Source organism: Hippoglossus stenolepis, chromosome 18, assembly GCF_022539355.2.
Source record: "Hippoglossus stenolepis isolate QCI-W04-F060 chromosome 18, HSTE1.2, whole genome shotgun sequence".
NCBI lineage: Eukaryota > Metazoa > Chordata > Actinopteri > Pleuronectiformes > Pleuronectidae > Hippoglossus > Hippoglossus stenolepis.
Genome location: NC_061500.1, coordinates 12,846,744 through 12,898,641, shown reverse-complemented (window position 1 = coordinate 12,898,641; position 51,898 = coordinate 12,846,744). Strand labels below are relative to the sequence as shown.

Below are 51,898 nucleotides of genomic sequence, written 5' to 3'. Positions count from 1 at the left end.
AATGAGGAAACTTTCAATCTCCGTTGAAATGTAGCCACTAAATACCAAGGTATTCATAACAATAATAAACTCAAAGTCCATGGCTGCAAAACTGAACTATCACATTCAGCTAAAAACTGTCCTTGTACTAGTGTGACTATATGTTACACCACTGTACATATACTTTTATATAAATGGGATCAGGTCAGTAGCTTGAAAGTAAATGTTTCTACTCTTTTTCAGTGCCTGTGATCTAAAAATATACATTTTATCATCAAAAATCAAAGCTGCTGTTTGCTGCCTGCATGGAGCGAGTAAAGCAGTTCAAAAATATACGTGATCAATTGGCCATTTATCAACTGGAGAAAATCAACAACAGGATAATGATTTTTATCCATAATTGAATAAACACACTCACGTTCACACAATTATAAAGACGGTTTATTTCAGAACAGAGTACATCTATGCAGTTCCTCCACTGAATATAATACATTAATGAGCTGACATAGTTTACAGGCCACTGAAGGATGAATAATATTTGACATAGTCAAAGATCAGGGTTGTGACGACCATCATCTTCTCCACGTGTCCTAATGGTGCTGCTTCTTCCTCTTCAGGAGAGCATCTCGTAGAGCGATCTGAAACACAAAGACCAAATATCTTTAGTCGAAATGCAAGAGTACAATCAAATGGAGCAGCAGCTCGGTCTGACGTGTGTTACCTGTCGGTCTCTGAAGGAGCGTTTGCCCTTGGTCCTAACGTTCTGACTGTGTCTCATCATCATGAAGTTCTTGTTCTTCCTCTTCTCCTTGTTGCTGGTGCTGGCGTGTGGGTTCAGTTTGGAATGCTTCCTCACAAAATCCTTCCGGTCGCTTCGTCCCTCCTGGAAAACCAAACACATCAGGGGTCAATCAACTATACACTATGATAAACACAACAACAAAAATTGGTTCCAGCTTCACAAATGTTTGCTGCTTTTCACAGTCTTTAGTGACAATGTTTTTTTTTATTTAGACAAAACAAATAATGTAAATAATGTAAATAATGAAAATGTTATTAAGAGTTATTTCCCCATTTTATAGACCGAAGAATAAATGAGTCACTGGTTTATCAGCTGCTTAACAACCATGATGTCACTGGACAGTTAAATACAAGTATTTTCTATCAGTCCACAGTTAACACAGGGTTTTTACCATTGCTGTTGCCAGACGTGTTTCCTTGTCTGATTTTGGTTTTTTATGCAGTTTCTCGATGTTTCTCAAAGTCAGCAGCTCCCCTCTGCAAGATTCAGAAACAAAAAAACTCAATATATCAATTCTTACGGACAAACTTAACAGGAAAGTGATGACAACCTTATTTCAAGGAATAAGAGACGAGAGAAAACGGCATTTCACATAAAACAGTTCATCTTTGCCAGTAATTTATTCTTTACACTCGGAGAACATCCATCAAACATCTATTTCACCTGTTGTCCTCTTCATCGTCACTCGTCACGATCTTCCTCTTCTGGCCCTTGCCCGGCGCGTTGTTCACCTCCTTGGCCATCTGCACCAGACGGATCTTCTTGAACTCATCCTGCGTGAGGAGCCTGCTGCCACTGACCGCAGCTGCCTTCGCCTTTCTTTCCTCCACCGGAATACTCTGAAGCTTCTCCGCCTGAAACAACCACAGGAAACTCTGACATTAAAACAAAGTTACTGTGCGTAGTCGTCCTCCAGCAGCTCAACAAGACCATTTACTCTCACCATTTCTCCTGCGTCTTCATCAGCCGAGTGGTGAACGTCCACCCACTCCCCGTCTTCATCCTCATCACCTATACTGGCACTCTCCCAGCCTAATGTTGTACAACAGGAAAAATATGCATCGTTTATATTGATCATCCATCATCTCATACACACAATATATTAAATAAAATTGTTTTTAATCTTGTAGTTCAGATTAGAAAATTCAATCAACTGCTGACCTCCGTCCTCCTCTCCCTCTTTCTTCGCCTCCCCCTCCACCTCCAGGACTTCAGCTCCAGGGATGTAGTCTTTAGATTCAAGTTCTCCGTAGTCTCTGATTTTAGCCTCTGTTGACGCCTCTGTGGGTCTCCCCTGGACAACGACAAGCACATTTAAAGTAACCGAGATGTAGCTTTGTCACTGTAAGAGTTGGAGATCTAGTTCCAAACACGCTCCTCAGCAGTAAGGTGAGTGAGCAAAAAAAGCATTTTAAAATTCATTGAGCTCACCCTGTCTTTCTTCAGCAACATATGTGGATCCAGATTCCTGAAGAGCTGGATCAGTCCCCGTGCCGACATCATCACATCTGAGGGGAACACAAACACGCTGTGAGTGACTGAACGCACATGTGCATGATGTGGTCGAAATACAACGTGTAGAAAAACCCACTCTTGTCTTTGTGGTTCTTGTACAGAGCCAGGTCCTGCAGCAGATCTTCATTGATGGCGAGGGGACAACGAGCTGTCAGTTCCTTGATGGCATTAATACTGGAGCACAGGGAGAGGAGAACTGTACTATAAATCCATGAAGTAATACTAAGCACAGTAGTTACAGCTTACTTTTCTCTATTGTTTCCTTCACATTGTATAATCATATTGACTCTGATCAACTGTAACGAGAAAGGAGAAATGGAAGCTTCTTACCCCACAGTCATGACCTCCCCAGAGTTTCTGTCTGTCACAAAGTTATTTGCGATGGTCATGATGACAGGTTCAATGACCTGCACGAGTAGGAAATACAGCGTTAACAGTGCCCAAGTGTTTATTAACTGACTGAATCAAAGTGGAGATCTTAACGTACCTCAGGAGGAACGAGCTGGTGAGACGCCTGGGCAGCACACAGCAGAATCTTTGTCACTTCTACAAAAGACAACAGATGGTTTTAAAAGTGTCATCAGCCCAAGTTTTTAAACTTCATTATCGGAGATTAAGTTTCACCTCTTTGATGAGGCTGAAGAAACCTCTGGACGAAGGGATAGAAATTAAAGAGGAAGAGCTGCAGAGGGAAAAGAACAGAGTATAAGAATCAACATAAAATATTCTATCTATACTGCATTCATACTTCTATGTAATATGTCCACACAGCCCAGGTACACATAATTATAGCTCTGTTTATTCGCAAAATAATGAATAATAATCAAATCAACAATAATTTGTCCCAGTTAAGATTGAATAGAACTGATGGCTGTCAAGGAGGATGGACTTTTGGTTGTCCCGCCTCGTCCCCCTACAAATTGCCTACTGCAGTTTTATTTGAGTAACATCCAGCATTGGTCTTTGTATCAGAACATGTTTTTCTCTTCTTAATAATATTATTTAAGAACATGTTTTTCTCTTCTTAATAATATTATTGAAGAACATGTTTTTCTCCAAAAAACATGATTTGCAAGTTACCTCATGGATTCCAACCAGTCTGGATATGAGCTCCATCATCATGATCTTCACCTCAAAGCGCTCCTTAGAGCTTTCCAACTGTTTCAAGAGTTTCTCTGAGAAATCTTTACAAAAAAAAGAAGATATTAGATAGTTGTGGTAATTGTACTAAATGACATCGGACATATTTATGCGGTATTGTGGAGAGGAAAGGTGAGCCTACCTTGAGGATCATGAATCAGGTGAATAGCAGAAAAGTTGAACACCTCTACTTTAGCCTTTTTCTTGTGTTTCTGTCCCGAAAACACACGAGTATTGAAAATTAAAACCGTGAACTCAGTTTGCCTGAACATGTGTGTAAGAAAACCAGTTGTGCATGTGTCTTAGTAGTTACAACGACGGTACCTTGAGAACTTTCATTGCTTTTTCCATCTTCTTCTTGTTTTTGGAGGTTTTCCTGCCTGTGGAGTATTTCACCATCACATCTCGGGTTGTCGGTCCCTCTGGCTGGAAAACAAGACGGACTATAAGCCATGTTTGTGTCTCTAATGCCTCTAATCGAAGGCTGTGATGCTTACCTCTGAGTCTGAATCGCTGTCGTTCTTTTCATCTTCATCTTTGCCCAGGAAGAATTTAAGCCCTGCGACAACGATCTAGTGACGGGGAGATGCAGGTGAACATACAGGTACAACATTGTTTTTTTTTTGTCAAATCAGTGTCAGTGAGTAAGTGATGGCTGTCAAGTGAAAACAAACATACCTTTGTCACTTTGCAGAAACATGCCGTTGTAATGACGTTAACTGTTTTCGCATCATTCCTGTGACGCAAACAAAAAGACGATCAGGTCAAGAAATCCCCTCCGCTCGACAATCTCCCTTCAGTGTATAAATCATGACTCTCACCATATGTTTCTTTTGTAAAGCTCCGCCATCACATCTAAAGAGATCTTCGCTGCAATGGGATTACTGTCTCTCAGCATGGTGTACATGAAGTTCTGTAACGTCTGAAACACACGACAGAATAACAAAGACAGTGAGTGGTGGCTGTTTGAACCCAGTCACAGTCACATGTGAAGTGCACAAGGCACGAGTGCGTTGTTTATACTTACTGTGTTGACCTTGTTGTTTTTGTGCTTTGCGTTGATGTTTTTGATATCAACAACAATGTGTGTGTACAGTGTCTGGAGAGAAAAGAGGAAACCACACAATCAGAGAGAGTTACAGGTTATTTACAACAAATATATACTTAAAAAATTGGTCATTGTTTCATAAAATTCATAACCAGATGCACAACTTGTCCACAAATTCCCACCGTTACTACCAATATGCTCCTGTCTCAAAAGACTTAGAAATACGCAATTATGTATTGATAAACAGAAAATTCTACAACTACGTAAAATCTAATGACCATTTCAATCCATCTTTCTTTACTAAATGGGACAGACTAGACTTGGATCACTAATAGGCTGCTGGAGCTTGTTCCTGCTGTGGCTGTTTGGGGGCTGAGCGCTCTCACCTTCCTCAGCAGCTTGTCGTGACATCGCAGCAGCTCAAAGAAGAGCTCCAGGAGACAGGTGGGGTCGATCAGATTCTTGTTCCTCAGAAGAATCATGGCTTTGCAGAAGGTCTGACCAGGAGAGGAGAGGACAGTGGGGGGGGTCACACATGTGAACAATAACATGTCAGTGCTGTGTGACATAAACATCAACAAGCTCCGTTTCAAAATCAATCAAATATACGTTCTTGTCCCCACGGGGCCAAAGTGCCACAGCAGTTTCAATAGTATATTGTGTAACAAACAAGAAAAAAACATTACACATGGACATCTCGTGTAAGACCCAGAATAATACATATTGCACCTGCCCTGAAAACACTTGAAAATATAATATGTATACAATGTCTATATATATATATGTACATTATGTACATATATAATATATATCCTCACCATTCGTAGGTCAGGCTGCAGGACTGTGTGGTAGCTCAGTAGTAACCCGGACAGCTCCTGGGGGAAGCTGGACAGCTGCTGCAGGTAGCAGTGACTGACCTGGGGGACAACAAGTCTCCTGTTAGCCTCCAATACACGTTTCACATCCCCGATCAACACGACTCACCGCAAACACACGTTTCATATGTCACCTGAGCTAAAAACATGACGAGCTCCGCCAGCTCCTTGTTGGGTTTGTCCGGCTGCAGCTTGAAGATTTGGATATTGGACTGGTAGTGTCGGAACTGCTGGAGGAACTGGAGCACACACAGGAACACAGTCACAAGTGTTTAGTGACAATTCTAGGAGTAGAACATGCGAGTGTGCGAGCTAGCAGCTTTAGCAACCTCTCGGCTAACAACACTCACCTCCTCTACGTACGACTGCGGGTCCCGTTTGATGAGGTTCTGCAGTTGTGGCAAATTGTTTGGCAGTTTGTTGCTCTGTCGACCAGACATGGTTCAAGTTGTTTTACGAACCCGTTCTATAGTAAAAAATTAAAATACGGAACTTTTCACGAGATAAACGTGGCGACGGTGCGAGCTGCCATTAAAGCTACCAACAGGAAGAAGCGTTACGTCACGTCCGTTTCAATAAAAGGGGACGTTCGTGTTTTCTACAAAGTTCTTAAATGATCAAACTTTATTAATGTGACACTTTGTTTTCGCCTCTTTTTTGAGACAGATCTCAAACACCGGTTAAAACCTGATATAAAATATGATTTAAATAACACAATACAATAACACATACAAATGTTAATGTACTTATGGAGCCACGTGAGCTTTATTTTGTTTGTCTGGTAGAGTTGGTATGATCCAAAAAACTATTGTACCCCATGAAGTCTCATCATGTCAAGGATTGATGAATGACTTTACAATAATGTGATCGTGACTCAGTTGACCTCCTGCACTATTCCGGTGTGCACTACTCTCATTCTATCCACCGTGTGCTAATGATTGCATACTATGTTGTACTGTGCACTATATTTTCAGTATTTATTATGTTGCGTACTTATATGTTCTGTCTACTAAATGTTTACATTGGGGATCAGAGAGAAACAGCATTTCAACCCCGTCTATGTCCTGTACATTCCAGTCTTCCATCAAATAGCTTCAAAGTGTAGATTCATTCAGGACAACTATGTGTAATCAATACATGTGTACCTGTAAAGTATAAGTGAACTGATTAATTAAATTCACATGGTTGTTTTCGGGAGCCGTCAATGTAAGAGCCACGTTTGAAGAATATATGTTAATTTATGTGTCATAGTAAGATTCATAGTTCATGATATCTACACATAGACAGTGTATAAAATATACCAAACAAATAAATGTATGTTGAGTGTTGTTTACAGATGCTCCTCTTAGTTTAGAGTGAGTGATGTCATGTGCAGTGAGGTAAGCAAAGAGCTGCGTTGGGCACAGGGGCCTTTAGTTTATCAACTGTGTGACAGGAAGTAAATTCATCTTTATTTCTACAGTAAACTGCAAACATCTCCTGTCATTTACATGAGAGTGAGGTCACTGTGTGAGGGAATACCACTACAGATCGCCTGCTTGCTAAAATAACATATTTCAATATAATGCAGTAAAAACCTTCAAACTAGTTAAAATTTAAAGTCCACATTTCCCTGACTATATTAGCATAGATTTTTTTTTTTTAACATTATCAGCTTCATTTTTGATCTAAGTAATGATAATAATTATTAAGTACTAATGTGCTACCACTAGTTCCCCCTCTCAAAGGGGCAGCAAACTTTTCCTGGAGCTCCTTTTATGATACTGTGTCAACCCTGTCACGTGAGCACAAGTTGCAGCTTCTCCTCCTCATGTGAGCTGGATTATGATTTTATAACGTTTGGATGAACAAGGTTGAAAAGTGATGGAAACTTTGCTCTACAAAGCATGAATGGTAACAATAAGGCTCATGTTTCTTGGTCATTTTCAAAACTCTTCCAAAAGGTGACGTGCAATAAAGTGAAAAAACAATTTTAAATGAAAATGTCTGCTATGTACCATTTAAAATGTATCCAGTTTAATTTTCAGGAGATGAATATGTACACTTTTAATTTCATCATTTACCTCAGGCAGTGAGCAATTACTGTAAAATAGATTTACAAAGCAAATACTGACATAGTATTCTGTCAAGGCATGTTCCAGCATTAAAATAGGATTCAAAATACACAAGTACAAATTTGTTCCACATAAAATATGAGATCATTGATCACTTTTATAATTATTTTAGAATATCCAAGAATTGAAAAGAAAAAAAAAAAACATAAGTGTTCTCTTGTAGGTGACGACAGGAAATACAATCAGCAGTTCTCGTAAATGCATTGAGAGGGAGTAGCAGCCAAAGAGAGAAAACTCAAAAAAGCAAACATAAAAATATAGACTTCTTAAAAGGATTTGCTCTCGAGGAACCGAACATTTTAAGGCATTTTAAAAACATGTAGTGTAAATTTGGCAATTTCTGCCTGTGTCAACTCTGCATTTTAGTTTTGCTCTGGTTGTAACAGTCGCCCAGCACGCGGTGTCGATATGTGGCGTCTACTATCCCGAGATGCTTTCCTCTGCTTGAAGGCATCTGAGGACGTAGAGGATCACTTGATAGCAGAATATATATTGGTCCTGTGGGGAAAAAAAGAGGACAAATGTGTGAGAAAACATGTGAATCAAAGGCTACATCCTTACTAATAATGAATATTAACTAATAATACAATTTATTTCATGGTGCCTTTGTGAGCACCCAAGGAGAACTTACAATAAATCATCAATAAACACAAGAATGAATCAAAATAAACCAAGGTTATAATCAGATTAAGAGACACGTAACAAATACATCATATTTATTGTTGTTATTATTATTATATCTCTTTAAACTTTAGCTTTGTTTGCTTTATTTCATCCATTGTCTCTTGCATTAACTTGTTTAAATTTGTAATATTGCACTGCATGTATTTAAAGTTTTTTGTATCTGTGAAGCACTTTGTAAATCTGTTTTTGGAAAAGAACTATATAAATTAAATTTATTATTATTCATGAACACTGGGTACGTGTGTGTCGGTGTAAACAGGAAGCTGATTACGTACTCTGCAGTTTGTTGCCTAGTTCCAGAAAATACTACAAACAAGGTGCAGCAATGTTGAAAAGGAAGATTAAGAATTTTACTTGGACCAACGATGACGTGGAACGTGTTAGTAATGATTTGCCTTCACCGCTGGTGGTATTTAAAACTAAAATATAGTTGTGTGGATGTAGCCAAAGAGAGCACAGTAGGGTTAAGGTTTAAAAAAAATTAAAAAACCTCACCTCTGTCTGGACCATTCCCTGCCTCTGAAGTCTCATGTTCCTGACGACATCTGAAATATCAAACTACAAAACAAAAAAGATTCTTATCATCTTGAACAGAACAAATAAGAATAGAAGCCTCATTATTGACAATATGTAGGTAAACAAGGTAAAGACAGTAAAACTTACATCAGCATCTTTACTGATGAGACCCAGAACCACGTCTATACAGATGAGGGTTCCTGAACGACCGATGCCGGCGCTGCAGTGTGTGATTATCGGCCCCGACCGATGAACGTGCCTCATGTAGGAAATAAACGTGAGCAGCTGCTCGGGCTGTGACGGCGTCCCGTGGTCGGGCCATCCCGTGTAGTTCAGATGAGTCACAAGCTGGATCGCATTGGTCTGAGGAGGGAACATACACATTAAACATGTATACATACTTTAAATTATTAGAAGAAAAATGTCAAACTTAAATTGACATGAGCTTACCAGGACGTCTTTGAGCTCAATGAGTCGGATGACAAAGTTGTCCAGATACTGGTCTTTGATCAGCGTGACCTGTAACCTGTCGTCCACCATCTCTGCCGTCCTCGACGTGTCCGGCCAGTACCGCTGACACTTCACCTTGCCGCCCTCGACCTCTTGGGTCATCATGGCGATCACGTTGGACTTCTGCTCCCAAACCATTTGCCAAAAGTCGCCCAGAGTTGTGGGCAAAGGTCCCTGGCAGGCGATGTACATGAAGTTCTCATCCTTCACCGGCATGTTGACAAAGTTGGCGTTGATGTAGCCCCCTTCCTTGCCCAGCATAACTCGGGTGGTGTCAACTGGTAGAGATAAACGCGTTAAAAATCACATTTCAAACTATGTGCACCATTTGCATATTTATTGGAAAAACCTTCAAGACAAGAGACTTTTCTTACAGGGAACAATATTCTTGTAGCGATTCTTCTTCTTGTTCTCCTTCGTCTGACCTATTAAACAGTCATCCAGCGGCTGGAGGTTTTGAAGATTCTGTCAAGGGAGAAAACTTTATTGAAACCAGATGAATCCCAATCAATTTACATGCGGCCGACATTCAGAGTAGCTTCTTACCTCAAACTCCTGCAGCGGGACCTTCTGCTCCAGGAGGCCCCTCATCATGCGGACCACCGTGTTGAGCTTCGGTCCCGTGTACTGGCCGTCAGGCACCACTTTGACCAGCGGCAGAGACGTCAGCTCGTCCTCTGTGATGATTGGCCCGTCTGGCACAAAATGAAGGATATATACCACTTTGAAAAATGTTTACCATGCCGATGTTTGTTATCCTTTTTCCAGGACAACATTGCCTCTATAACCAGACAATTCATTCACATTTTCACTTAGTACACCAATATATCAATGCTCTCAAATTGAATGCGTGAATCTAGATTTTATCTTCTTTTACAAGTAGTTTTAACTCCCCTTCTAAAATCAAATTTAAAATCCACAGTTTGGAGAAAGTCGGTCTTACCCTCTCTTGATTTGGAGTTCATGTTCTCAATCGGCAATTCATCACTTCCCCACGTGATTTCATCCTCCTCTGGCTGTCCAGCGCTCATTTGCAGATAGCTGTTTATTCTAAAAACACAAGCAGTGATTGGAAGTGAATAAAGTGTATATATAAAAATGTGACAGGTGTTCATCCAAAGTCAAAATCGTACTTTTCATTTCTTGGGTCGTCAACACTCTCCTCTTGCCATTCCGCTTTCCTTGAACTCTGATTATAAAAAAATTAAAATCAGTAACAAATAATAATTTAAAAGAACCATCAGATATGATCAAAATATGAGTTCATAGAGTTTGGCTGGTTTGAGTTGTACCTCAGGGGAGTCTTCAGGTAAAGAAGAGCCGTCACAGTCTGTGTCCTCAGAGAAATCTGCGCTGTGCTCCGCCTCCCTCCTCTGCTCGGGATCATCTTCATAGTCTGTTTGGGAAACAGGGAAATGTCATCTAGTTGGTAAAGTTCACAATGCTCTTAGTAAAATTACAAATGTATCAGCACTGCTGCATTGAGAGTTTCAGTAAATCTTCCAGCCTATGCTGTGGACTCTACCTATTGGTGGTATGGGAGGGAAGCCGCCAGATTTCGTCTCATCATGAGGAGAACACAGCTTCGTCTTCACCCCACTGTCCTCGCTCAGATCTGAAGCAGCAACAGGACACACAGAATTACATCTTGAGAACTTTCCTAAACGGAAAAAGCATTTCTTTTTTTTTTTTAAAGATCTCTTATTTTAGGTCATGGTTTTACCTGCGTTTTCATTGCACATGTCAGAGTTGATGGGTATATAGGCGATGTATGTGTTTGGGTTCTGGTCTGGCGGTCTGGACACTATGAGATGCACCAGGCCTTTAGCTTTACGGATGGTGGTGACGGCCTTGGTGTGGGACACACCCGTCATTAGTTCTTCATTCACCTACAACAAAGGATTAAAACCTTTAATAGGAGGACTGTGGGTTGTTTCAGAGCATCAAGAGACACTTCGTTTATTACACATATATACACATGATCCCTTTTTAGTACAAACAATCATAAACAAGGCAAAGCAAAGACATGTAACACTACAAAGCACATGTTACTAGAATGAATGTTTTCTATTTCCTGTATCTGCTCTAATTAGAGTCAAGGTGTGAGCAGAGGAAGCATCTAGCAGACATTCGACAGATAATATCTATTACATCTTTCTTAATAAAATTACATGTACTAATAAGATAAGATGAGATAATCCTGTATTAGTCCCACAATGGGGACATTTGCTGTGTTACTCATTAAAGAGGACAGCCCCCCAAAAAAATCGACAACAGTAAAGTAATTATAATTAAACATGCAAATGATCATCAAATGTCGAACATCACTCACTTTCAGCAGCCTGTCTCCCACTTGCAGTTCCCCTGAGGACTCTGCTATCCCTCCTGGAGTGATGGATTTCACAAAGATCCCCCTCTCCCCTCCGATCACAGAGAAACCCAGACCTCCGGCCTGCGGCTTGTCCAGATCCAGCTGTATAATTTCCTCCTGCACATTACACAACCATATATGATCCCCTTTAGTTCATGATTCAAAACTGAGCATGCCAGAAAACCTTAGATTCATGCCAACAGTCCTGCTTTTAATGATATTGATCATATTATTTAAGAAATAAGAATATTGATCTTGTTATGCATGTATTTATCTTTCCTTCACTATAGACACACCAACAACTTTTCTAGCCACTTGCTTGGAGTTATTAACAGAAATAACAATAAATGAAACAGAAGAATGTTTTAATTTAAGTATGACAACAGACTATAATGCGCAATAAATATACATTAAGAAAATAAAACAGTTAATTTAAACCCACCTCTAAGGGACAAAGTGCTGCGAGACTCTCTGTATCTCTTGATTCCTCCCCTGTAAGAAAACCTTTAATAGAAAATAGTGTTGTTATTATATGCAAAATAAAAGACTCAGTTAAAAAGTCACAGATGCCACGTGCAGGGGGAACGTACCATTCATGCTGGATGAAACCTTGGGGCTGATGTTGTCGAGAAAATAGAAACCTTTCTGCCCAGATGGAAAAACAGGCTTTCCATCCCTTTGAGCCAGAAGAAAAAAAAGTCAAGTTATTTAAATGATGGCATGTAAAGTATCTTCAGCTAAAAATAAGCTTCTGTGATGCCAACACTAACTCAGCGTGAAAAATTCCATTTAGGCTACACCTGTCATTTTGTGTTAGTGCAGATTACCTTGTGGCCTTGAGCGTCAGGTCGTCGAGGGAGAGCTCCAGCAGCCTCTCGTTCTCGCTGAGTGTCAGGTCCTGGGTGGGAGCGCCGCTGATGTAGTGGATTAAATCGAGTGGTTTCAGGCTGCCTTCATTGAAGGCCGGTGAATCTGGCAGGATGTCTTTTACAAACAAGACTCCATACACGCTGTCGCTGCCGCCGTCCAGAACCAAACCTGGGGATGGGAAGGGGAGAAGAGCAGTTCACGTGTGACTTAAAGCCAGACCAATAAACAGTGGACATATGGAGCCTTGATTTCGGGCTGTTTACACACCCAGTGGTTCTTGGTTGTCCTTGAAACAAATGTCCGGCAGCAAGTGGGCTTCAATGGGGGGTTTGGGAGCCTCCAGGACCCTCCCCACAGTTAAATCAACTAACCGAGGGGCAGCACGCACCAGGTTCACCACTTCAGTGTGACCCATGCTACTCACATCTGTGTCGTTCACCTGTAGATAGAAAATAAAGGATTCAATTATTATGGATTTACACATATAGTATTATGAAAAACCTTTTTTTTGGTTTCTCGCTGGGAGTTAGACGTGAAGATTGATACCAAATGAACGAGGGCTGAGTGAAGAATTCGTACCATAATCATTCTGTCTCCAGGCCTGAGTCGTCCATCTCCCTTGGCTGGATCCTGGACAATGTCATGGATGTAACAGCCATGATCATTACCTTTGGTGAGGGTGAAGCCTAAGCTGCCTTTTTCTGACTTCATCAAGGACACACTCAGCTCAACCTCCTAACAACAGAGAAGAATCTAAGTTACTGGAATGAGTAAATCTTGCGATGCACAGTGTAGTTAAACCTTTTCTTGGAAAGATTTCACAGGCTTCCTTAGGATCTTCACTTCCTCTGTTCTTACCGGAACAAACTCCTCTATGTCCTGTCCATTGCCAGACATGGTGAGGTTTAAGGGCAGAGGCAGTGGAGGAGGTAGTGGATCTGGGCTTGGGGCAGAGCGGGAGGACAGCATCGGTAGGGAGGGGGACTCCAGATCAGCTGTGACAGGGGATGATGGATGCCTGTGAAAACAACCACAAAGATAATTTCATATAATATACCAGAACAACTGATTAACACAAATGATATGACCATCGATCCAACAATGATCAGGTACCTGTTGCTGAAGTCTGATCTTTGCATGTTTGGGGAGTAGAAGGCCGAGTGAGCGGTCTCGTCCAGGTGACCGGTGCTGTCGTAGCGTCCCATTCCCAGGTTGCTGCCGGGGGTGTGGTAGAGGCTCTGCTCCCATGTCTGCCTGCTGTGCTCGATGGCGCTCGGGCTGAAGGCTTCCTCCACCTCCTCATCCCCGTCTGTGCTGTCGCTGTAGCTGTTACGTCGGCCGGGGGTTTTGATTAGCAGCCTCTCCAGGGCCTCCTCCACGGCGCCCTGATTCCTATTGGCCTGCAGAGCCGGCGGAGAGGCCGTCCTGCCTATGCTCGGACTGGGCTCCACCTGGGTCAACACCTGCTTTCGGGGTGATGGCATGGGTGTCTGAGGAGAAATAAATAACATTTAAACTATGTTTTGAGCAACTGGTGATGCTTGAAAGTTCAACATAGTAGTAAGGGTCAAAAAGAATCTAATTCACTGACTCACCACAGCTGAATTGTCCATCTCAGGAAGAATACCATGTTCAGGTCTACAGAGGAGTAAAGTCACCTCCTGACCTGTTCCTCGTAAAGCTGATATCACCTCCTACGTGCAGACACACACAATTCCAAATTAATTATCAAACAACCCTTCTTTCTATTATATCAAGCTGTGACGCAGAGGGATAAGCCGTCGGACGTACATGTTGCGAGAGGCCTTTCAGGGGCGTTTGATTGACCCGCATGATGATGTCGCCCACGTTGATGCGGCCGCTCTCTGCAGCCGGTTGACCGGGAAACAGCTTTTTAACTCGCACCATGCTGGAGCCGGGGGGGGGTTCGTCGGGGATGTTCTCCTCTCGACTGAAACTGAAGCCCAGCCCTGACGTGTTCTTCAGGAGAAGAACCTCAAACACGTTGTCTGTGGAGACAAGGACACAAATTGAAAAACTGACAGTAAGAAAAGTGTGAATGTGGATGAGCACAAGCTCCCTTTAGTCCGGGAACGAGTAGAAAAATGTTGTGCAACTATTCAGAGAAGCTGCTCTATAGCATCTAGTACTACTCCTAGTGCTACACTAGTAGATGCCGTGAGCAGTGAGCTGCTAATGGGTTGTACACACACTCATCTGCTTTCAAATTAAATGACCTACACCGAGTTACTTTGCTCAAGTAGAAGAAAGAATCTTTGTAACACTGTTAAAGAAAATAAATAAACACTTATGTCTGGTGTACCACAATGGGGTTTCCTTTGAGTGCACTGTAATGACCCTTTATTGTGTCACCTCACCTTTTGTGATAAAGCTGTACTCTGGTTTCACTTTGACCTCCGGCGGCTGCTCTCTGTTCTTGGCCTGTTCTCGGTTGCTGCCGGCATGAGGTGGAGTGCGCTGAGCTGTGAGGGGAGTCTGGATTCTGTCTGCAGGCGGGTGACCCTTCTCCAGCAGCAAGTGCACCGTCTGAGGGAGCAAATGTTTTACGTAGTGTTACCGACCAGCCGGTGGTGAATGAACAGCTTGTGGGGAAGACACTCAACGCAAATGTCATGGCTCACCTGCCCAGTGTCCCTGAGAGCCTCTACCGCCTGCTGATGAGTGGCTCCCTCCAGACTCCTTCCATTGACGGCCACCACGCGGTCACCTGAGTACGGGACAGACGCAGAGTGGTTAAAGCAACACTATGTAAGTATTACTGAACAACAGCGCCCTCTGTAGCCCCATGTGGTGATTCATTCTGTTGGGCTCCGTGTCTGAGGGGTTTTCATTTAGAGAAAAATCTAAGATTATCAATCTCTGGAGCTCCGACAGTGTAGTCACTGAACTGACATACAAGTGAACGGTGGATATTACCCATGATTCTCGATTTCCTGAACTAGAAAAGCTGCAGATGTAAAAAAAATACACCAAAAGATTCGAGATAAACGCTGGTTTTTAATGACTTCTACATTTTGTTTTCATCTCATCAGCAGTTGAGCATTTCTCTTGAACTTGTTGGGCCTGATTCTGGCAGTTAAAGCTCCAACTATCTGTCAATTCTATAATTCTCACAGGAGATCATCCCCACTCAACAAAGTTACATAGAGCAAGAACAGATGTTCAGGGTGAAGAGTGGAAGTGACAGCGGCACCATTCTCCCCAGTCCAAGTCAGCCAACCATCAAAATAATTTAAAAGCTGCAATTTACAGATACAAAAGTTGCATTGTGTCGCTTTAAGACACATTACTATCTGTGACGCGAGTGTCCAGGCTCTTACCTTTCTGTATCCTTCCATCCAGCTCTGCTGCACCTTTCGGAATGATGGCCTTGACGTAGATGCCTCCATGACGAACGGTTGTGTTGACTCCGCCCTGAGAAACAACACACGACTCTTAGTCTAGTCGGACAAAGAGAAATTAGTTGGACTTGTATTTTCTATGGGGGTTGATGTGAGGTGTGGAGGGTTTTGTTACATTTGCTTTGTGATAAATGCTTCGTCTTTGCTGTTGGTTCTAGAGTATGAATTTGGTATATTATGGTATATATGGTTTGTATTTATGAACGGTGAACAATAACTTGCAAACGCTGATTTTGGTAGCGTTTGCAAGTGCTGACATTTCTGACAGCTACTGGGGCGTCAGTTGCTTCATTCCCTTGTTAAAACGATTTTGCATGGGAATAAACGTTTCTGGTTTGACCAATCACGTTTGAGCAGGCTTTGGTTGCCCACAGCTAAACAGTCCGTGTGGAGAACTAAAGAGAAGGAACACGCTGATCGAAATGCATCAGCGATCTGCTTTTCATTTTTACCTGCATTCCTAAGATCAGCCAAAATGTGTGGAGAAACGTTTGACTCGTGTGATTTAAGAAATTAGAAAGTTGACCTCACTGGTAAAACTTGTTCCAACAGAATGAAAATTTATGTTTTCAGCAGTTAATGTTCAGTCCTGGTTTCCCCACTCACTCTGAATGCACTATTTCTTTGAGGACAAGAATGTATCTAACATTCACGTGTCAGAAAAAGTGACTTAATGGCTGAAAACATGGTTAAAAACTGGCGTCCTTAGAATAACTTGGTAATGGCCCAACTCAAAATATTCACCAACAGCCTCAAGTGCCAGGAACCATAATGCTGCTTTTTTAAACCTAGTTAACAACCAACATGGTTATTTATCTTGTGGTTTGGTTGAATTTTCTTAATTACCCCTAATGCAACAGTTAAACAAAGCGTTTATCATTTCACAATAATGACTTTAGTTGTAAATGAAATGAAAAATCCTCCACTGTGATGTTACTGACAAGATCACTGAGGTTAAATCTAAACAATGATGTTAATTTCTATTCAGTGCCCTTTTAGTTTTCGATAATCTTGAGGTGAATTTCATGTTTAGTTTTCAGTGACTGTCTTGCTGATGCAACACGACACTCAATCAGTAATTATGCTGAACACAAACACAAATCTGGCAGCAATCCTGGTCTGAAGACACACAGTCGAGTGATCTGTTATGGAGTACATTAATCCATTCCAATCAATACAGCGTTGAAAATCTGTTAAAAAGAAATGATGTTAGTGGCATATTAGTGGCAAAGCTCTTTGGAGTTAGTAAGCAGCCATGAGAAAGCTCACTCCTGTTTAAATTGTCCATGCTCCTCACTGTGAATGGGACTTTTAATGCCTCATGATTAAAAACATAAAGATGCGATGCAAAATTAGTTTGATGAACAAATACTCTCACCAGAGCTTCTAGATCTGACTACACCCACCGTAACATAAGCAAACCAAACCAAGCAACATCTAAACACCTTCACAAAGGCGCACACACACATACACAAGTGACAAGATGAGGGGGGGAAAGGGGGAAAAACAAGAGAGGGTGAAAACCTTGCCGAACAGTACCGTGACACTTATGCCCAGGCTGCTGTCTTTTTTCGACAGCTCAATGTCAAATAGTTCTCCTGGACGGAGACTATTGACCCCTGGGGCATTACCATTTACATTTTCCACGATGTGTTCCTGCAAACAAAGAACAGGGCATTAAGTGGAATTATCACAAGCTGGAACATGCAGAGAGAAACAAGGGGGAGTGAGAAAGTTGAACTGCATAACGAGCAGATCATACATTCAGGGTAAGACATGCAGTGTTCAAGTAACAAACTGCCTGGCATTGACATTGTGAATGCCATGATAGGCCAAGTTTATATACAACAGGCAGTTAGTTGTGCCAAGCATCTGACAGGTAACGTGCGATGCTTGTTTACGGAAGAACCATTCTTTCTCCTATTCCACTGACGAAAGTAGATTTGTATTTGCTGCACCAGGATAAAAAAAACTTCTGAGTTTGAATTATAAATCTGCCTAATTAGACACGTACCCATGTAAAATAAAATGTACAGCAATGAATTCATCAACACAATGGTCGCACCTTTTTGACTTTGTGTTTCTCTTGACTACTGGAATACGTCTCCTCATCCATGTCTGAATCCCCCCAGTCGGAGAGCTCGGAAATTTTGGGAGCTTCTAACACTTTAGCTTTTCTGGTTTTGGGAGGCAGAGCCGGCGGCGCAGGATCCACGTCCATGTTAGGTTCTGGTCTTAGATGTTGGGCAGTGGATGCAACTGTGGGAACAGCCGCAACTCTATCTAGGCACTGCTGAACTCCGTTAACAGGGGGCTGGCTGATTTTAGCGAAAGCGCTCATCCTGGAGTCCTGGGAACTGAAGCTGGCGGGCTGGGGGACCGTGGACGAGGCAGCTGATGGTGGACGAGGACTATCGGGTGGAGGGCTGGGGCTTCTCGTTTCCATCTGCTCCTCTGACGAGATATCAACGTCTACTTCTCGTCTCTGGGCAGAACTAAGTGCAGTCAGTGAAGACTTGGCCTGGTAGGGGACATGGCCTGAGGAAGAATCTGTTAAAATGAAGACCAAGAAGAACCATTTTAGACGCCAGGAGTAAAAGTAAGAGAAAACACTGATGTGTGTGATGCACTCCTTACATGACAACAAGAAACAACTATGATCCACATCTTAAGTAACAATTCATTCATGTCCCTGCTGTTACCTTTGTAAAGCCTCTCCTTGGGCTGTGACACCACCAGAGTAATGTCATCCGGAGCTTTCTGAAGGATTTCAAGTGTGGAGGCGTGAGAGAGCCCATCTAGGTTTAATTCATTCACAGAGATCAGCCGGTCACCTGCGTCAACATTACAGCTGTCACTCGCATGGAAGACGAATAAGTGTGGCAAGAGAGAAATACATTTTCACAGCACAAAAACTAGAATGGCACTCAGTAGAATGCATACTTCTACCAGTGACAAATAGTCTCCCTTAAATTGATCAAGCTGCACCAAATTGTAAACACTCTTAAATATTAGTTCTTTGAATGTGCTGGATTTTTTTCATCAAGAGTCACTGGGAAATCAGTGAAAATGTCAAAGATGTTATCTCAAAATGTCAAAAATGTTATCTCACAATGTTTAAGCAAAGAAAAAAAACTGAACTGGATCCTGAGCCATACCACATCCTTCACCAAGATTTTGCATTATCTAGCTTACAAACCAACCAACACATAAATGGACAGGAACGAAACCATAATGTCCTTGATGGGGGTAAAAACTAAAAGTTTAATCCACCCATTTAGGAGAGCGAGGGAGACACAGCAGAGGCCTACCAGGTTTGAGGCAGCCGTTGACGTCAGCAGGACCCCCAGGAGTGATGGAGCTAATGATGGTACCAAGATCCATACGACCAGAGTTCTCCCCTCCAACAACCTGGAACCCTGGAGAGCACGTACAAGCAGAAACAGATATAAACACCATGCTCACACTCTCAAACACAATATATCAGTGGAAAAACAAAAAGACTAAGTTGTTATTTCAAGAAAATGCATTTAGGGTTTCACTTTACCTAGGCCATATTTCACATCTTTCTTCAGGTTTACAGTTGTGATCTCTCTCTCTGGGGACGGTAAGGCATTGAGCTTTTTCATGAGGGAGTCTATGCAAAGCAAAGACACATGGCATTTACTGGGAGATACCATAAATGCATTGCATGAGCTCAGTCGTTTTTTGACCGAGGCATATGGCAGTGGAAATTTGGTGAATTAATTTCACAAGGGATTTACGGTAGGCCACTCAGAGAGCATTGGAGTATGTGCACTGTAATAATTAATCAGCTCAGACAGGCAAACAGTGAGGCTGAATGGCCCCTACTTTAGCACCATTGGCTAATGGGCCTGAAAAGATGGTCTAAGCTTGGATGAAAGGGAAGGTCGCGAGTTCAGTGCCAAGTATGAAGCTATTAAATGGTGGGAGCGGGGCCAGAGTTCAGTTCCGCAGGCAGGCTGCACCGAGCGGACAGAGACTTAATTCTAAAATTACGTAACTGTGGTTTAGGGGTCTTTTTTTGGGCTCGCATATCCGTACTTGGCTGTGCCGCCATCAACATATGGTTCAACAGATTGACGGGGAGGATTAAGAATGTTATGAAATGAGTGATGGGGGAGAGTGGTGGGATATTTACTGCATTTTGCATGTGTGGGAAATGAGAGGAATAAAACATTTAAATACCTACCATTAACAGAGGCTGGGGTTGAGGGGGGGGCCGAGGAGCTGTTCATACTGACGCCTGGAAGAAGAACACAAGAGATCAGCAAGGCCGTGCTTTGGCTTTTTTGCACTACACAAAACAATGACAACTGCATGTCTCTCTCTGCCAATTTAAAGGCAATAATATAGGTGTCTTTTTTTCTGGTTTCCATAATATAGATGATGCAAGTCAGCCACAGTAGCAGCAGTAGTACAAGTAAAAGGAAAAACACATGACTAAATATATCCTGAGTCTCTACCAGAACTGCCGTTACATGAAATTGATTTATATGGGAGGATTTTCCTGGTAGGACCTCTACACAACAACAAGCTTCACCAGTGAAAAGCATCATTCCTCACAGGTGAGCATCCTTACCTACTACATAAGCTTGGCCATTGTCCTCCATGGAAGAAGAGTCTGATTCTTTCTTGGACATGCTGAGGCTCCAGGTCGGGCTGCTGTAGGACGCTGTGCTGAATGACCTGAGAGGGAGAGAGCGAGCAAGAGGAGACGATTGAAACTTTCCTCACTGGAAGAGGAGAGAGGAATCAAAAAGTAAATGGTAATAATGTTTAGGTCTGTAAATGTCTTTAATGCACAGAATCCGATTGAATTTAAAATCCCATGTCATCTGTAAAATTGACACCAGAGGGAGCAACTGGCGTAAAAAACATGTTTGTTATTGATGACAACAGGAAGACACACAGATAAGCACAACAACACAGAGGCACATTTGGAAGAACACACGCACACAAACCTCCAGAGGTTTAATTAGAGTTTTCTGTGTGTCTGTGTACAACAGAGCCAAAGCCCCGGTAACGAGTCTTAACTTAGTAACCTCTGTCCTGAAGTGAGCTCAGAGACTCTGATAGTGAAAACTTCACAGGGTGACGACTGATTGGAACAAGTGAAGTAAAAACAGCCTAACTTTAGTCCAGTTTCTGTGTAGTTCTGATGGAGGAGAAAGCAGTCACATAGCAAAGTAGTCTGACATTTTAGTTAGTGCTACTGTTTTCATACATATTTATGTATTTGGACATCAATCATTTTACTTCTCTAAACTCACTTGTCCTGTTGGTGCATCAGGGAGTCAGTGTCTGAGCTGGCTCGCTGGTGTTGCTGGAAGTGGGGGGCCACTTGGTTGGGCTGTGGCTGACTCGGTCCGCCGTGCGACTGGCCACGATGTGACTCTGCCCCTCGGTACTCTGGAGACTCCGGCATCTGCCCGAGGTTGTGGTGAGAGCGGCTCATTGTTCGTGGGTTGGAAAGGGACGTGGAGGCCACGGGATTGAACCCCGGGAAGCAAAGTTTGTCTTGGACAATTATCTGGCCGGACGGCGCCTTGTTGAGGGCCACCTCCGAGTACGAGATCCTCTTCAGTTGGTCTGGGTTGGAGCGCGTCGATAAGGTGGGGGCCAGGCTGCCTGAGCTCACCGTCCTTCCCACTGAGTCTCCACTGCGACGGTCAAGAGACTGCTGCAGAATGCTCAGGGGGGAGTTCTCTGATTAACAGGAAGGAAATGCAAACCAGAAAATGAGTGAACTGTTAAGTCTCAATGACATGTTAATTTATTATTGTAGAAAGCAGTCTGAGATAATTAATGTTTGGATAGATATTTAGGTACTGACCTCTACACTGGTAATTAAATCTGTTTTCTGGATATATCCATCTTAATCACTATGGCTACGTCTCGACCAAAGACTGTATATAAAGATCTGATAGCTCTTAAAAGTGAAGCCGGATCCTATTGACCCGGTGGCTGGCTGCAGCGTAGTTCAAAGACCTAACCCTGGTCTCAGTAAAAGAGATCAAACCAAGAAATACACCATTGAAAAGACAAACCATCACTTAAATATCAACCAGACATGTTTGATCGACACCCTACATAAGAATAGATGTGTAGAAGTGTAGAAATAAAACTTAAACACAGCGATCAGACAGGACTCATGGTGTTTGACACCAGATGGCAAATATATCTTATTGTTCAAAGCAGTATTTTTCATTTATAATACACTGTTATAAGTAATGTAAATCTTTGAAAAGGAAATTTTTTGGTGGGCATTAGGTTTTATCTGGAGAAAATGTGCAGGCTGGCTGACAAAATATTTATATTTTTATGGACATGTCACTTTAGGGTCTACTTTATGAATGTTTCTCTCTGGGATTGTTTTAAGTAACTTCTTAATAAAATAATATTTACAGGTGTCTGAGCCTTGTGTTCTGTTCTGTATCTCCTACCTAAGTCCTGCAGCTCCTGGTTGTTTTGGCGGGCCTTCATCTGCAGGTGGAACTTGTGCTGATCAGAGCAGAGCTGGAGCAGATACTGACACGTCTTGTTGCTGTCTGTCTGAAACAGATGCTTGATCCCATCTGATGTGTTCTGCAGGCAAACCTTCTTTTTCTTCAGGGAGACAAGTTAAACACATAAATGAAAGTGAGGACAGACTAAACTCTTTTACAGTGGATAAATTGCATGTGCAGCAGAGTGACAGTTTTATTTCTGATAACAGAGACGGGTACATACTGCGAAGGAAATCTTTTTCGTATCCCTCCAGGGGAACCTTAGCACGGGGGTACGGTTTCCATTAAGGACTTCAAAGATGAGCACCCCTTTGGAAAAGACGCCCAGCATGATGCCTGTCTGAGACCTCTTCTCAGGAAGCACCCGATGAAAGTGGACTCCGTACTCGGTCAGCCTCTGGCTCACCTTTAGGACGACCAATGCAGGGAGTCTTTAATACTCAAAAGCCCACAGTACTGAGATATACTACATGAAATGCTACAACTTTTTAGGGGTTTTTCCATTGGGTCAGTAATCCAATATATATTATATGATGTTGTTCAGTGCCATGAATCAAATAGAGCTCTTTCAGAAGCCTGTAAAGTTCAGTAGCACCATATGAAAAGACAGAATAAATGCAGTAGCAGTACACAGGTACTTTTTTTTTTTGAGGACACTAAAATTTATTTTTTATTCTGCTGCCAAATTTGACTCCTTCCTGAAACACCTGCCATTTGGTGCACTTGAAACTTTCACCACGTTAGTCACAAAATAAGCAGTTCAGCTGAAAACCACTATATGACGAATGAGAAGTGTGGCAATAACTGAGAACATATTGGGACTTGATTCCTGTATACGTTAGTCATGCTGACCTCAATGAATTCAGACTCTGCCTCCAACTCAGACACTCCGTAGTAGTTCCTGTGAAGTTTAGGCAGCTCCTCTTTGAGGGTCGCCTGGTCCACCTTATCCAGGATGGATACAGGCAGGTAGTGCTCCAGTCGGAAATAGGTCTTCCCATGGAGCTAAGGCACAGAAGTTAGTAGCATTAATTTGTTGTTTCATGAAGTTTATTTTGATTAAAACAATATTAAACTTTTATATATATTTTTCTTTACTTCACATTTGCTCCAATAGTATACACTCAATATAATGATCAAAAATATTATTAGCTGACGAGATGCATAATAGAAATTTGTTACCTCAGATTGGTAGTCCCCGAATTCATTCTGCAGCGCCAGTGACGAAAGTACCATGGCATTCTCTATGTCGCAGCGCATCCTCTCCTCCAAGACATCCTTCCGCAGCTGTAGATAGTACTGATGTTTGGTCATGGCATGCCTGTTAGCCACAGGAAACAAAGTCGTTTATTTAACAACTGATCTGCCAACATCAGGGTGTAGTGTTCTACAACAAAGAAACCAACCCAGATACTCACTGTATGAGACCGATATCCTCAAGGAAGAATTTGATGCGTAAGAAAAGGTTAAAAGGCACGTCACTTTTCTTCTTCTTGGGATCCTCCTTCCATCCGTCTGGGGCCACTTTGGAGAGTTTGGCATCGGGATCGACGAAGAAAAATTCAGTTTCTGCGAGTGGAATGTTTTGGAGGAGAGAGTGGAGTAGGTGAATGAAGGGGAATCAATCAGTGAAGTACCGCAGGCGTTGATCTTACATTTTGAATGAGACATCAAGTGTAGGAAATTAAAAGACCATCAACCTTTGAACTAAACTAATCAAGTGACATCTAATATGATTGATTTATAATCCTAGAGTTTTAAACTTTCAGAAGGAAATATCTTCTCTAGGACACATTTTGTGATGCTTTCATGCACAACCCTGGACTCTTTTCTTCTGTGACAGTATCCGAGACTGAACTTACAGGGTGTAACTAATAATAACTTCACACACACACACACACACACACACACACACACACACACACACACACACACACACACACACACACACACACACACACACACACACACACACACACACACACACACACACACATCTGACCACCTCTAACCACAGACGTACACAGGTACAACATACTGTACCTCTGAGGTATGCAAGGCCGAAGAGGTGGTGCTCCACAAGCCCGATGTGGGCAACCACCATGTCAAGGACGTCTTTACACACCGCCTTGATGTCACAGCTCAGCTCCAGCTTTTGGCCATTCAGCAGTACCACACCCACCTTTCTCTGCACGTCCTCTATCTTCCCACGTTTCTTGCGTGCAGAAAGGAAAAAGGAGGGAGTGGCGAATTGTAAGGGGTAAATAAAGCAGCTCCTGTCACACAGAGATCATCGGTTCTAAAAACAGATTTACATCCTCACCATTATTGAAGAGGGAACAGATAGGGCTACGCAGGGCTCGCTGGACATCTTCACGAACTCAGGCCCAAGGAAGTTCTGCCATTGGTGCAAAGATAAAGAGCAAGTGTCAAAGGGAGACCTTTATTTGAACCAAAATGCTGAAGGATTGTTTTCAACCTGAGACTTGTTTTCATACATTTAATATTCATATATGGAATTATGCCAACTGCTTGCGTTTCATCCTCGGTTGTGAATGCTGATCTAAGATACAAAACATCTGTGAAACATTTGTCACTTCCTATCTTCATGGGAACACTAACACTCCTGGTTCAAACCAGTTTTATGAGCTGCTCCTGTCACAAAAAGTCAATGACAGCAGCTCATGCGATGCTTTTGTTGTGTTTGGTTTCTGTTGTGTAGTCTCACCAGCAGTGGACGAGCAAGATTCCTTTAATTCAGGTTAAAGAATTTTGTTTTACGAAATGGAAATCCCCACATGCAACATTAAATCATTTTAAAATCTGCCATAAACACACTGCAGCAAATATGTCTTGCCTTTAGTGCAATGAAGTACAATCAACCTAAATTATTTGAATGCACTGCTAACATCTGCAGAGTTGTTGCTACGTTTACCCCCTTTGCACAAACACATTTTCAAAATTGGCAATAGCAGGCTGGATAAATCAGACCGTACCCAAAAAAATCCAATATGTCCCACAACCCACATATTTGTAATTAACATAAGGATGCTGACGTGAATTATGTCTTCCAGTCAGCAGTTTGTATTAACAGAACATCCAGTGAGCACAGTATCAACAACCTGGTTGCCAGTGAGCTCATGCAAATTAAAATTGTCCATCCATCATCAAATATTCCAACATAAACAACTTTCAAGCAATTGAGAGTCAGGCCTCGGGTCCAGGGAGTTCCCACTGCCGAGTGTGTGTTGAAATGATGTCTTTTAACCACTTTCTGGAGTTGGCTGCGTCATGTGTGTGTAGTCTTCATCTCCATAGTTACAAAGGAAGTTTTGTGTATAAATCAAATTAATGCTGAATGGCCTAAGTAACTAAATGATCCTCTAAGCTGACAACTCCATAAAGATATCTTTGTGTCTGTTAATCCAAACATAATGAAACTATTTTACCATCGAAATAACAGCTTTGAAATCTTTTTGATGGTACACTGACTTGTAATAGGGAGAATGGTGCCGCTGTCATTCCTACTCAGCGCCCTCAAACGCCTGTTCACACACTATGTAACTGTGGAGAGAGGGAGCGATCTCCCATGAGAAGTGACTGACTGAATCAACGTCAATGGCTAGAACTGCCAAAATCAGGCCCGGTAAGTGTGAGAGTGGTGCCAAGCTGTAGATGAGTTACAAAAAACTTCAGCTACAGGAAGCCGGGGATCACGAGGAATAGACACCATTTGTCCGTGCAGGCATCGCACTGGTCAAGCAATTGCTAGGTTTTGTTTTCTATACATGAAAAATGCTTATCCACTCAAACTCCCAGACCAACAGAATTGCCACTTGTGTCTGCAGAAGCCAGTGTTGATCAGCAAAAGTTGCATAGTGTTGCTTTAAGTCATGAGCAGTGCAGACCTTGGGTTTGCGGAGTGGCACAGAAGAGGTATAGAGGGGGTCTCGAAGGTCGAGCATGGAGGTGCGCGATGGGGCCAGGGGTTCGTCTGCGGAGTAGAGGTTAGCCCTGGACAGCCTGCTGGCCAGGTGGGCCTGGAGCCGCTGCACCTCCTCCTCCTGCTTCTGGAGGAGCAGCTCAGCGCCAACCAGACCTTCATCAGCTCCTTCATACTGCCTGCAGGGAGGAGAGCAGAGGAGGGAGTGTCAGAACAATCTGATGCTGCCAAAAGGCTGAATAAGAACAGCTGTTATCTGCAGATGTCTGTTGTTTGATGTGCGACTGTTCTTTGATTTGTAGGCTTTCTTTGAATGTGCCATAACAGAAAGACTTAACGGTATCAATGAGAGGTAGACACGTCGAACAAAATGTGTTTACACATGAAAGACATCAAATACTACTACGACTACTACCAGTGCTCTGTGCTGTGGGCCGGATTAAAAACTTGGGTTTTTCTGTGAGCAGGCACGGCAACAGCAGGCGGTTAAGGTCTGTAATGCCAGAGATTAGAGAAGACAGGGATTGCTGAATGTGGATGTCGCATTAGATGACCTCACTAGCGAAGCATGGGGATGACCCTGCCGTGCCGCACCAGCTGTGTGAGGAGCAAACAGGTCGTACATCGGTGACTCCCCTGCTCCGTTTGTCACGTATGAACATTTAGATTCCAGACACACACAAACTCCCATGCAGTGGGGCAGATGGTGAAATTCATGCAATAACATTTACCACCCAGACTTAACAATGCAACCAGTTATTAAATCCCCCGTTACATAAGGCACATTAGTGCAGCGAGAAACAAACACCTGGTGCAGCCACTGCAGAGGCTTAATAATCTGCAGGGGAGGTGGGGGTGGAGGGGTTACATAAAGCCCCACACACATACAAGCAATCCTTTTTGTACAATTACATAGATTTTTCCATGTCCTTGGTTTATATTTCATTTCCTAAAAAGTGGTTAGCAAAATGGAAACGGTCTAGACTAGATGTAGTAGTTGTTTCACAATCTCTGTCAAATATGGACATGAAAAATTGAAGTGGCATAGAAATAAATTCAACCTGAGCTATTGATGTTGGGGTCTGTAACATCCAATAAGGGGCAGATTATTATATGAATTACCGAGTAACTGTAGGTTGGCTCTTTAGGGGGAATAGTATTTGGTGGCTTTTTAAGCTTGAACCTGTTATGAATACCAACGATTGATGTGACATTATACATTATTTATTCGCAAGTTTATACAATGTATTTTTGTACACTATTTTCCCATCTATATTTATTATGATATCTACTATGATTTGTATTTCTGTATTGCTGATACATCACATGATTTGTATCAAAAAGGATTGTGGGTATTTAAGATGGTGACTCGGTGCCTTGGGGCTCAAAACATCACTGGCAAACAACCAACACTAGTGATGTGTTGTTAAATAGCCGCCTGTACACATAGGTGTGCGTTACCTGTGCCTGTGTGTGTTGTGACTCGTCAGCGACAGGACATCGTGTTCAGATGAAAGTGCCAGCTGGGAGCCGAACCGCCTCGCCTCGCTCGGCTTCTTAGCTGGAAGAGAGACGTGGGAATATGAGCTGTGCACACAAACACTCAAAAAGGAGGAAATTGTGTCTTCACATGTACACAATCAAACACACACCCCGCTGGATGCAGACACCCACACTGTGCTGCGAACGTACGTCCATGAACATGTGTTGAGGGAGGTGGAATACTTAAGGAAAATTAGGCCAAATCGGCACCACAAATTAGATCTCTGTTGCCCTGTGTAGTAATTGTGTGTGAAAGACCTCCGCTGCATTACTGCAACAGGATGTGTCAGACGGAACCAAAATATACTGAGTCACGTACTGCCCCATCTAGTGCATTAAAAACCTTTCTGTGCATAAGAGCTATTACTTACTGCTTTTTGTCTTGGAACATGATCAACATATTTCAGCCGTTCCCAAATGAAACTGGCATTTTTCCCACGAAGGTTTCAACTCTAAACAGCTGTCTCAGCTCAGTGCAAAACATGACGACAGTGTTAAATGGAGTATGGGTGTTAGGTGAGCTTGAATAAATGTGCATTTGACCTTTGTCAGCTCTGTCTCCCTCTGCACTGACAATTGTAAGTATATTAACCTCCTGGGTGCTGGTCTGGAATCATTCTAAAAACAACAGCACGTCTGAGAACACATTAAAACTATCAACAAGAGTAAATACTGTTCCAGTCCAGTTTCTCAGTGTGTGTGAAGTAAAATGGAAAATTCCTAACACCAGTGACACGTTGTAGTACTAGACTTTCATGTGACTGCCAAAATGAGAACGAACTAGCTGGACTGAAAATGGTTCACGTCCTCACCCAAAAGGAAACAGTGAGGACACATTCAGAAAGTATCATAGCCGAACTGCTGTGTTAAAAGGACTCTATACTATTTATATTGTTTGGGAATCTGATCTGGATGCCATAAGTCTCCCTGGGAGGAACTGGAGGATGTTTCTGAATTAAGATCAATACAAGCATCAGGTCTCAATAGTGACAGAATATTTTAAAAATAAAGACATAAAGAAATGTGTCCTACTAACATAATCATCTTCAGTATCTCAGATGTCTTTCCAGACCCTGATAACTTACCACACAATGTAGACTATCGATAGATCTCTGAATTCTTCCGTTTCGTTTTTCCCTTTCCCTTTACTTTGTTCCCTTTGTTCATTTCAGCAGGACATTGGAAGTCGGTGTATCAAATAACACAGTGAGCTGAGATATTACAGCATACATGTCGGATACTCCAGTTGCTCAGTTTGGAAGTATTCAATCTGAGCTGCAGCCATGGCTCTGTTTCCCACTTGAAACTGTAGACCAGCTAAATGTTCCCCACACTTATCTGCGTTTGAAGTCCTGTTTATATTTATCGCACGATTCTTATTTTGCACTGAAAGGGAAGGTATTTAATCTTGTGCAATCCTACGTAAGTGAGGACATTATCTAATTCCTCTGGCGGAACCAGGTGAAAGTCTGACAGCAGCTTTCTCTCTAGAGCTTCTTAAAATAAAGGCAGAGTGGTGCACCTCTTGATTCTAAGCAGACAAAGCTCGCCCTGTAGGGTTTGGCTCGTAAGACAGCAGGAAATCTGGCTTTGAGCAGGACAGACAAGAGGAAATAGTCAGTGGAGACAGAGAATAATTGATATCCTTTGCCAGGGGGTTCGAGTCCAGGGTTCGAAGCCCAGACTGCTGCTGGTTTAATAGTGAAATTCACTCACCGTCTCAGGTGTAAATCAGTCTTGCATTAGATTGGCTAAAAAAGTGGAAATCAGCAGGCTCCAGATCCACAGAAAAACAAATGAGACCCATGTATCCAAGCGAGGCTGCTCTGTTTGTCCTATTGTTTTTCAATTTGGTTTGTTGTTATGTTAATGTTACAACTGGACTGGAGCAGTTTCACTATTTTGAAAATCTTTGTTATATAATCTTTACTTCAAGCACAGAACCAAAAGTGAGATATGTGTGTAGAACCAGGCCGACCAGCTAAAACACTTTCGATTTGAAGCAAAACCACATTTTGAGAAATGGACAAATGGTAAGGGTACAAGACTTACAATAATACAGAAATATGTTAAGAGTTAAGGAACTACACATCCCAGAAACCAGTGCAAATGATCCCATTCCAACAAGCCACTTCTAAATTGTAACCTTGATTTTCACCCCTTCAGTCTCTTTCCATTAAGAAAACTAAAATAAAAAAATAATACAAAAAGGGACACAGAGGCATAATTTACCTTGTCTGTAGTCTGGATCTGAGGAGGCCACTGAGGGGCTTTCACTGGATGAACTGTAATCACTGTTGTACCGCTGGTGGGTGTGGACTGGGTCTGAGGGGAAGATAGTTCAAATAAATCATAAAACACAAACCATGCAGCAGTTTTAGTAAATAATCGATGAAATAAGTAAATGAAACAAACATAACCTCCATGCACATTAGATGACTAACAATGGTTACATGGACTCGTTGGCCATTTGTTTGTGAGGGATGTTAAAATAAAGCCATTTGTTCTTAAACGTCAAACAACAGAGAATTTCACAAAAAGATTTTTCACGAGACTTGGACGACATGAAACTGACGAGCTCCTGTTTTCTTTTACAGGACTCTCTCTGTCACCTTTAACCCAAACCGGTAGACTGAGACACACACAGAGCCGGAATTAGTCATGCTGTTGATAAACACTCCTGGTGAAAGACATGTAACTTCACTGGAAAGCTGCTTTGGCACAAGTATATGCAGGCAAGCCTCCTTTCGGGTTAACAGAGCATTTTGCTGAGGGTGTAATCTCTTGTCTTGCTTGACTGGGTGAACCATAGCAAGTACAGACCAGTTCACCACAATCATTTACTCATCTCAGTGCACTGCCTCATCATCTCAATAATGGACTCAGATTTTGGTGCAACACAGGAAAACAACATGAGCAAACATCCTGAAACAGTCTGAACCTAAACTTAATGTGCCGTGTGTTTCTCTTCCTCGTACGTGGAACCTGAAAGTCCTGCTCCTCAGTACCAGCTGCATAGCTTGACTGAGTGGCATTCTCCAGTCATTGCTCAGGCATTTAGGTCGGCAAAGTTTCACAGCACAACAGTCTTCTCTTTGTAATGATGTCTATCTTATGTAAACATCATTAATAAAAAAAAAAAAAACATTGGGGCCCAGCAGCAACTTTAATTTTACTAAGAAGGAGGAGGAGGAGCACAGGTCACCCAAAATAGGTTTCCATCATCTGCTGGTTAGTGACTCATTGGTTCCTCGACTGCTTTAAAAGGTTCAGAGGAGCAGACAATGTTTTTACAATGACTTAGCTTCACCCATAAGAGACACATGCACAGTCACCTGCCCTACACTGTCCACTACGCTGCTTTACGTGCACTTATTATGAATTTAGAAAACCTAAAGGGTGAAGTGGAATAAATATTGCGAAAAGCCAGAAACTAATTTCTGTTCCAGTGGCTGATTAAGACACATGTATGATCTGGGTAAACCAACACAGAAACAGGACACATTTGTGAATTGAGAAATCGAGAAATCTTAAAAATGTTTTAATTAAATAAATAAAATAAAAAAACAAGGATCAGCATTTCATCATGACCTAAAAACACCCCACGAACCTCAGAGCAAATGGAGGAAGGCAAATCGCAGAGGGTCACAGCTAATTAGAGAGATTAACACAGAGGTTTTGCAGATAATGTTTGAGTGAGTGAGCGACGGGGCTAGATAAACATGTTCCGCATACCTCCCTCTCTGTGCTTCTCCCCACAGACCGCTTTTGTTTATTTCCCAGGAAATATGAATAATCATGGAAGGAGATGAAGAAAGATAAACTCTACATCCTTTAAATGAGTATGAATGGTAAAGTAACAGGAATGTACTCATATACATCTATAGATAAATTCCCAAGCGACAAAGAAGAGGAGGATTGTAGGCACGTTTAAAGTTCTCTACAAATATTAGAAGTGACGTTTGTATAAATATTTTATGAGGACGTTGTTCAACACAATAAGCCAATAGTTATTTAATCCCAATTTATTTTAAAGGGCAGAGACCGTAACATGATGCATATTTTGTCATCTACCTCCGAAATTTCTTGCCCAAGAATGACCCTCTCAGCTGCCATAGTTGCAACACTTCCTAGGGAAGTTGCTATGTTTTAGGCTTCGTTCTGGGCTGAACGCAGCTCGGGAGTTAATTTATACAGACAACTTACTTCCTACTCAGCTCTATCATGTTTTCTTTACTGAAATCAGACCCACTTGCTGGAATGACCTGCACTTATCTCTCTCCTCCCTTTAACCTTATCTTCTTGTTACCTCTTCCATGACCGTGTTTCTTTAGTCCCCCTCTCCCCGATTCCTCAAATAAACTGATACTTTGACACCAGTTGTCTCTGAGAACATAAACAGACTCTACACGCTTTGCCTTTTTGGGGTGTTCAAGCTGAGAAGAGACACAAACTCAGACCGTGAGGTTATTTAATTTCTGGTGGTCCCGGTGGGGAAGGAGGAACTCCCTTTAAAGCGGAGGATAATAGCTTACAGGAACCCCTCAAGTTTCCACAACGTTAACATGACTCAGAAGAAAAGAATAACAGACAGTGTACAGTTGCAATTTTAAGAGCAGGGAAAAAAAATCATTAATGCATAAATGCCCGTTTACAGCATTTCCACATTTCTTGTGAAATCTTAATAGGGCTTGTGTTGAACATTATTCATGATGTAAAGAAGAAATGAATCAAGCAGCTGATTAAAATGGATCAAAAAAGCCTTATTATAAAATCCCTGGGAGCACTCTATAATCACTCCTGTTGTGGCCTCCGGAGTCAGCGGACCAAATATAATTATGAAAATTTGGGGGCTGTGCTTTTTGTGCGAAAACCTCCCCCTTCCCCCGGGGAAGCAGCAGTGTTCTGTGTTTGTTGTCCATGCTGGACCCGCCCCGGCCGAGAGCCACATGACCCGCTGCCAAGTGCCTGAGAAGTCCAATAACGTTAGGAATTCCCTCATCCGCTACGCATGACTCCAATTACAGTCGGTAGGTCTGTGAGGAAACTTTCTACCGATTGATGCAACTTGGCAGCAAAAAAATAAGAAGAGGGGGGGGGGGTGGTGTCACCGGGTGAGACATGGGGGACAAGATATAAACATGCCCATGCACACACAGGCATGCACGCACACGACATTTAGTTATGTTCATGTAATCCATATTTATACGGTTTAAACATATTTTTTTAAATACACACACACACACACACACAAAAGAAAGAGAAGCAGTTGGGTGAAACCTGAGAGCACTGACCACTGCTGCGCCATCACTTTCCTGTAGAAAAGAACAGAAGAAAGTAAGAAAGAGGGAGAGAGAAAGAGGGAGAGAGAGAAGGGGGTCTCTGCCAAGTACATCCAGGCCCGCAAATGGTCTGTGCTTAATTAGGCCCCATTCATATTATAGCAAAACAGAGCTGGGATGGAATACAACGATATTTTGCCTCAGACTTTGTAGTGACTCTCAGACAGTTCTCATCCTTTCACACACACACACACACACACACACACACACACACACACCACACACACACACACACACACACACACACACACACACACACACACACACACACACACACACACACACACACACACACACACACACACCTTGGACATTAAACAGGGGCTCCCCTCCAATCGAATTTTCTCGCTCTAACACTCTGCCAGTTGGAGAAGCTTAACTTCTTTCTTTACACAATCATACGAGAGAGAAAAAAACATAGCGTCCCTGATTACAATCGGCAAACGGGGAGGGTTGGAGAGGAAGGAGTTGCTGAGGATAAAAAGCCACAGTTGAGGAAAAGAATGCTTGGATGGTGGTTTGGTCAGCATAAAAAAACTAAAACATTGCCCTAAAATCAGGGAGACTGGACGTTGGAGGGAGGTAGAGAATGGGGGGGAGGAAGAGGAAGAGGAGGTAAAAGTCAGTGGTTCACTGGATGAAACCATTAATACCTCATGCTCCTTCACTGCCCCCCCAGCAGACCCATGTAGCCACATGTGATTCTTTGCATACAACTTGCCTGCATATGGAGACTTTACTAAGAATTCAATAAGCTCCTGAGGAAAATGTAAAGCTCTTGGGGATGACTGCTGACATGTTTAACAATTGTTGGTTGGGGTTGTGTGTGAGATTGTGTGTGCATGCATGCTCTTGATTGTTGGTGTGTGTGTGTGTGTGTGTGTGGGGTTATTAACTATATTTGCCCATTTTACTTATATTTGTTTGTTTACAGCCATATGTAAAAAAAAAAAGAGAGGGACCTTGTTTTATAGCATGTGTGACAGTAAGCAGCGGGCTAGAATTAAGCAGGCCTGTAATTAGAATTGACAATTTGCAAACCGCTCTACCCGTGACTCATATATTCTGTCTAAACATTGCTGCCCAGCCACCACCAATGATACTGCATTCATGCCAGCATCCAGCTCCCATCCCACATGGTAGTTACAGATGGACACATAACCTGCAACCAGCGCGGGCGTCTGTCTGCTCACGTCATCCTTATCCACATCACATTTTCACCTCTCAGATCAACCCAGCTGATGCCTCTCTGCATTCTCCTTTCGCTCAACCAGCGTTAACCGCATGATAAATTCATATCACCACAAAGTATGTCTGTAGCCGGGTCTCATTTTGAAATTGTAAGGAACACAACAGATAACAGGCACATTCACTGTTGTTTGTAGCCCGAGCACTACAAGTCCTGACAAAGCACCGGCACCACACATTACACAATAACGACACATGACTCGGATGTGTCACGAAAAAACCCCATTATCTCCAAATAATGAATTCATGTGTGTAATCTGCTCCAATGACGACAAGCAAAAAAGGTGCGGAAAGGACCGATTGCAGTGCAGCTGTAACTGCTAAAACACGCAGAGTGCGGTTTGGACATTTTGCAGATTGAGTTGGGGGAGAGAAGTATTTCAGCTCGTTCGGCTCAAATGTGACACTCAGTAGCCTATTGTTTAAATGTGAGTGAATCATGGTACTTATTAATTAATCAATTAAAATCATTCAGGCTGTTTCTAGCGCTTATCTGAGATTCAAGCAATATCAGACAGCCATTATATTGAACAAATCAATCGTATTATAATAGTCACACCTCATACTGAGAGACCATGAGTGACGATTATTCTTAGTCAGTGGTGAATTCCCCTCCTACTATCAGCAAAAGCCAAGGACAGAAATAGCTGTAAAAGAATGAAAAACCTTGAGAGATAAATTTCCAACCATGACTGCTTTTTCACCTCCGAACACTTTGCCAATCACAGCACAAAGAGGGTGGGAAAGACAAATTTGGGATTTAGGAAAGTTACAGAAGTTGCTCAACACACTGGCTCCATTAGAGCCAAGTCCCTTGTATCAGTTTGATTTACATAATGTCCCAGTAGCATGAGACACACTTTGGAAATTTCAAAAGAAACTTCTCAGACATTAACCTATAAAACTTAACCCCGAGGACTTAAACTCGAAACGTGAAAGCATGTTAATGCATGTTAAGAGAGTGTACTCACCATCTACTGCGTGCCTTAGCACCTGAAGTTTCCTCTGTCTCTCCTTGATCCTGTCATAGGCGCCAGGAAGGCCTGAGCCCACCGACATGGCTGAATAGTGATGAGGCTTCCTGCTCTTCAGCCCCGTAAACTCAGGGTAGAAAGAGTCCTTCTCCCTGGATGGCCGCAACGCCAATTTGTGCCTCCCTATAGAGTGGGTACTTAGAGCAGTGCTGCCCCTTCGAGCATCCTCCAGTGCCCCAAAACGAAGAGCCTCTGGGTCAATGCAAGCCAAGTCAACAGAGGAAGCCCAGGTCTTCCTGGCTTGAATGGGGCCTAAATCACCAGTGTGGAAGGGTAAAGACCTCCGGTCCAGTTCCACCGGCCGGCCTTTTTGCTGTGGGTGAAGAGGGTGCAGGTAGGGATAGGAGTGCTGGTGGTGAAGTGAGGGGTGTTTGGAGTAAAGTTCTGTGGGGGATTCGGAGTTGTGGTGATAGTCAGACAGGTTATACTGCTGGGCTGCCCCCTCATCGCCCTTCATCAGGCCCTGTAGGGACCCCATGGAGCGACTGAGGCCCCGGTTAAGAGATGTCTGCTCCTGAGTCCTGGCTCGATAGCGCTCCAGAACCCTGGGGGCGGCGCTCCTCCCTAAGAACAAGGGAGAAACAAAGTTTTAATAAACCTTACAGTGTCAAAACGTTACAAATCCCAAACTAAAACACACAACTATTAACTGGAATACTGGCAAAGCACAACCATGGAGATATATTCAGAAGGAAAACACTCCCAAACAAACAGATATAGGCATATCTGTTTTTCATATTCCAGTATTAGAGATAATCTGAAATACCAGGGGTAATATAATTTCTAAACCAACACCTCACATTCAGAAAGTTGAATTTATTATGAGAGCAGGGATTAACAATGATTTTGATTCGAATAAAGACGAAGTTCTGACAGCATCAGCACGACACAGTAACTAAACACAAAACTGTCGACTATGGACGTCCCCTCCTCCTTTGCTCCGATGCCCTCCCTGGACCTCTACAGCCCGAGCACCTGCTGCCGGCCTCTCACAGCCCCTCTACTGAAAGATTCAGTGCTGCTACTGTAAATGAATAATTGGGTAGGCATTCAGCACGTCCTCAGATTCCCCAATCAGAGCGTAAAAAGGGATACAGCAGACAATGCAAACGAGTGACCAGGCTGACGTGGCCCCCCCCTTCTGATTAAATAACATGTAATGGTTTTGTGCAGCACCACAACCACATGTTTATAAATGCTTCCTTCCACTGTTGTGATCCTGTGTTGAAACCAAGAGCGTTGTTTCAGAAACTTCCTTCTTGAATTCAACTCAACATTTTCATTTCATTATCTCAGGCCCTAACCAAATGCTGCACGGTCATTCAAATGATTAGATGGCAACTGATTAGAATCAGAAGCAGCAATAGGAAGTTTCTGTTATGAAGCCCCATGAGGATGCAATGTAGCTGCCATCAGTGTTCAATAAGACAAAGTAAATTATGAAGTAAACCAACAAAAGCACAAGAAAAGGCAATTTAAGAAACATGATGTTTAAGGAGTTCCTACTGTGTCTGCACGTCTGTTTTGTGCAGTAGCTTATTTACCCCCCATTACCTAAAAACAAACAACAGAACAGATTAGACTGTGCCACAATAACAAATCATCCAGCCCATCAATCACGCCTTTATTTTTTATTACTAAATAATGAATGTGGATTTCTGTGACTGTATAAACTCCACCAATGACGGCTCAGGAGGCCAACATGTGCATGACAAGAGCAAAAAACAAGACGATGGGATGCAGAAATGAGAGAGCAGAGGGAGACGCTAGGTCCTGTAAAAATGCTGCATGTGGTGGTTTAATCTACAAAGCATATGCTCAGTCTTAACACATCAAAGATGGAGCGTCCTCCAGAAACCCAGGGAGGCACACAAGGCACACAAAAAACATCACAACAGGATGTCTTTTATTTTTCAAAGAAGTCAACTGTTGCCACAAGATTTTCAGCTCATGCGAGTGGGGTGTTGCCGTCATATGGAAGACAGCGGCGATGAACTGGCAAACATAAAAATATCTATCGTGAAAAAAACAACAGACAATGACTGAGTTCCCCTAGCAGCAATTACAACTTGAAAGCACTGGAATACAGAAGGGAAGGAGCCGCTCCTTGAGAAGAAAGACGCTCAAGAACTGAGTAATGCTCTTTGCATGTACTTTCCCTAAGGCGGGCTGCAGCCGCAGAGACAAAGCACTGATACAAACAGCAGCAGCAGCTTCACTGGTGACTCCAAAATATGCATCTGTAATCAATGCCATGCCATGCTTACATAATCGGGAATATAGCCATGCTCGCTCTGTGTTCTCCGCTCCACGGCCTGGAAAAATGCCGGAGTTCTCTCAGAAAACCACTGGGAGGATTTGGTCATATTTTCCTGAATTAAATGCGATTCAAGGTTGTACTGCTGCTGTTCCTTGTCTACTTTTAAAATCTTTCCCTCCAGAAAGCCAGGACGTGAGCGATGAATAGCTTGACAACCGGGAACGCATGTAGATCCAACTTTTAATATATAAACAATATATCCAACCACACACCGTCAACTGATCAAAGCCTCAATTTATTTTTGACCTAAACATCACGTTAAATATTCTCAACATTATCTCAATAAAACCTACTTATCTAGAGTCTGGTGACTTGTTCTGGTTCTAGGCTCTGTTACGTTTTGTCACTGACATGAAGATAAGGAAACATATGTGTGACCTGCTTTGTATTACGCAGAAACCATTATCATGAACTACTGGCAGGAAATAGATTTAAAATCACTGTATAAATAAATCGACTTTCTACACCATTAAAAACTTCCTTTATACATGACCCCAAGTAAATGCAGATCTAGTTGCTCTGTGTTGAGTGTGCGAGTGCAAGCTCATCTTACCCGAGGGTAAACCTTTTCCCCTCAGCCTCTCTCGAATCTCTTTACTCCGCTCCGGAAGAGACTCTCTATCAGTCAACAGACCGTCCAGCTGAGGAAAAAAGACAAAGAGAGTGGAAGTAGAGGGAATGAAAACAAAGATAGGAGGTTAGAGAGTTTTTTCCATTCGACAGTCATCCATCCTGAAATCGTGTTCTAGCATCACTAGCCCCATTATCTCAGCAGATAACTCGCAGGGAAAACCTTGAGCTGCAGGTTTTCTGGAAGATGCTAAAATAAACATAAAATAGACAATTGAGTGTTGTGTTGTAGTTCCATGACCTAAGTGTGTACCTGAGAAAGGCTGCCCAGTACCAAGCGGACCAATTTTCTGATGTAGGAGAAGGGAGGGTCACAGGTGGAGTTGCGGATGTGTTTGCTGCAGATGTCCAGCACCGTGCGCAGCGACATTCGACTTAATGTGACGTCATCGCACATGTTGAGGAGCAGGCTGTTCAGGTGTTCCCCCAACTTCATAGGCTACATCACAAATAAAATCACAGTTAACACACAGCGATGAGAGCACAATGTACTGTTGAGTCTTAGGCATCTCTGAGGCTGATATCTGTATTATCATGCTGATTTCTTTGGGTTCAGATAATGAGGCAGAGTTCATCCTTGCCAACATGGCACAAACCCACCACCTACTTTAAATCTCCACCTACTCAATCAAATCCACATATTTTATATTATAAATTGACTTCTCTCCAAGTGCTTAAATACTACTACGGATTATTAGGGCCACTTGAATATTATATAATTAAAGATTCTTACACTTAAAGTACAACTTTATTCTTGTAATATTATGAATTTCTTCTGAATTATGACTTTATTCTCGTAAAATTTACTTTCTTCTCCTACGTAAGATACTTTGCCTTGTACACAAAAAAAAGGGTACAATTCATTATTTTAGCATTAATGTGGATTTTTTGGCTTTGGTTCCGAGTAGATATCTGACTCTGGGGTTGGTGTTGTAGAGTGAATAAGAGTATTGCCAAGATATATATATACTCCTTTTTTTCACAGTGTTTTCATTTCCAAAAGAATTAATATTTTTGATCCTCCATCTCCTGACCAAACATAAGAGGGAGGTGTTTGTGGAGGCTACAAGTCTTCTACAACTATCTCACATCTCAGTATCACTCTCTTTTTTAGAAACTCACTTTTGAGTAGTCCAATCTCAGCTGAAAATCTTCACTTTAATCTGTCCAGCAACTATACCCAGCCCACACATTCTGTTTCCCTTGGAAACATGCCACATTGCTGAGGCTGGAAGTGGTTGAACCTCTGTTTCACTAAGAATCTCCAGAGTTCAGTTGCATGACTGAAAGCAGCTTTAGACTTAAAGTGTCTGAAGAGCCAGGGTTTCCAATGCAGGTCTTTTATGACACTTGTTTTCCTTGTTTGAATGCATCAGAAATGATTACATGTTGTATTTGACTTTAAGATTGTTACACACTTTGCAGCTGCCATGAACACAACTACAGCCATGTTTGAAGAAAATGATACAATCAGAGCCGATTGAGCCTGAGCTCTTAAGTAAAGCGAAGCGGATGAATAACTATGAGTGCAAGTTATGTTGTCTCAAACCTGTGGCCGGCACTTTCTCACAGATCTGAACGCGCTGTGAGGATTGTGTTTTACACCTGGCTTGCTCTTACTGAGATATGAACACATTGTGAAGCAGACCATCTCTTTGCACATTCAAATCCGTTCCAGAGTGCGTAGAGCTTGCACGTTTTTCTTATCAAGATGAGATATTCAGATAAAGATCAAAAAGGCCGACACTGAGAAACTGCTGCTTTCAGAAAAGTTATGAAGCATTTGGGCTGCATTAGTAAGACTGAAATATGGAACTCTTTGAAGTATTATAAATTGTGTGTTACCACACACTAATTCTACACACTATGCACATTTTCATGATGCCATTGTGATGTGAAAATGCAAACTTGAGTTTTGTTTGATGCCAACCTCACTAACATGGGAGACATTATCAAACCTTTACTTTGGATTGTTAACTGTTTCAGTTTTGAATATACAAAGTGGTCCCTCCTGATAGTCTCGTATCCTAGTGTCAGTCCAGTTGATTCGACACCATGTAGTGAAAGAGTTAGTTTTTGAAAGCATAAAGGCAAAAATCATTTGTTGAGTTTATTGGAAATGAATTGATTTCCGTCATCATTATAAGGTTGTATATGTATATGTTTCCCTATTCTATCCATTTGTAGGACAGTGTCTGTAGTAAGGATTTACCTGACTTTGGGGGATCTCGTAATCTGCTCCCCAGAACAGGGTCATCCCCAGAGAGTACATGTGCATCTGTAAAAACAAAAAAACATCACTTACGTTACAGCAGCTTCATTCAATCTTGGTCTCTAAAGAATCTAGAATGGCCCTGAGTAGAGAGCATACCTCTGCCAAAGCCCATCAGTCCCACTAAATTTAATCAAGCCGCACCAAATTTCACAAACTCACTGAGTTGGACTGATTGTGCCTGATGTTTTTCATCAAGAGTCATTCATTATTCCTGGGGAAAATTGTTAAAATGTGGGGGAAAAAAAACTATTTTGCTATTTTAAAGAAAGTGAAAAAAACATTGACCGATTGAGGGGAAAACCTAACCTCCTTGGTTGAGGTCAAAAAGTAAAGAAATAGAAAGATGAGCAATATAAAGGTTTTGATGCATTCAGATTCACTAGGCACGGAACCTTGTTGAAATAAGTCAAACTTCCCCATGTGTATGACAGAGAGAGACAGACCAGTGCTCACTAACTGCTGGTGTAATAAAAGGAATTCATTCTTCTTCTCTGGGAATGAAAAAAAACAGGGGCTTTCAGCCTAAATCCAAAAACATTTTCCATTTTCCTGTCCTTATTACTCTGCACTCATTACTTGGAGAGAAGTCACTTCCCCTGAATGTTGAGCTTGGTAGAGGAAAGAATAATTCCTCTATTGCCAAAGAATGCAACACAGTCGTCAAGGTCTTTTAGGAACAGATCGCACAACGCAAATTTAAAGACACACTCGCGCCTTCAGAAAATGTGGAAACCTAAAAGGCTCCCTTTAAAAGCAGCGATAACCACCGCACAAGATGAAAAAAGTGAAAGGAAAAATGGGGGCATTCGCAGCTGACGTATATTTACCCAGTGTCTGATAATGAGAGAAACAGATTATACTTTCTACACTGAAATAACTCGGCCGGGGAGACGGGCCCAGGGCTGGAAAACTGACTCAGCACAAATCTGTGTTGAGGTCTGTGGGGCCGTGCCAGAGACAGGAATCCAGTCATGCAAGCTCTGGGCTCCTCCGCCAGAGGGGCGGGGATGAATGGGGGGGGCGTGGTTCTGAGGATATGTAAAAGAAGTCATATCTTGCATTGCAGGAAATAATTATATGGTTGCTCTTGTTCTGAATCTTGCAGTTGCACAATTCATCCACCACAACAAGAGAGGGCTTCTACAGCCATAACTCCACACATATGCAGCTAGAGCATATAATGACAAGATTTATTGGACATAGTAGATCAAATGAAATTATAATAAATGAAAGAAAAGTTAAAGCAGTTCACCAATTGAACACAAACCATGAAGAAATATGTCAGTTGTAGGGAAGCTGGAAGCAACAAAAATATGTGTGTACGTGCACTTTTATACGCTGTCCTTTTACACCAAAATGTTTTGGTATAAGAACACTGCTAAACCCACCAAAAAGGAGACTGCATGGGAGCCTTTGCTCATGGCTTTTCACACCAATACTCTGAAGTGCAATGTGTGTCATAACATCACAAAGAAAAAGTGCAGCATCAGGGTCTACACTGTGAAAATAACAAAAGAAAAGAAGAAGAAGAAATTGGTGCATTCACACAGGTGTTATGTCTCCATCACTGCCGATTGGAGCCGGAGCTGATATAAACAGTGCAGACAGTTAGTGGGTTTTTGACAAGAGGGAAAGGGGCTTAACATGACAACAACTTCACTAATGAACTTAAACTAGACTGAACTGTTCAAACTAGAAAATATCCCCAAAGTGCTGCTGAACACATACGCACTTACAAAAGATGTGGGATGATATAATGCACAATAATGAAGCATTAGAAAAATAAAGACTCGTAAGTTTGTGAGTTTCTGTCACCACATGGGTTGTGTAAAGTTTGTACCTTCTCAATGTCCGAGACTGAAGTCAAGGAAAGCCCCTCCAGGACCTCAGGAGCTGTGAACGCTCTCAAGTCCTGCTGGGTCACATATTCGTCCGTGAATGAGATGTTGCCCGAGGGCATGAGCAGGAGGGACCAGGGAGAGATGATGAAGCCCATGGCTGAAGGGTCTGGAGGGGGAAACAGATTATTAAGCCACTGGAGATATGATCAGGAACCAAAACAGGATAACAAATACAACAACGTGTTGGAATTCCATTATTTGGATTCTTAGCCATTATCACAAAAACATACACTCACTGTTTAAGTGAAGTATTGTGTTTTAAAGCACCCAATTTTGTCCAAGCATTAACTGCCTAACTGCAGCAACTGCAGACAAATCGGACCACAGTGAATGTTTCTCGCAGAGGCTTTTGGAGTTTATGGAAATTCAAGATGACTGAAGTAAACAAAAACACATGTTGCTTTCTTAGCCTGCAAGAAAATAACTGTTGAGGCATGGAAACAGAGAGGAACGGCTACACAGCGTAATTCTCTTTTCCTACAAAGCCGCAGCCAGCACTTTGGTCAGAGAATGTTTTAAAAATACACAAAGGAATGTTTGAGCAGTGCTGCAAAATTCTTTTCTTCGACTGATACTCGGCTCGGAGAGAAGCGCAGAAAAATGAACAGACGAACTGGGATTTGAGGCACCAAATATCTGCTTTCAAAACCTGGAATTTACTATGTAAATACAGGTTTCCTGTTTAAAACACAAAGTGAACATTTGGAGATCCTGCTCAAAAGTAGAGTGGGTTACTAGGTGTATCCCACTCGACACTTTGGCTCTGGATAAGCAATAACAGAGCTGAGCAGAAGTTCATGACTCAGCCTGAGCAAATACTGTACGTTTTGTTTTTTTGGATGAATTACAAATGAAACAACATCTTCTGCAGATAAACTGAACTGAAACCATACAGGATCTAACAGAACCACTAATGTAAATATCAGACTTGAATGTGTACCATACAAGTGTACAATTGCAAGTTCTTTATCCGGTAACAATGTAATTCATCGGCCTGATAAGCCGTTATCTGAGCTTATTAGCAGCAGGGAATTATCATGATCTATTACAGTGATAGGTCGTTCCACAAACGTAGATGCTGACAAACTGCACTGTGCACCATGCATTCAATTCCCACGGCAAACACGCCACTAGAGACTGACAGATGTGGAGAAGCAGATAACCCCGGTGAGTTCCAAAAACACAGCAGAGCAGACAGAAGAGGAGATAAACAGGAGACAAAGAAACAAACAAATGTAGAAGGTGCTGGTTTCTGTATGATCCTGCATAATATGCAGATGGGAGCATGAGGAGGAATCCCTCTGACAAATCTTCAGAGGAAAAGTTCACACATCACCTATTCAAACAAATCAGTCAAACAGTAACTATCCACTACTGTTTAACCACAGGGGAAATGTGTGCTAATGGTTAAGTGTTCGACAAGGTGACTCCACTCACAATATTTGGAAAGGTAAATTTAGCCTCCATACATAACGCAACTCAACACACTGTGACAGAAACAAAAAAAGAAATCTTTATAAGTCGGAAACTTAACACAGTATTTCTTGTTTTTACGCTATTTTAAGTATAAACCAGCAAAGACTCAACTTCTCCATGACTGTTAATAGCTGAATAGGTCATCTAACACATGAAAAATGTTTAAATGGCCGCCATTATTTATCCACTCCTGTGGTAAACATACTTCTTTACATAGCTCGGTGACTATATAATAGCTGGTTCCAACATCTGCTCTTCAAATTTTAGCCTCGCTCAGCAGTCTAAAACTGTACGTGTACACGAGAGGCCACAATTTGCTCAGTATAGCTACACAACTACACACTGGAGGAAAAAAAGAGGGGGGGTGGATGTTAACCATCACAATCACTGCAGCACAATGTCGTGCGCAGATTAAATCATCTAAAACACACAAGTATCCAACCTTTTATCTTGTCATCAATATGTTCAGAACTTTGTCTCAGAGGCAGTTTTTGAGAATCTCCTCATTATAAAAGCATTTAAGAAGCTTTAGACCCTGATAAGAGGGAATTCCAACAGCTTCTCACAATTGTCTCTAATGGAATCTGTCAACAACTGTGGAATTTAAGGTCAAACCGATTCCTTCAGAAACCCACGGTCAGATCTTGGCTACTTCTCCATGTCAACAATGATGAATATTTTATATGACTCATTTAAGGTCGACCTAATCAGGTGCACCAATGTGTCAAATGGAAACGGCCCCAACACCTTTAACTTTTAATAAACACACGAGGTTGTGCGACGGCCCCTGACTCATATCCTGGCCGACGTCTCCATAGTTACGCTTCTCTTAGTCAGCCGTTGTGGAAGTTTCCTTTATTTACAAAGACACAACTTTATCTCCCTCGGCCTTCAAGGACGACCGATGACTAATGAGGACGATAAAAACATAACCACGTACACTACCATCTTACAAATGATGCTGACAATTAAATAAAAGCACAGTTTAAATGTGAATGACATCATCTATAAAATAAAGGTGACTTTAACAAGATGAACATTAACCTAGAAAACAATTACCTTCATGCCAGGTTCCTGCAGGTTGCAACAAATTAAATTTTAGAACCTACGTATATCAAGTATGACAGACCAGAAGGAATATGGAAGTCCATGAATTATACTTCAACATAAATGACAGTAAGGTGAATAAGTATAGTGGAGAATGACCCTCGTAAACTACAGGCTGCGACGAGTGCTCTGTGATAAATTCAGACCGGGGTGTTGTAGACTTTTAAGCCTGACAGAAGAAGTGTTAAATTAACTTTAACAAAATTAAGACCTACTAAAACCTATTCAAGATATAATAAGTAATATTTTAACATATTTAAGACGTTTTAAAGCCTTAAATCCAGTATATAGAATTTCACACAATGCGTTTCGTGGAATTCAACACCGGGCAATTCTTATTCAGTTAAAAAACTGTTAGAAGAATTCCAGAGAAGGCTGTGAAAAAATAAATAAAAAGGTGGGACATAGGAAAGTGGTGTATGTAAGAAAGTGTTTTGTGCATGTACATTTCTCGGAAACGTCTCTGCGGACTTGATTCCACATGTCCAATACCTTTATGAAAGAGTTCTTGGAGGCTCTCCGCACTCTGGCTGAGCACCGCCCAGACCTCCTCCTCCTGGAGCGGACCTCCTCGGACCTCCAGGGCTTCTGCCAGAGACACGTGCATCTTCCCTGTGCACAGAGTGAAAAGGAGACAACTGATTTATACCAGACAATGAATACACACACAAACACATAAATAAGCTTAAACCATAAAAACAGGAGAAAATAGCACAAGCTGTCTTTGCTGTTATATGACGGGAGCCTCTGGCACAAGGTAAGTCAGAGAACATCTGCACCTCACATCATGTATGTCTTCTATACTTGTATATTCAACTTCCCAGGCTGGGTTGGGATCATTGATATATTTGGCACATCTAGTTCAGATCAACATTTTGTTCTTTCTCATGCCCTAAAGTGAACTCCTGCATCAGTGTCTTATTATTGTCTGCAGCCGAGGAGGAGAACAAGCACATGAGCTGCACATGCATACGGAGACGCATCCTGCTTTACATGAGTTACATTCAACAAAGTGGCAAACAATTTCCAACTATTTTGAGTGTTAGTGTGTCACAACCGGATAAAATTCAAAAATAAAACTTGACAGACGTAGTTGAGATCAAAATGAAGGCTGAATTCAAAGATGGGTGTGGTCGGAGCCATGACAACTAAGTGAGTTGAGCAAGAGAGTGTTTTATTGTCGTGACTTCAATTTCTCATTTGCATGAGGAGGAATGTGTTGATTGCAAAAATACGGTCTCAGCATTTCAGAGCTTCTATTGAGACAAAATAAAGTGCATATCGTGCATAAAAGTCAGTGTTTCCTAAACAATTTTTTCAAGTTTATCATACTTATCAAAACAACCCAAAACACGAAGTGCTCAGAAACGCAAAAAGCACCGAGCGAAAGACTTTCACTCACAATTAAAACAATTACCGAAAATATTCTATTGCATGAAAAATAAGCTGTTTAACCCTTGACCTTTGCAACATCATAAACATAGTGAGCAGGATTCATTGCTGCACTTTATCTACCTTGGTTTGGAGAATGATTTTGCCAGGGCATCATGATATGGAAATTGGTCTCATTTGTAATTTGGTTTTTTTAAATGTTTGGCCTAGTGGAAGTTATCATTGGCCTGGTGGCCTGTACTATTATGGAGGAAAATCTTTATGTGCATAAAAACATTAAGTGTACATATTCCACAGTGGTAAATCAAACTAAAATGACCAAATTCTGCACAACCTCCAGTGCAAATACAGGTTTTTTCCTTTTTTTCCTAAGCTATTTTTGCACAGCACCTAAATCAAGTGATCAGAAAAAACTATGCTGAGAGTTCTTGCATGCAGCAGGCAGCACAGTGTCATGAACAGCCTGAAACACAAGCACACGGAGATGGGCAGTAAAGAGACTAACATGGCCAATACAAATATAATGGATTGTACATTTAATGTGGGGGTCCAATAGGAATTGTTCCAGTAGCCCTGATGGCCAGTCCAGCTATGAACCAACACCGACAGCTTTTCTGATGTTAGGAACTTTTGAAGTGGATTTTTTCCTCACAAAAAGCTCAGCAAACCCACAATAAACACAACACTGAATATATTTGGACTTGTCTAATCACAGCTGTTACTCAGCATCTTAAATCAAAAAAACGTTTAGCCCATGACTCAAAAACAAAGCAAATGAAAAGACATCCAGACAGGAAACGAGTCTTAAACTTTATGCAAGAGCAAGCAAACATCAGCCATGTGTGGGATCAGTACCAGAGAACATTTGTTCATCATTCATTGTCTATGGCACAACTGTCCACAACAACCTTAAAATAGTTTCCACACTTCTTCAATGTAAAACCCAAGAGCTTGGCAGGTGCACAGATTTGGCTCGGAGACCAAAAAAAAGAGCTTAACAGCGACAAGTGAAATGTGTCTGACTGTGTTCTGTGATATTGTTCTCTTGACATTCTGCTAACAGAATTTGTGTTTGTGATTTATCATATTTGACTATATATTGTTGATTCATTTATTCACAGACGTTTCACAGTTGGTATCGCAGGAACACACAAGAGCACAAACCACATTGCTCTGTGTGTGTATGCAAGTCAACCAGAAGTCCATTCATTCTGGGAACCTCTGTGCCTCTTCGCCTCATGTACATTGAAAAACTTTAAACTAAAAACAAAAAAAAGGGGTTCATGCTGTATGCTTTTGGCAAAACAAATCACAAAACTGGCAAGAAATCTGGCAGGTGGACCTCCTTAAAGACCTACTGGTCCTGTTTAGCCACAATAATGCTTCATGCAAATGTTCCTCACATAAGCTGTATATAAAGATGGACGACCTGACTGCTCCCCAAAAGTGAAGCCAAAGACTCTTGATCACCACTTGGAGGCCTCGCCACACATTAAGTAAGTTTTTACCCCAAGATAATTCTATCCAACGGTTGTTATTTCAGATATTCGGTCCAGAGAGGTTGATACGATGACAAATTCAAAGTTGACGTGACTTTTTGAAACGCAGCATAACCAGTTTTGTTGCGTTGGCATAAAGAGACAAATCTGAGAATGGCACTCCTCTAAAAGCATCTTCGCATAAATGGTTCAGCAGCATTATTGGTGTCAGTGAAACTTATCTGAAGGAAATATGTGAAACAACATCCTTCCTGTGAAGCGGAGAAGAGAGTTAATGAGGCAGAGGACTAATAGTTTATGCAGGAATGCAGGTTAACCATTCTAGTCAATTGGAGGCGTGAAGTGTGAGGCGAAGTGGGTTACTACCCATCTTGCTCATTACCCATGAGAATGGGGAGAGCGGGTGCTGTGAAGACCGATTGTTTTGTGGCCCTTGTTATTTCAACAGAGACCTACAGTGGAATGTTTTTTATCCGCGCTGAGGCTGCTGCGCAGGCCAGCTCCTCTCTCATTGGACTATGGTCCTACTCATTATTGAGGGGGCTTAGGAGGCAACGGCCCAAAACAGTGAGAGCAGACAGCCTTCACCACTTCAGTGCCTCATTCTCTCCCTCTTTTTTCAAACAGTGGGGATGTTTGTTCCTAGGTATTCCCACACTATAACTAGAGCGGGAAAAAAAACACTAAACATGGCTTAAGTCTGCTGCTGCTGCAAAGTGTTTGACAGTCAGTCACAAGGATTTTAAAGAAAATAATCCTGGAAACGTGATAGCCTTCTTTACTCCGCACTTAAGTGAAGCTTTTCCTTTCCTCCCACCTTCCTGTCTGAGACACAACTGCAACCCACGAAATGGAACTGAAAACAACAACCTGAAACCTAGCACTTCAGCTGAATAACCCAGAAGGTAGAAACAATTTCAGTTTCTGCTTCCTTTCAATGTTCCCTTTCTCCATTTGCCTGGAACAAAAAAAGGCCAGAAAAGCACATACATCTTTCTCTCCGTTATCCGAAATCTTTTGAAAACCAGAGTAGCTGCACTTTTGAAGCAATCACCCATAAAAACACACCAGATTCCACTTCTTCTTCCAAAAGCATAACTCAGAACATAAGATATGAGCAGGAATTTGCTCATATCCTCCAAACATCACAACTGTGGTCTCAGCTGGCAAACACATTTGGAACAGAAGCTGGCGAGGAGAGGATCCCGGTGCCAGCACTGAGGTGAAGTCAATACGTGCCAGGAAAATTCAACGACAAACTCTGAGTGAACCTCTCTTCCCAGAATCATAACGCATTGTGCAGGCTGCGAGCGAGCACACGAATCAAATTCAAAACACACGGCATCCAGGAAGGTCTGGATCTGACTGTCTTTTCAACAGGAGTAATGATGTAAGAAGTGATGTTTTCAGAATACATCAACAAACCAGGACTGGACAGCTGAAATGTAAAAACTGCCGACGCACAGGTTAAGAGCCTGATGTTAAAATACCACCTTCAATGTATTCTTCCCGTGACACAAGTAGAACCACTGTGGCTGTGTTTACAGATGGGCCGTCCTCGTGTTTCTGGTAAAGAAAACAGTAGCGGGAATGGTGCACAACACAAGTGGTGACTCACCTAAATAAAAGGGTAAACCCAGTGGCTGCTTTTCATTAATTGTACCCCCGCTCACAACTGAGGCAATTTGCCGACACGCTTTTCCAGATTTTCTATTGAACGCAGGGTCTTCCCCGCCCCCCCTCGATGGACACAACATTGCCCATTACATCACCGAACCCTGCATATTCCAGCTATGGAGCGGTTCTGTCTTAAGCCACCCTGGACGTTTTGTCTCTCAGCAGTGCCAGGGACGGGGAGGAGGAGGAGGAGGAGGAGGAGGAGGAGAGCCACGACTATTCCATGATTATCAGCCCAACTCTGGACCGACAGCCCTCACTTCTCATTTTGGTCTCGACCTCATCCGCTCCATTTCTGTTAATCACAGGGTTGCTGTGAGTACCGTGACATGCAGAGCAGGGTTTTGCACACAAAAAAAAAAGAGAAAAGAAAAACCTCACTCTGACTCCCCCCCCCCCTTCTTCCTCCACTTTACCCAACACACAAACCCAACCCACTGGCTATTTTTCCTACGATGATGCTCACACCATCTCCACCGGAGCCACGCAGGATGGGAGCGGATCATCTCGCTCCATCACATTATTTCTTCTTTTTGTCTTGAATGACACAGATTCACACACAAAACATCCCGACCTTTGACTTTTGAGTCAACTTTACTACTTCTCTATGGTAATGAAGGGGGGAGGGGGAACAAGCGGGCTTCTTGCAACCCCCCCCAATAAAAGCTTCAGTCAGTGCTGACACTTTTAGACTCTGAAGTGCCTGCATGCATGTTGGTCAGGGCTGCAGAAATAAAGCAGGACAGTGAACTTTGAAGATGTTTGTTGGGTAGACACCATGTTGTGGGCTCTCGTGGCTGCTACATTCAAAAAGGACCCAACGAGGGGGTCACTGGTGTGGGCAAAGATGCTTCATGCCATTTGTTGTGCCTTCAATACAACACACACAGCAGAACTTCCTGGTTAAACATTGAGAATAAGAGTTAAAGTGGCTAACAGCCGTGCTAATTTTTTCTTTTTTTTACCGTAGGATAAAACAGACTTTAGCGCTTTAGCGCGGCAGCAACAGCCGACTCAAGCCCCTCAGCTTTCCCGGGAGAGAGGGAGAGAGTATGGCTGACAGCGGCTACGCCAAACTTCGCTTAAAAAACAATTCACTTTACATGGAAGTGCTTTTTCGAGCGGCTAATGGGAAACTTACCGGACAAGACGAGCTACAGAAACACTCGCGGGGGAAATGTTCGTACTCCGGCGAGGCTTATGTGAGCGCACACCAGCGGGAGCAGACGCCATCCCGTCCACAAAGCAACATCTTGGCTCCGACGCGGGCGAGGAGTCACGCACAAACACAGCCGGGCAACAGGTCCTTCCTCCCGGTCCCCAGCGGTGACTTGGCCCCACGGAGACCAGCGGCTGCACCGCGGCTTTTCTCCTCCGAGCCGCTCCGGATTAAAAAAGAGAAAGAAATAAAAAAAAATCTCCACTCGAGCTCAGAAGTCGTGTTTGACGGCCACTGCTCGGCTCTGAGCGGCCGTGATACTGCTGAGCAGCCGAATAACCCCTCCCTCAGGCCGGGGAGCGTGGGCTGACTGGGAGTGACTGGGAGTAACTGGGAGTAACCAGACACCTGACTGTCCACTGTCGTTTCTATAGTAACACACACACACACACACACACACACACACACACACACACACACACACACACACACACACACACACACACACACACACATACACACACACACAACTGGGAGGAAATGTTTGATTATGGAGAAGATGGTTTGATCAGTGTGAGTTCAGGTCACAAACCTTCCTCACCCCCTGAACCATTTCCCTCCAGTGACTGAACTTATTTATTTAAATCAATAGCTGATGATGCAAACCTCTGATCAGATACATCATCATCTAATGTATTATTCTTCACCCCTGGACTATGTGGAGAGGAGGAGCTGACAACTTACTAAGTATATAAAAAAATATATATGTCAAGATTAGGTTTTTTTTTTTTTTTACGATGGCCCTGAAGTGCAACGATAAATCACAAACACAACGACAAATCCTAAAACACAACCTTAAATCGAGAAGCATAGTGGCAAATCACACAATCTGACAAATCACGTAACACAACAATTCACCACAAAACCAAACAACAGATCACAGACACGACAAATCACATTACACACATTTCCAAACA

At 42.3% G+C, this 51,898-nt stretch overlaps 2 protein-coding genes across 8 annotated transcripts; both read right to left on the bottom strand.

Moving 5' to 3' along the window:
• Positions 1-402: 402 nt before the first annotated feature.
• On the bottom strand, positions 403-5,919 carry sdad1 (SDA1 domain containing 1). The gene is made up of 22 exons (XM_035141535.2): positions 5,710-5,919; positions 5,494-5,598; positions 5,303-5,401; positions 4,871-4,981; positions 4,464-4,535; positions 4,258-4,358; positions 4,115-4,172; positions 3,934-4,008; positions 3,761-3,862; positions 3,579-3,648; positions 3,377-3,480; positions 2,921-2,978; positions 2,784-2,842; positions 2,627-2,703; positions 2,373-2,470; positions 2,213-2,289; positions 1,943-2,075; positions 1,725-1,813; positions 1,445-1,635; positions 1,173-1,257; positions 701-862; positions 403-617 (listed from the first exon to the last, which is right to left on the bottom strand). Exons 1-22 carry the CDS (start codon positions 5,797-5,799, stop codon positions 570-572), a joined length of 2,064 nt encoding a protein of 687 aa, XP_034997426.1. The 5' UTR covers positions 5,800-5,919; the 3' UTR covers positions 403-569.
• A 1,439-nt stretch (positions 5,920-7,358) lies between these two features.
• ptpn13 (protein tyrosine phosphatase non-receptor type 13) lies at positions 7,359-51,266 on the bottom strand. Of its 7 annotated transcripts, none has more exons than XM_035184432.2 (49): positions 50,904-51,266; positions 45,687-45,806; positions 42,551-42,717; positions 40,648-40,713; positions 38,689-38,874; positions 38,359-38,446; positions 35,423-36,049; positions 30,094-30,186; positions 27,781-27,880; positions 26,285-26,498; positions 24,700-24,774; positions 24,420-24,591; positions 23,795-23,945; positions 23,559-23,697; positions 23,229-23,381; positions 22,600-22,782; positions 22,314-22,476; positions 21,141-21,576; positions 20,450-20,556; positions 20,060-20,113; positions 19,394-19,483; positions 19,158-19,265; positions 18,549-18,680; positions 17,912-18,396; positions 17,371-17,502; positions 15,766-15,859; positions 15,067-15,152; positions 14,803-14,971; positions 14,216-14,433; positions 14,020-14,118; positions 13,538-13,914; positions 13,283-13,442; positions 13,004-13,159; positions 12,692-12,863; positions 12,382-12,592; positions 12,145-12,230; positions 11,997-12,058; positions 11,516-11,671; positions 10,907-11,072; positions 10,709-10,798; positions 10,476-10,579; positions 10,317-10,372; positions 10,127-10,233; positions 9,730-9,878; positions 9,558-9,648; positions 9,124-9,461; positions 8,821-9,036; positions 8,653-8,715; positions 7,359-7,971 (listed from the first exon to the last, which is right to left on the bottom strand). In XM_035184432.2, the coding sequence occupies exons 2-49, from the start codon at positions 45,799-45,801 to the stop codon at positions 7,894-7,896; spliced, it is 7,740 nt and encodes a 2,579-aa protein (XP_035040323.2). In that variant the 5' UTR covers positions 45,802-45,806; positions 50,904-51,266; the 3' UTR covers positions 7,359-7,893. The 7 variants fall into 7 exon arrangements, with proteins under 7 accessions (XP_035040323.2, XP_035040325.2, XP_035040326.2 ...); XM_035184434.2 differs by having other exon boundaries at positions 17,386-17,502; XM_035184435.2 differs by having other exon boundaries at positions 18,549-18,644.
• Positions 51,267-51,898: the final 632 nt, after the last annotated feature.

Coding starts and splice junctions, on each gene's coding strand:
- sdad1 (XM_035141535.2), bottom strand. CDS start 5,799: ATGTCTGGTCGACAGAGCAACAAACTGCCAAACAATTTGCCACAACTG. Junction 4,009..4,114: donor GTTTCTGCAAAGTGACAAAG/GTATGTTTGTTT, acceptor CCCCGTCACTAG/ATCGTTGTCGCAGGGCTTAA. Junction 3,649..3,760: donor AAGCAATGAAAGTTCTCAAG/GTACCGTCGTTG, acceptor TTTTCGGGACAG/AAACACAAGAAAAAGGCTAA.
- ptpn13 (XM_035184432.2), bottom strand. CDS start 45,801: ATGCACGTGTCTCTGGCAGAAGCCCTGGAGGTCCGAGGAGGTCCGCTC. Junction 15,153..15,765: donor GGATGGAAGGATACAGAAAG/GTAAGAGCCTGG, acceptor TCCCGTACTCAG/GTGACCGCGTGGTGGCCGTC. Junction 9,879..10,126: donor GAACTCCAAATCAAGAGAGG/GTAAGACCGACT, acceptor ATTTTGTGCCAG/ACGGGCCAATCATCACAGAG.